At 42.6% G+C, this 59,854-nt stretch overlaps 1 protein-coding gene across 1 annotated transcript; it reads right to left on the bottom strand.

Moving 5' to 3' along the window:
* Nucleotides 1-4,634: 4,634 nt before the first annotated feature.
* LOC126456812 (farnesol dehydrogenase-like) lies at nt 4,635-59,079 on the bottom strand. Its single transcript, XM_050092606.1, has 6 exons — nt 58,892-59,079; nt 42,994-43,156; nt 29,063-29,192; nt 24,925-25,054; nt 13,450-13,608; nt 4,635-4,813 (listed from the first exon to the last, which is right to left on the bottom strand). The coding sequence occupies exons 1-6, from the start codon at nt 59,027-59,029 to the stop codon at nt 4,772-4,774; spliced, it is 762 nt and encodes a 253-aa protein (XP_049948563.1). The 5' UTR covers nt 59,030-59,079; the 3' UTR covers nt 4,635-4,771.
* Nucleotides 59,080-59,854: the final 775 nt, after the last annotated feature.

Genomic DNA, 59,854 nt, shown 5'->3' with positions numbered 1-59,854 from the left:
ACCATGATGCCGGGTGTTGGCCCTGTGTGCCTCGGTCGTATGCAGTCCTGATTGTGGCGCTCACCTGCACGGCGCCAGACACGCATACGACCATCATTGGCACCAAGGCAGAAGCGACTCTCATCGCTGAAGACGACACGTCTCCATTCGTCCCTCCATTCACGCCTGTCGCGACACCACTGGAGGCGGGCTGCACGATGTTGGGGCGTGAGTGGAAGACGGCCTAATGGTGTGCGGGACCGTAGCCCAGCTTCATGGAGACGGTTGCATATGGTCCTCGCCGATACCCCAGGAGCAACAGTGTCCCTAATTTGCTGGGAAGTGGCGGTGCGGTCCCCTACGGCACTGCGTAGGATCCTACGGTCTTGGCGTGCATCCGTGCGTCGCTGCGGTCCGGTCCCAGGTCGACGGGCACGTGCACCTTCCGCCGACCACTGGCGACAACATCGATGTACTGTGGAGACCTCACGCCCCACGTGTTGAGCAATTCGGCGGTACGTCCACCCGGCCTCCCGCATGCCCACTATACGCCCTCGCTCAAAGTCCGTCAACTGCACATATGGTTCACGTCCACGCTGTCGCGGCATGCTACCAGTGTTAAAGACTGCGATGGAGCTCCGTATGCCACGGCAAACTGGCTAACACTGACGGCGGCGGTGCACAAATGCTGCGCAGCTAGCGCCATTCGACGGCCGACACCGCGGTTCCTGGTGTGTCCGCTGTGCCGTGCGTGTGATCATTGCTTGTACAGCCCTCTCGCAGTGTCTGGAGCAAGTATGGTGGGTCTGACACACCGGTGTCAATGTGTTCTTTTTTCCATTTCCAGGAGTGTACATTCGTGTCGTTGTTACACAGGGCAGGATTCACAACGACATACAAATGTGTCAGCTTACATTACGATGACATGGCTTAAAGCTATAACATCACTTGATAATGGGCTAAGGCGAAAATTGCAGTAGTGTAGTAAAAACCTATAACAGTCACTGGCGTAAAGATGGTCTCCTTCAAAAAGTTTTGTATGAGTGCGAATGCCAGCTACAACAAGTGTATTTGTGATCTCTGTTAAAGTGTTCTTTATTTTCAATTAGTTATTACTTAAGTTTTCTGTTCTGGTCATTCTACCGTTCCTATGTTGGTAGAGCCAATTCAGTCAAGAAGACAACTAAAATTTTAGGTACTTGGTGAACTGTAAGACAGAACTGCATATATTTCACAAAGCTTTTTATTTCATAACAGCATGTCTTTTTGTTCAGATTTAGAATTCGAAAGAACAATAGTAGAGAATTATCTAAATTGACAGTTAATTTTTATTTAGCAGACATTCCGAGTCATCTAGTAACACACTCATTACAATTTTTGTTAGGGAAAGAGAAGTTTGCGTAATGCATTTGCACTCACATGAGCTATCATTGTACTCTTGTTGCTCGTATCTTTAATTGCAAAAGTATTCCCGCTAATACCTGATATTTTTGAGCACCTGTCGCATTATTTGAGAAGCGTTGGCGCACGAAAATTTTGTTCATTTATGGGTACTTTACGCCTGCCTTTATTTTTCCTTCAGTCTTGTCACCGGTTTGATGTGGTCGACCACGTACTTGTCTCCCGTACCAAACTCATAAACTGTTCATCTCAAAGTAGCACTTACACACAACGTCTTCAATCACTTCTTTGACGTATATTACAATCTCTTTCACCCATCTACATCAATTCCCTCTATAGATTCCTCGATTACTATATAATTTATTCCGTGATGTCCTATGATCTTTACCTTATTAATTCTTTCTGCACTTACAAGGCGAATACTAAAAAAGGAGATTACAACATAAAATAACACAGATTCAGCACTACAGAATACAACATTTTACACAATAAGACTTTTTTAAGCCAGTCGATGGCATTGTCCGGAATTTATGTCTGCTCTCAAGTTCATCATTAAAGCCATGAAGAGTGCACTCGATCAGGTGGTCCATTGATTGGTTGAGTTCACACTGACAGTGAGGGCAGTTCGAGAACCCCCATGTCGTCCTCATCTCCCTACCATCTTCGACGCCTGTCTTCACACGGTTTACGGTAGTCCATACTCTTCGCGATAGGTTAAAGCTCTCGACTAGTATCTACATCTACATCTATACTCCGCGAGCCACTTTACGGTGTGTGGCGGAGGGTACTTATTGTACCACTATCTGATCCCCCCTTCCCTGTTCCATTCACGAATTGTGCGTGGGAAGAACGACTGCTTGTAAGTCTCCGTATTTGCTCTAATTTCTCGGATCTTTTCGTTGTGATCATTACGCGAGATATATGTGGGCGGTAGTAATATGTTGCCCATCTCTTCCCGGAATGTGCTCTCTCGTAATTTCGATAATAAACCTCTCCGTATTGCGTAACGCCTTTCTTGAAGTGTCCGCCACTGGAGCTTGTTCAGCATCTCCGTAACGCTCTCGCGCTGACTTAATGTCCCCATGACGAATCGCGCTGCTTTTCGCTGGATCATGTCTATCTCTTCTATTAATCCAACCTGGTAAGGGTCCCATACTGATGAGCAATACTCAAGAATCGGACGAACAAGCGTTTTGTAAGCTACTTCTTTCGTCGATGAGTCACATTTTCTTAGAATTCTTCCTATGAATCTCAACCTGACGCCTGCTTTTCCCACTATTTGTTTTATGTGATCATTACAGATCGCTCCGGATAGTAACTCCTAAGTATTTTACGGTCGTTACCGCTTCCAATATGTTTGGATCATCACCCAGGCTTCTATTCTCGACCTTGCTTCTATTCCACTATCTTTTCCGTTAACTTCCTGGATCGCAGGGCAATATCCCTTCACATATTTGTCATAGGGTTAGGTCCTAGTGTTACAAAGAGTTAGGTTCGACAGTATTTCACTATATTGTCTGAATAGTATCTGATTTCTCCTGATTTCAAGTGCTCCTATATTAGCTAGTACAGGTAGCCATTAAACAGGTGTAGGTCCGTGTAACCGTTCCAGATATTATTCTGATTGATTTTCTTAGCTAAGCATCGATTTTGTATACGTGTGCCATTCTCACCCATACAGACGCAGTGAAATACCGGATGAACTGGAGATGGAGCAGAGTGATTGTGAAATAGGGTTATTTGTGGGGGGGATTTCCAGTTCTGATTTCCAGTTCTGTCAGTTGCCAGAGAACCAACATCCTGAAAACAATGGTAACAAACCGGAAGAGTGGAGCTATTTTTAAGAGAGAGAGGAGCGAAACATTTTCTGCAACTTGTATAGAAACCGGACAGCGGTTATAAGACTCGATGGACATGACAGGAAGGCAGAACTTGGCCAAAGGTGCGAGACAGGGTGTTGTAGCGTTCGCCTTGTGTTATTTTATCTGTACTATGAGCGAGCAGTTCAGGATGGCAACGAGAAATTTCGAACAGGGATTGAAGTTTAGGAAAAAGAAATAAGGATTTCTAGGTTAGCCAATGGCATTGTAATTCTGTCAGAGACAGCAAAGGATTTGGAGCAACTGCTGATGCTTGAAGAGGGGTTGCAAAATGAATATCAACAAACCTGAACGAAGATTAATGGAAAGTAGTCGAATTAAATCAGATTATGCTGATAGAATTAACTACGATATTGAGACACTAAAAGTAGTAGATGATGTTCGCTATTTGGGCGGCAAATAACTGACGATGCCAGCGAATATAAAATGTGGTCTGGCAAAAGCAAGAAAGACATTTCTAAGAAGAAGAAATTTGTTAACACTGAATGCAGCAAGTGACGGGAAGTCTTTCCTGAAAGTGTTTGCGTGGAGGAACTGAAAAGTGAACGATTAATGGATCTGATAAGAAGTGAATACCAAATGTTGCATCGATGATTCCGATAACTAATGAAGAAGTACTGAGACAATTGGGGTAAAAAGAAATTCATGGAAAAACTTGTGTAAAAAAAGGGTTCGAGTGATAAGACATCTTGAGACATAAAGGAATTGTCAGTTTGGTGCTGGAGGGGTGAGTGGGTTACAAAAAAGGAAGACCGAGGCTTAAATACTTATTCGAGGTTGCAGTAGTGACACAGAGATGAACAGGTTTGTTAATTTAGTCTAACGTGAAAAGCTACGTCAGAGCAATCTGCAGACCAGACGGACAACAACAGTAACATAAGGTACACAAAAATATAGAGTTCCGAGTTCGTGTCTATGTGTGTACGTGTGAAAAGTGAAAAATCGACGGCTTGTTCAGTTAGTGCCTTGTATCTACTTGTGCAGAAATTACAGCTAAATTAGTAGCCACATTTTGGCACGTTGTACTAAATGACACTTGCGAAGTATTACCCTGCGGTTATTGTTGTGAACCTAAAATATCGCTAAAAATGGAACCAACTGTTTTAGAAATCTCGCTTGTCGTCTTACAGACATTTTTTGGGGTCTACTGGTAAAGCACCATAGAGAGAATAAACGTCAAATATGTCATAATATATGCAAGAAATTATCGAGTACCTACGTCCTCTTGCCTTGAAACGGCTTTGAATGACGTAAGTTATCAAAACAATATACACGCTAGCGTTCTGTAGAAGAACGTTTTAAAATGTAGTATAATTGGACAGATTTATGGAAAATGTAGCTGGGTATAAAAAAATAACACACACAGAGACACTATTTAACAAGGAACTATTTATTGTATAAAATATTTCCAACTATACAATAGCAATATAGCATTATTCTTCTCATATCAGCACTGAGAAATATTAACGTTATGCGATCGTTAACAGATGGATATAGCATCTATCTTTATCTTAGATCGGTTGGCCAGTTGGCATCACAATTACATCGTGCACCTGCAACAAGACGTGAGAATGGTGTTAAGGTCTTGAAAGTGATTTAGTTTTATGCCTATACAAGCTTACACATGTAAAAAAGAAACAGGACTGTAATTTTATAAAACTCTTTGCCATCTCTATTACATGGAAATGAATCGGAAGTGCATCATCGGTATTGAACAAAAGGCAAGGAAATCAGATACAAGGAATAAAAATGAGATTTATTAGAGAGGTGAAGGAATGAAAAAGAACAGATCAAATGCGAAATGAAGATATTCGTAAGGAGTTGGAAACGTGGAGTGCAAAAGAATAGGAACTTTAAAACAGAAGGCAAAACAGATCCAGGTAGACCAAGAGGAAGATGGAACACGTAACAGATCACAAATAGCCTAATAATAAAAGTGCAGAGGAAGTAGTAGAAGAGCTTTATTTTTATTATTTTTATAAATAATAGCTTGATTTCCTGAGAAGAGGCGTTGTCTGACTCTCAGTGTCATTAAGTATGAACTTAATTCAGAGGTAATTAGGAAACATTATTTGTAAGACAGCCCCAGTTTTTTAAAATAACTTCCATTATACTTAGTTCATGTGTTATCAATGGAGTCCACTCAATAAAGCATTTTTCTCTCCAGACGCTTTCTGGCAAGTACGCATATTAACAATCGCACGACCATAGTAGCCCTTTGTCCATAGAAAATTACTCACCTTCCAGATGAGTCACTATATAAACAATGCATACAAGCAACAACGTCTGAGGATATAGGATGTGTGACCTAGAATTTTTGGAGCCTGTTACAACTAAATATAAAAGCCAAATATTTGATTGGTTGTGCCAAGCATTATCGTGACTAAGGAATCAGTTGTCAGGTCTTTACGTTCACTAGATGGTTGTCAGTACTTGCTGTGAGTGTTGACAATCTTTTTTTAGCACTCCGAAATTTTCGAACTAATGCACCTTCCTCTTTGTTACTAGAACTGTGACAGCCTACAAACACCACTGCAACGAATAGCGTTCCGTCCTCTAAGCATCAGGAGGGGGAAAACTGTGAACGTACTGCATGTAAATGGCAAAGGAGTCGCACTGCATATGACTGCATTTCACATTTCTCAACCGCAAAACAAATTTTCGGTATTATTTAATTATTTTTGACACCCAAGCATACGTAGTATAATTTTTATCTGATACAAACTCTCAGCATGTGGACAGACACAGACGATTTCACGAATTTTCGCACTCATGTTGCAACGTAGTTCTCATTCATTTAGTTTCATAGTCGAGAAAAGACTTTTCACATGCATATGGTGAGCGAAGTATGGTGTCAGTTTTACAACTTAATTTGGAGATGTGGAAACTTTACTTCAGGAAAACAATGTAGGTATCCTGGACAATTTTAACGTAAAAGGGTTTGTCTATGAAAAGAGAACTACACTGCAGGTCAGTCAGTTACATCTACAAATACACAGCAGCGCTTTCAACTGTAAAGGTAAACAGTCTGGAAAACAGCTTGAAAACAGATTTGAGATTGGCAGTGCTCTAAAAAAATTGAGAAGTTTATCCTTGTGATTCTTTCAGTGCCACAATGGATTATCCGCACCTAGCGTTTTATTTAATGTGAATGAGATTAGTGAACTGGTGTGTGTTTGTCAGAATTCGTCCCTTCTACAATGTGAGGTTTGCAATCCATTCCGCATATTCTCATTGTCGTGGGCTTTTTTTTGTGTCATCAGTCTTCTGTCTGGTTTTATGCGGCCTGCTACGAATTCCTCTCCTGTGCCGACCTCTTCACCTATTCTTCTCAAGGTAGTAGTTGCAAAATACGTCCTCAATTACTTGCTGGATATATTCCAATCTCTGACTTGCTCTACAGTTTTTATCTTCTACGACTCCTTCTAGTACTACGGAAGTTATTCCCTGATGTCTTAAGCGACGTCCTGTCAGCCTGTCCCTTCTTCCTCTCAATGTTATCCACATGTTCCTTTCCTCTCCAATTCTGCCAAGAACCTCCTTACCTTAACAGCCCACCCAATTTTTTAACATTCTTCTGTAACACCACATCTCAAATGCTACAGTGCTCTTCTCTCCTGGTTATCCCGCAGTTCATGTTTCACTATCATACAGTACTGTGTTCAACTACATTTTCAGAAATTTCTTCCTCAAATTAAGTCCAATCTTTGATACTGGTAGACTTCTCTTGGCCAGGAATGTCCTTTTCGCCAGTGCTGTTTTGCTTTTTATATCCTTCTTTGTCCATAATGGGTTACTTTGCTGCCTAGAGATCGAAATTCATCTTCAGGTTGAAGCTCTTTCGTCTGTGTTTGCTTTAATAATAGATATGTTATTGGGTAGTGTCCACCTTTAGCAAAACACAATTTTGTTGTTTGTCCCAGACATGTTTCACTGCAGTTGCAGCATCATCAGTGGGTGTTTTATTTTGTGGTTGTTAAACATAAGCAAACTTCTTTACTGTTTATATACATTTAAACGTCAGTTTTTAAATCTTAATTACACATTCCTGAAGAGCACATAAAATTACGTATTCATACCTTCTTACCAGATGGTGCGTTTTCCTGCTATATTACATTCTTACAGTGCCTGTTTTTCTTTACAGTTTGTCATCTGCAACCATATACAACTTAATGTAAACAAACTATTTACGCAAAACTACTGCCAATGACATCTTCAACTGTTCCACTGTCCACCATCTTGTTTTAACATCATCAACTGTTCGACTGTCCGCCATCTTGTTTTTACAATTGGTAAACAGTGCCAGTGACAACTCAATACACAGAACTTGATAGTGAAGAATATGAGGAAAAAAGAAAACGAAAGTGAAACATCATGTAAATACATGCACACTCATACACACACACACACACAACCTTTCACATAAAATTACTTAATTTCAGGCATAGCTATAACAGTTTGGAAATCATAATTTTTATGTAAATATTTTGTTTACATCAAGTTCCTTGCTGTGCTGGTACTGCGAATGGCTGAAAGCAAGGGGAAACTACAGCTGTAATTTTTCCCGAGGGCATGCAGCTTTACTACATGGTTAAATGATGATGGTGTCCTCTTGGGTAAAATATTCCGGAGGTAAAATAGTCCCCCATTCGGATCTCTGGGCGGGGACTACTCAAGAGGACGTTATCAGGAGAAAGAAAACTGGCGTTCTATGGATCGGAGGGCGGAATGTCAGATCCCTTAATCGGGCAGGTAGGTTAGAAAATTTAAAAAGGGAAATGGATAGGTTAAAGTTAGATATAGTGGGAATTAGTGAAGTTCGATGGCATGAGGAACAAGGCTTTTGGTCAGGTGAATACAGGGTTATAAATACAAAATCAAATAGGGGTAATGCAGGAGTAGGTTTAATAATGAATAAAAAATAGGAGTGCGGGTAAACTACTACAAACAGCATAGTGAACGCGTTATTATGGCCAAGATAGACACGAAGCCCACGCCTACTACAGTAGTACAAGTTTATACGCCAACTAGCTCTGCAGATGACGAAGAAATTGAAGAAATGTATGATGAGATAAAAGAAATTATTCAGGTAGTGAAGGGAGACGAAAATTTAATAGTCATGGGTGACTGGAATTCCTTAGTAGGAAAAGGGAGAGAAGGAAACGTAGTAGGTGAATGTGGATTGGGGCTAAGAAATGAAAGAGGAAGCCGCCTGGTAGAATTTTCCACAGAGCACAACTTAATCATAGCTAACACTTGGTTCAAGAATCATAGAAGAAGGTTGTATACATGGAAGAAAGCTGGAGATACTGACAGGTTTCAGATAGATTATATAATGGTAAGACAGAGATTCAGGAACCAGGTTTTAAATTGTAAAACATTTCCAGGGGCAGATGTGGACTCTGACCACAATTTATTGGTTATGAACTGTAGATTAAAACTGAAGAAACTACAAAAAGGTGGGAATTTCAGGAGATGGGACCTGGATAAACTGACTAAACCAGAGGTTGTACAGAGTTTCAGGGAGAGCATAAGGGAACAATTGACAGGAATGGGGGAAAGAAATAGAGTAGAAGAAGAATGGGTAGGTTTGAGAGATGAAGTAGTGAAGGCAGCAGAGGATAAAGTAGTTAAAATGACGAGGGCTAGTAGAAATCCTTGGGTAACAGAAGAAATATTGAATTTAATTGATGAAAGGAGAAAATATAAAACTGGCAGTAAATGAAGCTAGCAAAAAGGAATACAAAAGTCTCAAAAATGAGATTGACAGGAAGTGCAAAATGGCTAAGCAGGGATGGCTAGAGGACAAATGTAAGGATGTAGAGGCATATCTCACTAGGGGTAAGATAGATACTGCCTACAGGAAAATTAGAGAGACCTTTGGAGAAAAGAGAACCACTTGTATGAATAGCAAGAGCTCAGATGGAAATCCAGTTCTAAGCAAAGAAGAGAAAGCAGAAAGGTGGAAGGAGTATATAGAGGGTCTATACAAGGGCGATGTACTTGAGGACAATATTATGGAAATGGAAGAGGATGTAGATGAAGATGAAATGGGAGATACGATACTGCGTGAAGAGTTTGACAGAGCACTGAAAGACCTGAGTCGCAACAAAGCTCCGGGACTAGACAACATTCCATCAGCCTTGGGAGAGCCAGTCCTGACAAAACTCTACCATCTGATGAGCAAGATGTATGAAACAGGCGAAATTCCCTCAGACTTCAAGAAGAATATAATAATTCCGGTCCCAAAGAAAGCAGGTGCTGACAGATGTGAAAATTACTGAACAATCAGTTTAATAAGTCACGGATACAAAATACTAACGCGAATTCTTTACAGACGAATTGAAAAACTGGTAGAAGACGACCTCGGGTAAGATCAGTTTGGATTCCGTAGAAATATTGGAACGCGTGAGGCAATACTGACCCTACGACATATCTTAGAAAATACATTAAGGAAAGGCAAACCTACGTTTCTAGCATTTGTAGATTAGAGAAAACCTTTGACAATGTTGACTGGAATACTCTTTTTCAAATTCTGAAGTTGGCAGGGGTAAAATACAGGGATCGAAAGGCTATTTACAATTTGTACAGAAACCAAATGGCAATTATAAGAGTCGAGGGACATGAAAGGGAAGCAGTGGTTGGGAAGGGAGTGAGACAGGGTTGTAGCCTCTCCCCAATGTTATTCAATCTGTATAATGAGCAAGCAGTGAAGGAAACAAAAGAAAAATTCGAAGTAGGTATTTAAATCGATGGAGAAGAAATAAAAACTTTGAGGTTCTCCGATGACATTGTAATTCTGTCAGAGACAGCTAAGGACTTGGAAGAGCAGTTCAACGGAATGGATAGTGTCTTGAAAGGAGGATATAAGATGAACATCAACCAAAGCAAAACGAGGATAACGGAATGTAGTCGAATTAAGTAGGGTGATGCTGAAGGAATTAGATTAGGAAATGAGACACTTAATGTAGTAAAGGAGTTTTGCTATTTGGGGAGCAAAATAACTGATGATGGTCGAAGTAGAGAAGATATATAATGTAGACTGGCAATGGCAAGGAAAGCGTTTCTGAAGAAGAGAAATTTGTTAACATCGAGCATAGATTTAAGTGTCAGGAAGTCGTTTCTGAAAGTATTTGTATGGAGTGTAGCCATGTATGGAAGTGAAACGTGGACGATAAATAGTTAAAACAAGAAAAGAATAGAAGCTTTCGAAATGTGGCGCTACAGAAGAATGCTGAAGATTAGATGGGTAGATCATATAACTAATGAGGAGGTATTGAATAGGATTGGGGAGAAGAGAAGTTTGTGGCACAACTTGACCAGAAGAAGGGATCGGTTGGTAGGACATGTTCTGAGGCATCAAGGGATCACCAATTTATTATTGGAGGGCAGCGTGGAGGGTAAAAATTGTAGAGGGAGACCAAGAGATGAATACACTAAACAGATACAGAAGGATGTAGGTTGCAGTAGGTACTGGGAGATGAAGAAGCTTGCACAGGATAGAGTAGGATGGAGAGCTGCATCAAACCAGTCTCAGGACTGAAGACGACAACAACAACAACAACAACAACAACAAGTTGTATATGGTTGAAGTTGATAAACTGTATAGAAAAACAGGCACTGTAAAAACATAGCACAACAGGAAAACAGCAACATGTGTTTTTATGTTTCCTCCTTTCATAAATTAAACTGAATATCTCATCTTTTACCCATGGATTTCTACTAGCCCTTGTCTTTTTGCCTATTTGATCCTCTGCTGCCTTCACTAGTTCTGCTCTCAAAGCTATCCATTCTTCTTCTACTCTCTCTCTTTTTCCCCTGTTCTTGTAAATCGTACCCTAATGCTCGCTTTCTAACTCTGTGCAGCCTCTGGTTCTTTCAGTTTATCCAGGTCCCATCACTTTAAATTCCTATCTTTTTCAGTTTCTTCAGTTTTAGTCTAGTGTTTATAACCAATAAATTGTGGTCAGAGTCCACATATGCCCCTGGAAATGCCTTACGATTTAAAACTTGGTTCCTAAATCTCTGTCTTACCATTATATAACCTATCTGAAACCTTCCAGTATCTCCAGGCTTCTTCCATGTATACAGCTTTCTTTCATGATTATTGAACCAAGTGTTAGCTCTAGATTAAGCTATGCTCTGTGCAAAACTCTACCAGGCGGCTTCCTCTTTCACTCCTTACTCCCATTCCATATTCACCTGCTACTTTTCCTTCTCTTCTTTTCCCTCTATCGAATTTCAGTCCCCCATAACTACTACATTTTCGACTTCCTTACCTATCTGAATAATTTCTTTTATCGCACCATACATTTCTTCAGTCTGTTCATCATCTGCAGAGCTAGTTGGCATATAAAAGTGAACTACTGTGGCAGTCGTGGGTTCAAAAATGGTTCAAATGGCTCTGAGCACTATGGGACTCAACTGCTGAGGTCATTAGTCCCCTAGAACTTAGAACTAGTTAAACCTAACTAACCTAAGGACATCACAAACATCCATGCCCGAGGCAGGATTCGAACCTGCGATCGTAGCGGTCTTGCGGTTCCAGACTGCAGCACCTTTAACCGCACGGCCACTTCGGCCGGCGGCAGTCGTGGGCTTCCTGTCTATTTTCTAATGCGTTCACTATGGTGTTCGTAGTAGCTTATTCGTGTTCCTACTTTTATTCATTATTAAACCCACTCCTGCAATACCCTTATTTGATTTTGTATTTATAACCACTTACTCACCTGACCAGAACTCTTGTTCCTTTTTCCACAGAACATCACTTTCCCCCTATATCTAGCTTTAACCTATCCGTTTCCATTCTTCAATTTTCTAACCTACCTGCCGATTAAGGGATCTGACATTCCACGCTCCGATCCGTATAACGCCAGCTTTTGTTTCTTTTGATTAGTCCTCCTGAGTAGTCCCAGCTCGGAGATCCGAATGGGGGATTATTTTACCTCCGGAATATTTGACCCAAGAATATGCCATCTCATTTAACTACACAGTAAAGCTGCATGTCTTCTGTAAAAATTATGGCTGTAGTTTCTCCTTGCTTTCAGCCGTTCGCCATACCAGCACAGCAAGGCCGTTTAGGTTGATGTTACGAGGCCAGATCAGTCAATCATCCAGACTGTTAGCCCTGAAAGTACTGAAACGCCTGGTGCCTCTCTTCAGGAACCATGGTTTGTCTGGCTTCTCAACAGATACCCCTCCATTATGGTTGCACCTACAGTACGGCTATCTGTATTGCTGAGGCACACAAGCCTCCCCACCAACGGCAAGGTCCATGGTTTACGGGACGCTCCGGGTCTACACCATGAAAAGAAGAGTCAGAAGAGTCTGAAGACATGTGAGGCAAGCAGATCTTCTAAAGATGAGAATGAAACGTCTTCTTTTCAAAGAGACCTAATAGTTAACAAGAAAATCAGATGATTGGGTAAAGTGTTTATAAAGTGTAGGCGTGGGACCATGAGGCTTCTACAGGTTGGGTCGAAGGTGACTTGCGTAAGTATCGGTGTATCCTATACCCCAGACAAGAAATATAAAAAAAATGCCCGTTTGTGCTCCACAGAGTACCTCTTTTGCCCCAAGGTATGTTGTATAAGTGTATAGGGCGCAGCGCTGAGTTATATTAAATATAATTTAGACCATAAAAATATATCCACATAGTTCATATATGTCGTTCATGCCTTGTTTATCTTTCACTGAAATAAATTTGAAGTCCCAACAATGAAAGCTGTCAACGTTATCTACTTTTCTGCTTAGCTACCCGATTATACCCAACTTCCCCTACAACGCTTCCCATACACGCATCATAAATACACTGTAATCTTTATGTAAAATCATAGAAATACCTGGATTTGTCATTTTGGATTCCTTAATACTAGATATTTACCATACAAACATCTTACTATCCGAGACTACTAGGAAAAGATATACGAAATCTCGTATTCTTTTAGAGTAAAGTTATATTGACGACAATGTGTTCTTGATCCAATTTTGTGATTCGACACTGCACTCATTTATTAATTGATCTGAAGATAGCTGATTGTTCGGCCGAAACTAGTCATCAATAATTGTTAAAATATTGCCATCTGGACTGTTAAAGTATTTTATATAAGGAAACCTTAATATTACGCAAAGATATCAAGCCATAAACAGTATAAATACAAATTCGCATTCTATAGTGCATGTAACACACCTGAACACGAGGATGCTGGGACAACATGTAAACAACGGCTTCCGCTATGTCTTCCGATTCCAGGGCTGGCATATCCTTCAATATGGCGGATAAGTCCTTTGGCATAGTAGCCATTCCGTTTGATACTCCTTCAGTTTGAACTAATCCTGGAGAAACTTCCTGTAACAGGAGGTGTTGAACATGAAGTAAGTGTAGGTTCAGAATCAACATTTTGAAAATTCGAATTTCCTCTTTCCTTCTTTCATACAGACACACACACACACACACAGATATATATATATATATATATATATATATATATATATATATATATATAGTGCATCAAGAAATTGTACTGGTTAATAGTTCAGACCAAAAATTTGTTGATTTATAAGTAATATAGTATTTAATCGTGTGGTTTGTACGTTATTGTACGTTAAAGGTGGCTGTTCAAAGACGTTCTTGTGTTATATTCACATTTTCTCTCCTCTTTTTTTATATATATATTGTAGCCATCACCTACCCGACAGAGAGGTGCTGTCTGCAACGACTTTCCCAACTCCCCCCTCCGCTCTTTCTGAAATTCGGTCAGTCAGAGAGACTAACACGGATAGCACACATGGGGCACGTTGTTTGAGCACAAATACGGATTTGACCGCTTTTATCCCGGGGCTTGTAAGCAGAACTATGAGAGTCTAACATTACTACGGCGACGCCACCGTAACTGCAGACTCGGCTGTGTTGTCACGGACTGTGCTGATGAATACGTGAAAGCAGTTGCTCGACTGCTTTGGGGCCAAAGAGATATGCGGGCCCTGCAACCAACACGAGACATCACACTAGCAGGCTTGTCCGCCACACTTCTGGAACGTTCGGCTCCCTGCTGGTCTCATGGGAAATCAATATCTCATTGAAAAATTACCCACTAAAGATCTCGATTTTGTCGCGTGGTATCGAGTACTTGCATGCATTTGAACGCGAATTATTAAACTGATCTGAAATAGTTCCTCGCTCCCCGCCGTAGATGGCTGGTGGCACTAGTAAGACCTGGAGTGTCACGTGCTATAATTTACGTGCCGAGGCCTCTCTTTCTTAAGGGCCTTGCAACTGCTTCTAGTGACGTCACAGTCTGAGTTGCGTTCAGAGGCGAGAGCGGTTCGGCACTTACCGTTCACGGAGCGGTTTCCAGTACGAAATTGTGGTGCAAGAGTTTAAACCGTCATTTACGGTGCATTTCACGCATATTACATTACACCGCAGAAGAAACGAAAAGGCGAAATAAATTCAGCAATATTACTTTAAAGGCAGATAACCTTCAAAGACATTTCTGGTTTAATTCACGCCTTTTGCAACCTTAGATGTTAATGTAATATAAATGTAATACAGGTTTTGTATCTCGTTGCGCATAAAAACAAAGATTCAGGAGGGAAAACTAGTAAGGAAGAGACTAATCACTAAACTACAGACCTATATCATTGACGTCGGTTTGCAGTAGGGTTTTGGAACATATACTGTATTCAAACATTATGAATCACCTCGAAGGGAACGATCTATTGATACGTAATCAGCATGGTTTCAGAAAACATCGTTCTTGTGCAACGCAGGTAGCTCTTTATTCGCTCGAAGTAATGGCCGCTATCGACAGGGGATCTCAAGTTGATTCCGTATTTCTAGATTTCCGGAAAGCTTTTGACACCATTCCTCACAAGCGACTTCTATTCAAACTGCGGGCCTATGGGGTATCGTCTCAGTTGTGCAACTGGATTCGTGATTTCCTGTCAGGAAGGTCGCAGTTCGTAGTAATAGACGGCAAATCATCGGTTAAAACTGAAGTGATATCAGGTGTTCCCCAGGGATGCGTCCTGGGACCTCTGCTGTTCCTGATCTATATAAATGACCTAGGTGACCATCTGAGCAGTTCTCTTAGGTTGTTAGCAGATGATGCTGTAATTTACCGTCTAGTAAGGTCATCCGAAGACCAGTATCAGTTGCAAAGCGATTTAGAAAAGATTGCTGTATGGTGTGGCAGGTGGCAGTTGACGCTAAATAACGAAAAGTGTGAGGTGATCCACATGAGTTCCAAAAGAAATCCATTGGAATTCGATTACTCGATAAACAGTACAATTCTCAAGGCTGTCAATTCAACTAAGTACCTGGGTGTTAAAATTACGAACAACTTCAGTTGGAAAGACCACATAGATAATATTGTGGGGAAGGCGAGCCAAAGGTTGCGTTTCATTGGCAGGACACTTAGGAGATGCAACAAGTCCACTAAAGAGACAGCTTACACTACACTCGTTCGTCCTCTGTTAGAATATTGCTGTGCGGTGTGAGATTCTTACCAGGTGGGATTGACGGGGGACATCGAAAGGGTGCAAAAAAGGGCAGCTCGTTTTGTATTATCACGTAATAGGGGAGAGAGTGTGGCAGATATGATACGCGAGTTGGGATGGAAGTCATTAAAGCAAAGATGTTTTTCGTCGCGGCGAGATCTATTTACGAAATTTCAGTCACCAACTTTCTCTTCCGATTACGAAAATATTTTGTTGAGCCCAACCTACATAGGAATGATCATCAAAATAAAATAAGAGAAATCAGAGCTCGAACAGAAAGTTTTAGGTGTTCGTTTCTCCCGCGCGCTGTTCGGGAGTGGAATGGTAGGGAGATAGTATGACTGTGGTTAGATGAACCCTCTGCCAAGCACTAAAATGTGAACTGCAGAGTAATCATGTAGATGTAGATGTAGATGTAGATGTAAACAGGAATATGCTTTTATTTTGAAAATTTTAATAATTTCCATTCGCTGTTGTGTACATGACTGTTGCCCCTTATTCGTGTTACTGATATTTACGCAGCTCTCCATGCTGCCGTACTCTGGGCAAACATCTTCATCCCTGAGTAATTACTGCAACCCAAATCCTTCTGAATCTGCTTACTGTATTCATCTCTTGGTCTCCCTCTACGATTTTTACCCTCCAGTATGAAACTGGTGATCGACTGATGTCTCAGAATGTGTGCTACCAACCGATCCCTTCTTCTAGTCACGTTGTACCACAAATTTCTTTTCTACTCAGTTCCGTTCAGTACCTCCTCGTTAGTTACGTAATCTACCCACCAAATCTTCAGTATTCTTCTGTAGCACCAGATTTCAAAAGCTTCTATTCTCCTCTTGTTCAAACTGTGTATCGCCCACGTTTCACATTCGTTAAAGGCTATACTTCATAGAAATACAATGACGGAAATATACGACAACAATAAAATGTAATTGATGCAGAGTAATGGAATTTCAGAATACATTTGTCTAGATAACATATTTAAATGATTAATGTGGTGCGCGTACTGTAAGACCTTCGGTACACACACCAACAGATTGACTTGTCGCACTAACAAAGTTGCGAGTATCAGCAATATGTCTCGGGGTCTTATCGTGGCGTGTTTATCTTCTGCCGTTAGGTCAGACGATAGAAATGCCACTTGCATGCTTAAAGTAGCAGATTGACGGTGACCAACTTTAAACAGAACTTGATTAATTTTCACACACATTTATTAAAATAATGAAAAGCATAGACATTACGTAACTTGATTCTGGATGCAATTTGCAATTGACAATCTGAAGTTCCTTTGGTCTTGGTACGTGAATCTTATTCTCACATATCTCTGATACTTGACAAAGTGTCTACATTTATCTTCATGGCTATGTACTGGAATATGATAATCTTCTTAGATGCAGACTGAAACTTGACTATAGACTGGTACAGACTAATGCAGACTGGTACAGACTGGTGCAGACAAATGCAGACTGACCAATCGGAGGTCTGTACACTCATTATAATACCTCGAACATTCAGGTATCACTGCACGAGTGTGATCCGCGAGGAGAAAAGGTTCTACGTTAGCAGCAATCTCATTGGCTACGTTACATATTAATACGCCGATTGGCGGAAGCAGAATTTGGTCCGTCTCTAAGGCAGTGCCATCTCGTAGTGCGGAGATGGACGAGCGCTGCGCCTGCGCTGTTGTGCTTAGTGGGGCGCGCTCTAGTGGGAAAGCTGTGTACACGCTGACTACGCGGAACTATGTACACAACAATTAACATTCCAAGATCGCAGGTTAGTGTAAGCGCGAGAAAAGCCGTTGCAAATATGAAGTGTCGTAACATCAATAGCATATGTAACCACCAGAAAGTTGAACACAACCATGGAAACGTCCACGCAGTGTATTGTACAGGTGTCACATGTCAGTTTGTGGGATGGAGTCCCATGCCTGTTGCCACTGGTTGGTCAATACAGGGACGGTTAATGCCGTTTGTGGTTGATGAGAGATTTATCGTCCGATGATCTCTCCTATATGTTCGAATGGAGACAGATCTGGTGATTGCACAGGCCAAGGTAACATGTCGACACTCAGCAGAGTATGTTGAGTTACAACTGCGGTATCTTGTTGGAAACCATCCCCGGAAATGCAGTTCATGAATGGCAGCCACCAGGCAGAATCACCAGACTGACGCACAATTTTGCAGTCAGGGTGCGTGGGATGAACACGAGAGTGTTCCTGTCATACAGAATCACACCCCAGGTGATAATTTCAGTAGTAGATCCAGTGTGTCTAGCAGAAACACAAGATGGTTGCAGGCTCTCAACTGGCCTCCCACAGGGTTCAGTCTTGGGTTCCTTATTGTTCTTACTATATATTAACGACTTGTCACTCTATATTCATGAAGATGCAAAGTTAGTTCTTTATGTGATGATACAGGTATAGTAATGACACCCAAGAAGCAAGAATCAGCCGAGGAAATTGCAAATAATGCCTTTCAGAAAATTATTAAGTGGTTCTCTGCAAATGGACTCTCACTAGATTTTGAGAAAACACAGTTTATACAATTCTGTACAGTAAGTGTCATAACACCATTGATAAATACAGACTATGAACGGAAGTCTGTTGCTAAGGCAGAATACTCAAAATTTCTGGGTGTGTGCACTGATGAGAAATTGAATTGGAAGAAACACATTGACGATCTGCTGAACTGGTTAGGTTCAGCTACTTATGCTATTAGGGTTATTGCAAATTTTGGTAATAAACGTATCAGTAAATTATCCTACTATGCCTATTTTCATTCACTGCTTTCATATGGCATCATATTTTGGGGCAATTCGACATTAAGAGAGAAGGTATTCATTGCACAAAAGCGTGTAATCAGAATAATGGCTGGAGCCCACCCAAGATCACCTTTCGGACATTTATTTAAGGAACTCGGGATATTCACAGTACCTTCGCAATACATTTATTCACTTATGAAATTTGTCATTAATAACTCATCCCAATTCAAAAATAACAGCGAAGTGCATAGCTACAACACTAGAAGAAAGGATGATATGCACCATTCTGTATTAAATCTCACTTTGGCTCAGAAAGGGGTGAATTATGCTGCCACAAAAATCTTTGATCATTTGCCAAATAGTATTAAAAGTTTGACAGATAGCCAACCAACATTTAAAATCAAATTCAAAAATTTTCTGAATGACAACTCCTTCTACTCAATAGATGAATTCTTAGATATGAAGTAGTAACTGTAAAAAAATTAATTAATTAATTAATTATTTTGTGTCCTTGAAGAAACCGATTCGTATCAGGTGACTGTCCGGAGTCCATTCTTCTTACGTGTACATTCTCGTGGCCACCGCTGCCAGCAGTCATTTACAATGGCCAAGTCTTTCTGCCATATTGCAGAAGGAACATTCGGCTTCTCGTAGCCCTGTTACACGATCTTGTTCAAACTTAGTCTTAAATGCATTCTTGAATAAAATAAACTCGCCACGTTCAGTCTCAGACTTAACTAAAGTTCTCTACCATTACAGCGTGTATTTAAAGAAAACGTGATTGGCGTGCTCCTAGTGGCGCGGAATGTGAACAGACATCATTTTTCAGACGCCAACCAACTTTCGTGTATGTCGCACCTCCTTCTTGGCGTTGCGATTTTTTTTGTCAGTGTACCTCGGAAAGGACTTACTAACACTTTAGTTTACATTATGTCATCAAATTCCTCTTCTTCAGCAATGCGTTTCTTGTTTTTGCCAACCTGCATGTTATATAGGGTAGAGGGAGGGATGTTTGTCAGGGAGGGAAGTTCGCCGTATTTGCCTTTCTATTGCAACAGATCTGATAGCACTCACTTCCATCTGTTGGCTATCATGAGAAAACCTGATTCAAAGTATGCCCATTCTATGTTGCCATCTAGTGGTAGCACAGAAAATTACTTATTGTCCTCACAATCAGTAGTGGAACACATTTCGTGACAAGACTGACACTGAGACAGGGGACATTTTTCCATCTCCACCATTTGAGGTCCGTTTTCGCTACTGTAAGTATAAATAAATTATTATTTTGACTGCTGAAGTGTATAAATATGTGCTGCGAGTGAAACGACAAAGAATTAATTTTAAATTACTTAAAAATGCTGTGATATCTTATTGTATAATAAAGCGTACTTCTGGAGGGAATTTCGCCATTAGTGTGGCGAATTTCCCTCCCGTTCTCGTCTGACACCATACATCGACATTTATTAGACTAGACTCGTGAACAATAAAAGAGATTATTGTAGAAGAGCTACCTTACGTAATATTTTGAGAATACTCCCTATTTCGACCGTCATCAGTTATTTTGACCCCCAAATAGCAAAACTGATCTTCTGCTTTTATTGTCTCTTTTCCTAATCTAATCCCTTTTTTTTTTTTTTTTTTTTTTTTTTGGTCATCAGTCTACTGACTGGTTTGATGCGGCCCGCCACGAATTGAATTCCTTTCCTGTGCTAACCTCTTCATCTCAGAGTAGCACTTGCAACCTACGTCCTCAATTATTTGCTTGACGAATTTCAATCTCTGTCTTCCTCTACAGTTTTTGCCTTCTACAGCTCCCTATAGTACCATGGAAGTCATTCCCTCATGTCTTAGCAGATGTCCTATCATCCTGTCCCTTCTCCTTATCAGTGTTTTCCACATATTCCTTTCCTCTCCGATTCTGCGTAGAACCTCCTCATTCCTTACCTTATCAGTCCACCTAATTTTCAACATTCGTCTATAGCACCACATCTCAAATGCTTCGATTCTCTTCTGTTCCGGTTTTCCCACAGCCCATGTTTCACTACCATACAATGCTGTACTCCAGACGTACATCCTCAGAAATTTCTTGCTCAAATTAAGGCCGGTATTTGATATTAGTAGACTTCTCTTGGCCAGAAATGCCTTTTTTGCCATAGCGAGTCTGCTTTTGATGTCCTCCTTGCTCCGTCCGTCATTGGTTATTTTGCTGCCTAGGTAGCAGAATTCCCTAACTTCATTGACTTCATGACTATCAATCCTGATGTTAAGTTTCTCGCTGTTCTCATTTCTACTACTTCTCATTACCTTCGTCTTTCTCCGATTTACTCTCAAACCATACTGTGTACTCATTAGACTGTTCATTCCGTTCAGCAGAGCATTTAATTCTTCTTCACTTTCACTCAGGATAGCAATGTCATCAGCGAATCGTATCATTGATATCCTTTCACCTTGTATTTTAATTCCACTCCTGAACCTTTATTTCCACCATTGCTTCCTCGATGTACAGATTGAAGAGTAGGGGCAAAAGGCTACAGCCTTGTCTTACATCCTTCTTAATACGAGCACTTCGTTCTTGATCGTCCACTCTTATTATTCCCTGTTGGTTGTTGTACATATTGTATACGACCCGTCTCTCCCTGCAGCTTACCCCTACGTTTTTCAGAATCTCGAACAGCTTGCACCATTTTATATTGTCGAACGCTTTTTCCAGGTCGACAAATCCTATGAAAGTGTCTTGATTTTTCTTTAGCCTTGCTTCCATTATTAGCCGTAACGTCAGAATTGCCTCTCTCGTCCCTTTACTTTTCCTAAAGCCAAACTGATCGTTACCTAGCGCATTCTCAATTTTCTTTTCCATTCTTCTGTATATTATTCTTGTAAGCAGCTTCGATGCATGAGCTGTTATTGTGCGATAATTCTCGCACTTGTCAGCTCTTGCCGTCTTCGGAATTGTGTGGATGATGCTTTTCCGAAAGTCAGATGGTACATCGCCAGACTCATATATTTTACACACGAACGTGAATAGTCGTTTTGTTGCCACTTCCCCCAATGATTTTAGAAATTCTGATGGAATGTTATCTATCCCTTCTGCCTTATTTGACCGTAAGTCCTCCAAAGCTCTTTTAAATTCCGATTCTAATACTGGATCCCCTATCTCTTCTAAATCGACTCCTGTTTCTTCTTCTATCACATCAGACAAATCTTCACCCTCATAGAGGCTTTCAATGTATTCCTTCCACCTATCTGCTCTCTCCTCTGCATTTAACAGTGGAATTCCCGTCGCACTCTTAATGTTACCACCGTTGCTTTTAATGTCACCAAACGTTGTTTTGACTTTCCTGAATGCTGAGTCTGTCCTTCCGACAATCCTATCTTTTTCGATGACTTCACATTTTTCCTGCAGCCGTTTCGTCTTAGCTTCCCTGCACTTCCTATTTATTTCATTCCTCGGCGACTTGTATTTCTGTATTCCCGATTTTCCCGGAACGTGTTTGTACTTCTTCCTTTCATCAATCAGCTGAAGTATTTCTTCTGTTACCCATGGTTTCTTCGCAGCTACCTTCTTTGTACCTATGTTTTCCTTCCCAACTTCTGTGATGGCCCTTTTTAGAGATGTCCATTCCTCTTCAACTGTACTGCCTACTGCGCTATTCCTTATTGCTGTATCTATAGCGTTAGAGAACTTCAAACGTATCTCGTCATTCCTTAGCACTTCCGTATCCCACTTCTTTGCGTATTCATTCTTCCTGACTAATGTCTTGAACTTCAGCCAACTCTTCATCACTACTAAATTGTGATCTGAGTCTATATCTGCTCCTGGGTACGCCTTACAATCCAGTATCTGATTTTGGAATCTCTGTCTGACCATGATGTAATCTAATTGAAATCTTCCCGTATCTCCCGGCCTTTTCCAAGTATACCTCCTCCTCTTGTGATTCTTGAACAGGGTATTCGCTATTACTAGCTGAAACTTGTTACAGAACTCAGTTAGTCTTTCTCCTCTTTCATTCCTTGTCCCAAGCCCATATTCTCCTGTAACCTTTTCTTCTACTCCTTCGCCTACAACTGCATTCCAGTCACCCATGACTATTAGATTTTCGTTCCCCTTTACATACTGCATTACCCTTTCAATATCCTCATACACTTTCTCTATCTGTTCATCTTCAGCTTGCGACGTCGGCATGTATACCTGAACTATCGTTGTCGTTGTTGGTCTGCTGTCAATTCTGATTAGAACAACCCGGTCACTGAACTGTTCACAGTAACACACCCTCTGCCCTACCTTCGTATTCATAGCGAATCCTACCCCTATTATACCATTTTCTGCTGCTGTTGATATTACCCGATACTCATCTGACCAGAAATCCTTGTCTTCCTTCCACTTCACTTCACTGACCCCTACTATATCTAGATTGAGCCTTTGCATTTCCCTTTTCAGATTTTCTAGTTCCCCTACCACGTTCAAGCTTCTGACATTCCACGCCCCGACTCGTAGAACGTCGTCCTTTCGTTGCTTATTCAATCTTTTTCTCATGGTAACCTCCCCCTTGGCAGTCCCCTCCCGGAGATCCGAATGGGGGACTATTCCGGAATCTTTTGCCAATGGAGAGATCATCATGACACTTCTTCAATTACAGGCCACATGTCCTGTGGATACACGTTACGTGTCTTTAATGCAGTGGTTTTCATTGCCTTCTGCATCCTCATGTCGTTGATCATTGCTGATTCTTCCGCCTTTAGGGGCAATTTCCCACCCCTAGGACAAGAGAGTGCCCTGAGCCTCTATCCGCTCCTCCGACCTCTTTGACAAGGCCGTTGGCAGAATGAGGCTGACTTCTTATGCCGGAAGTCTTCGGCCGCCAGTGCTGATTATTTATCAAAATTTAGGCAGTGGCGGGGATCGAACCTAGGATCGAAGACGTTTTCATTATGAATCAGAGACGCTACCCCTAGACCAGTTTTTAAACTTACATTTCATTTGCTTTCTTTTACTTTTGTTAATGTGCTTCCTACAACTCTCTTCTCAAGACACTGTTCATTCTGCTACAGTACTGCTTCTTTCAAAACTAAAATGTTCTGATTTATTTTTCTCTAGTTGCAATTCCCGTCCTGAATTTCTCCTTGGTTTCCTTTACTGCATGCTGAATGTGCAGACCGAAAAAAACACTAGGAATGGGCTACAAACTTTCCTCACTCGCTCCGCAAGTACTGCTTTCCTTTCTGTTTTTCGACACTTATAATAAACATTTTACTTTCTGGAAGAATCTAGTTACAAATGCACCACAAAATACGGGAACCCTGATTTTATGACTTGATCCCATATATTATGTTTGGAATGCTCACTATAGCCGTGCTGTAGCTAGCAGCATTTTAACTCAGACTCAGAGTGTGGTGTCACCGCCAGAGACCACACTTGCTAGGTGGTAGCCTTTAAATCGGCCGCGGTCCGTTAGTATACGTCGGAACCGCGTGTCGCCACTATCAGTGATTGCAGACCGAGCGCCGCCACACGGCAGGTCTAGTCTAGAGAGACTCCCTAGCACTCGCACCAGTTGTACAGCAGACTTTGCTTCACTGTCTACAGACGCTCTGAATTGCAGAGACGACAGTTTAGCATAGCCTTCAGCTACGTCATTTGCTACGACCTAGCAAGGCGCCATATTCAGTTACTATAAGTACAGATATATTGTGAATCATGTACCGTCAAGAGCGACGTTCATCATCAATGGATTAAAGTTAAGTATCAAACTAATTATGTCCGCTTTCTGAATTCTCATTCCTTGTCATGTTCCAGACCTCACGTCAGTATAGTTCTTCCCTCCTCACGCCAGCCTGCGTGAGCTAAAACGCGTGCACTTCGGCCTCCACTCGTAACACGGTGTTGGCTCTTCTGCTGGCACAAAACAGAGTCATTCAAAGACCAGCTATGTAAGACAAATGGCATTCCCATCACATGGAGCACAAAGTAATCATAACGAACGCCGTGTACTGGTGGTTATGTAAACCTGCTTTGATGTTAATTGACCTACACTAGTTTGGACGTGGACAATATAGTCTGTGTTCAAACACTGATTATTCATCCGGTATTCTTTTCTTGTTTTATGAATCATATGTGATGCGTCTTACACTTTAGTTACGCGCACTCAATTCGTCTTATAGCATTTTTATTTGTTATATCTGCCTTTTTCTTCTTGATTTATGAGAACTAGTGGATGCTACTAGATGCATTACAAAGGACTGCTGGAATACATGTTCCCAGATAATTTGCAAAAAGAGTTCTGTCGGGAACACTGGGACAGATAAACAGACTCATAACAGTAGTGATATGCAACTATCAGTTATGTAAAAGCATACGCGTTCTTGTCCGTTAGACATGTGCGGCATCTAAAAGATAACTTACCCCAACTCGTATCTTGCTGCCCTTGGCGACCAGGTCTTTCCTCAGACCTTCGAGTAGTATTTTTACGGCGTGCTTGCTGGCGTAGTACATCGCCATACCTTCTAATGTCGGTAGTGTGTGTCCCGCAACACTGAAAATTAGGAAACAGGTTGCCACATCAGAAACAATCTGCGACATCTGAGATGCGTGGGAAATCAGTACCTGAGGCTCAATCTTGGATGATTAATTAAAGTAATGATACAGCAGCGAAATGCACGACGCTACTTTTCTGCCTGTTTCGTAAGTTGCTACTTTCTTATCTTCCAAACCTTTTTCCCTATTGATTGTTATTCCTCTCTCACTACAATTTCTTACTTTTCGTGATCTAGAGCCAGCACGTCAACCACCGTTTATGATTTACTGAATTGTATTTAGCCCGTTGTATGCAATACTAATAAGACCCATGGTCATATTAATTCATAAAACTGATAGAAACAAATTACGTGAACTTAACATTCGATTTTTGCCACTCTTTTCGATGGATATTTTTACACTCCACATGGCAACATAATTTGGATATTCATATACTAATAACATTTCAGCCTCGCTTATTGTTGGTTTACGTTTCCAAGGTAATAATAACGACACAGTGTTATTATGGGAACAGAGTTTCTTTTGATGACATCATATTTAAGATGTTTTCGACTTTCTTGATCCATCAAGAGCTTTCGTTCATTACAGCCATCACATCCATCAGGGGTAATTGGTTGTTAATGTGCCAAGAAGGCTGTGAATACTTCATACATAGCGTTGTTATAATTACCGTTCAAGTTAAGCCCTCATTGGTTTGGCCCAATGATCGGAGAAACTGTGAGAGGTCTCTTTGCTAACCTGCTACATCTTCTGATATCGTTCTGAGCAAAGAATCACACAAAAGAGACCATGACATTTTTACACACTAGCACGTTATCACTTACAACTGAGGCACCACCCGTCTCTCTGGCAGTTATACAATGTCAATGAACTCGATTGAAAGACGAAGTAGGTAGGGTGAAAACAATTTTCACTCAAACAGGCGCTGTAGTTCGGAATTAAATAGTTTACCTGACTGTGACGACACTGGACGCTATCATTCTGAGTACAATAGTAAAGATCTACCTCAGATTGCACGATGAAAACACTGAGTTACAATATCTGAACAAAATACATCATGTCGGTTGGTGTCGGGCAGCTTCGGCTTATTTAACATAGCGTACAAGTGGTCGGTTGCCTTATACGCTCAGATGAGAACTGGCGGAGCTGTCATTCATTTGTGCTTAGGTGATTCATACGAAAACATTTCCAAAGTGATTATAGCCGCAAGACGGCAATTAACAGACTTTGAACGCTGAATGGTCGTTAGAGCTTGATACATGGGACATTCCATTTTCGAAAGGTTAGGTAATTCAATATTTCTAAATCCACAGTGTCAAAAAAATGGTTCAAATGGGTCTGAGCACTATGGGACTTAACTTCTGAGGTCATCAGTCCCCTAGAACTTAGAACTACTTAAGCCTATCTAACCTAAGGACACCACACACATCCATACCCGAGGCAGGATTCGAACCTGCGACCGTAGCAGTCGCGAAATTCCAGACTGTAGCGCCTAGAACCGCTCGGCCACTCCAGCCGACTCCACAGTGTCAAGTGAGTGCCGGGAACACCAAATTTCAGGCATTACCTCTCTCTGCAGATAACGCAGTGGCCAATAGCCTTCAATTAACGACTGTGAGAAGCGACATTCGCGTGGAGTTGTCAGTGCTGACAGACAAGCAACTCCGCGTTAAATAAACGCAGAAATCAACGTGGGAGGTAACGTATCCGTTAGGACTGTGAGGCGAAATTTGAAATTAATGGGCTATGGCAGCAGACGACCGACAGGAATGTCTTTGGTAACAGCACACTGCAGTGCCTCTCCTGGGCTCGTAACCAAAATGGTTGGACCCCAGACGACTGGAAAACCGTTGCCTGGTCAGATGAGCCCCGATTTCATTTGGTAAGAGCTGATAGTAGGGTTCAAGTGGGGTGCAGGCCCCACAGAGTCATGGACTCAGGTCGTCCATAAGCCACTGCACAAGATGGTGGTGTGGGGTTGGCTCTATAATGGTGTGGGCTGTGTTTACATGGGGTGGACCAGGTCACTGACAGGAAATGATATGTTTGGCTACTTTGAGACTATTTGCAGCCACTTACGGACCTTATGACTTCATGTTCACAGACAGCGACTGAATTTTTATGGATGAGAATGTGCCATGTCATCGGGCCACAGTTGTTCGCGATTGGTTTGAAGCTCCTTCTGGGCAATTCGAAGGAATGATTTGGCCACCCAGACCACCCTACATTAATCTCACCGAACATTTAGGGGGCAGAATTGAGAGGTCGGTTCGTGCACAAAATACAGCACCGGCACCACTTTCGCACTTATAGATTGGTATAGAGGCAATGTTGATCAATATCTCTGCAAGGGGCTTCCAACGACCTGTCGAGACCATACCACGTCGAGTTGCTACACTACGCCAGGAAAATGACGTCAGGAGGTATCCCATGCTACTGGTCACCTCAGTGTATTTTAAACCTTATTAATGACTGTCGCCTCAAAAAACTAAATACACTCTTGCTCATAAATTAAGGATAATGCCGATACATGGTGAAACAACGCTCTGGTGGTCGGTTTGCGGGTTTAAATCACCTCTGGTTATGACCATGCGGCGCATTTGACCTGCAGTCGTCGCACGGTGGCGCTGGCAACAGTCCACATACGAACAGCTGTGTTGGAGCATGTCAGAGTATGGTGCAGCGAGTAAGTGTGCAGTCGTTTTAAGACGTCTTAATGAGGACTATGTGTTGGAAATGGCTCAAAGAACACATACTGATGACGTTATGACGGGTAGAATACTAAGGCGACTGGAGGCTCGTCAAACACAGCAGGTCGTTGATCGGGCCCTCCGTGTGCCACAAAGTGTGATCTCAAGATTATGGCAACGATTCCAGCAGACAGGAAAAGTGTCCAGGCGCTATAGTACGGGACGTCCACCACCAGTGCCCGCAGTCGGCCACGGAGTACTGCAGGTAGCTTTGCTCAAGACCTTGCCGCTACCACTAGAACAGCTGTCTCCAGACACACAGTCTACAGACGACTGAACAGTCATGGTTTATTCGCCCGGAGACCTTCAAGGTGCATTCCACTGAGCCCTGGTCACAGGAGAGCCCGTAAAGCCTGGCGTCAAGAAAAAGTACATGGTCAATGGAACAGTGGCCCCACGTTATGTTCACGGGGGTGTCCAGGTATAGTCTGAACAGAGATTCTCGCCAGGTTTTCATCTGGCGTGAACCAGGAACCAGATACCAATCCTTTAATGTCCTTGAAAGGGACCTGTATGGACGTCGTGGTTTGATGGTGTGGGTGCACGTACACCCCTGCATGTCTTTGACAGAGGAACTGTAAGAGATCAGGCGTATTGGGACGTCATTTTGCACCAGTATCTCCGCCTTTTCAGGGGTGCAGTGGGTCCCACCTTCCGCCTGATGGATGATAACGCACGGCCCCACCGAGCTGCCATCGTGGAGCAGATATGAGGCGAATGGAGTGGCTTGCCTGTTCTCCAGACCCAAACCCAATCGAGCACGTCTGGGATCCTTTCGGTCGACGTATCGCTGCACGTCTTCAAACCTCTACGACATTTCAGAAGCTCCGACTGGCACTGGTGCAAGAATGGGAGGCTATACTCCAGAAGCTGCTCGACCACCTGATCCAAAGTATGCCAACCCGTTTTGCGGCCTGTGTACGTGTGCATGGTGATCATTTCCCATATTGATGTCGGGGTACCTGCGCAGGAAACTGGCGTTTTGTAGCATAGGTGTTTCGGGACGGTTTTCTCAACTAGTTTTTTTTTTTTTTTTTTTTTTTTTTTTTTTTTTTTTTTTTTTTTTAAGCATCGACCATGATTGCTTCTGCTTTTCCTTCCAGTAGGGGTGAGAAACTCCTTCAAACGTTTTCTTCACGATCGGAAATCTGTGCCAGAACTATGTATTTTAGACTGAAAACTTCAGAAATAACATATATACGTAACATAATAGAAATAAGAGTACATTTGTGTCGCAAGACGTATCACAAGCCCACCTGTTGATGTGGATGATGAAGCCGTCGTCGACGCCCCTGCTCAGCATGTCCTGCACGGCCTCCCTGGTGCAGATGCTCAGACCCAGCACGTTCACGTCCAGGATGCGCTTCCAGGTTTCCGTCTTGGCCTCTGGTCAGCACAAAGAAAAGAAATTGTACTGTACTAGCTTAAAAGTTTTGCCATATCAACTAGCTCATGCAACGGCTGTGGCGGACGTTAAAAGACAAGCTTGCTATTAACATCCGGAGAGTGTAGGTGCAAAGAAGGGTACTTCCTGCCACATAAATCTTGTCAACTGCCTATGAGGAGAAATTTCAACGATACAGAGGCTCACAGACTTTGTTCTTCCTGTGCGCCATCTGCGAAAGGAACATCAAGTCGGGCAAATGGTAGAGATACCCAAAGTGTTCTCAACCACACTTCGACACACTTCGTAAGGTGGTTTGCAGGATGCAGCACAATCAAGAAGCCAGGATCGATATGTTGATCGACCAGTGTGTTTCACACGTATAGACGGACTACGGTCTCCGTCAGTACGATGTAAGGTGGTTCAGATGGATCTGAGCACTATGGGACATAACATCTATGGTCATCAGTCCCCTAGAACTTAGAACTACTTAAACCTAACTAACCTAAGGAGATCACACAACACCCAGTCATCACGAGGCATTGAAAATCCCTGACCCCACCGGGAATCGAACCCAGGAACCCGGCGATGTAAGGTGGCATCGTAGTAATTTTGTAGGGAGCACATTGTGCTCATGTGGGAGCAACCTAGATGCTTGTAAAACAATAAACTGGTAGCCAAGACCGCAGTAATTCTTTGTATTCCATGATTACCGGTTTCGACGAAACGAAAGCCGCCATCATCGGATCTTAGGACACATTCAGGTTACAACATCAAAGCAAACAATGGTGATACTAATAGTTGCCAATAACACGCAGGCCTTGCGACAATTTTGTAAGTCCTGGGTGTTATAGGCAACTGTTAATATCACCATTGTTTGCCTTGATATTGTAACCAGTATGTGTCCAAAGGTATGTGACTAAATTTGTATGTACACATGTTATATAAGTATAATCCAAGCCCACTTTTATAGTGTTTTCTGTCCTCCCTGGATCCGATGATGGTGGTTTTAGTTTCGCCGAAAGCGGTAATCATGGAATAAAAAGAATTCCTGCGATCTTGGCTACCAGTTAATTCTTTTGCAGGCATCGTAGTAAGACAGGATAACAGGATGAACGTCGCAGTATGAGAGTGTTTCTTGTTTTGCACTATACCAGTGGTGGGATTGCCATTCCACTCGCCATTACTACCGAAAAAAATGCTGTGGAGTGGCTGTAACAGCCAGACAATTCATGTGGACATTGCAGGTCAACATGTACACTCCACGCACACCTCACAAATGTTCTTTCCACACACCTTGCGTCATCTATAGTTGTGTCCCTTGATCACAGTCATTGGTCCAATGATTCCACTTTACTGAAGATCGTCTCAAGTTTCATGGGCTGCGAAGCTATTGGAAATTCGTGTTTAAATAATTCTTGAGGGATCTGAAGATGATTATTATTTATCAGAAGAACAGCTTTTGAAAACAATGACACACCGAGTTTTTGAAAATAATGACACAGTACAAGACACTCTCACATTATGTAGGTCTTTTTCCACGCACGTTCAATCTCAGATTGCTGCCATTCCTAGTTCTCACTTCGATCTGGAAGTCTCTGTTCTCAGAAAGTGGCCCATGAGAGGAAAGAAAGACAACACTACGTTTTAAGTGCCTAGTGTGGACAGTCGATGGAAGACAAGAAACCGTATTTCTGTCGTTTCCCTTCTTTACGCATTTATTTTTCTCGTTTGTCCAGAAAGATTTGCACCTGAAGTTCAGACAATCTCCAGCCACTTTGTAGAAAAAGGCACAAGATCGTCACTGTTCTCGGCAGTGATAACTCCTGCTGCTGCTCTCCAGCTGACACTGAAAGCTGTGATATACTTCGTTAGTGATTTCCGTTGTTATCACCTCTTCCACCATCAGAGATAATTTCATATCATTCTTATCACCACTAACGATTATCCTTCCTCACAAACACTTAGATAAATGTTGCTCCAACAAGGATCGAACTTTTAGGCGCACCCAAAATTAGTTAAAACAATTACAGCGGTAAGACAAAGTATTATGACCACTGCCTGTCACGCCGTTGGACGCCGCCTGGTGGCAATGCTCGCCCGTGACGCTGTAACAAAAGAATGTAAGGGGAGCAGACAATGACGGGAGATCACGCTAGCGAAAATATGGACAGATTATTATTACGCAGAGCCTGTGAACAAGTATCTCGAAAACGGCGAATCTGATCGAATGTCCACGTGCTACTGCTGTGTGAGCATCTACGGAAAGATGTAGAAGGACAGTGAAGCTATCACTAGGCGCTAAATGATTAGACGTCCACGACTCTTGATAGAACGTGGGGTTCGGGGACTTGTTTACTCTGGAAAATAGGCTAGATGGAGATCTGAGGCATTTCTGCCGAACGAACACAATGCTGGTGCACGCACAGGTGTTTTGGAGCACACTGTTCATCGTAGATTATTGAACATGGCGCTCCGCAGCAGACCTCTCGTAAGTGTTCACACGTTGACCCAAAACGACATCGTCGATTGTGATTGCAGTGGGAACGGGACCATCGGTATTCCACCGTCGATCAGTGGAAGCATGTCTTCTCTTCGGGCGAGTAACTTTTTTGCTATATTAGGTCGCTGGTCGTCTCCACAAACGTCGTCATCGAGGTGCAGTGCGCCACAGACGCAGGCTGGTGGGAGCGGTATTATGCTTTGGGAGACATTCTCCTGGTCTTGCATGGGACCTGCGATGGTAATGGAACACATGCTGACAGCTGCAAAACCGTTATATCCCTTCATTGTTGATGTCTTCCCCCGTCGGCGATGTCATCTTTCAGCAGTGTCCGTGTCTCGGGGCAGGAATCGTGCTACAGTGGTTTGAGGAATATTATAGTGAACTCACGTTGATGTCTCGTCGACCAAATTCGCCTGATGCAAATACTATGGAAACTATCTGGGTCGCTATCGGGTATCACCACCACGTGCGCAAATCAGGGGCCCGTTATTTGCGAGAATTACATGACCTGTACGTAGACATCTAATGTCACACACCTCCACAAAGCCACCAACAAACTGTCGGATCCGCGATACGCACACTCAGTGACGTATTTCGTTCTAAAGACGGACAAAGAAGCTATTAAGCATGTGGTCGCAATGTTTTGGCTCATCAGTGTTTAATGAACTCTCAGAGCTGGACAGTGTGGCCGAGCGGTTCTAGGCGCTTCAGTACGGAACCGCGCTGCTGATGAGGTCGCAGGTTCGAATCCTGCCTCGGGCATGGATGTGTGTGATGTCCTTAGGTTACTTAGGTTTAAGTAGTTCTAAGTCTAGGAGACTGATGACCGCAGATGTTAAGTCCCATAATGCTCAGAGCCATTTGAACCATTTTGAACTATCAGATTTGACTTCAGTTCCTACATGGTAACTAAACAAGTAACTTCATTGGAGATTAGGGACAGTGTTGTATGCAGTGTGTCATTTGCGACCATTAGCAGTTTTTTGCCTAAAACTGGACTTAGAAAACCACATAATCGCTCGCTGCCGGTGTCGTTTCGTGACTGGTGTCGTGGTTCCCTGGTCGTTCAATACAAAAGTAAAATCCTTTATGTGGGTGATTTATGAAGTTACCAAAACTCGTTGGTCTTCATTTAATATGTGTCTGGTCACTATCTGTTAAATATATGATTAACAAGTGAAAAATTACTTTTGAGGTGAAAAGACACCTCACCCTGTATGTCACGTAGGCTATATAAAGTAATGTTCACGGTTGATATCAGCATCAGAGACAATTTTCGGCTTACATGGAGTCCTCTGGAACAAGTAGATGCTGCAGAAGGCTGAGTCCATAGTGGCAGTTGCTGGATTCGGTAATTTCTTGACGCCATTCAAATAGTCTGATTCCTTGTGTCTTCGACTCCAGGATGTACATGAGAGTGGAGGTGCTGGCTGCCTTCATATGACCTGCTTAGCATTTACGTAAATCTGGAGTTCCATGTCTGTCCCTTGTCTATGAAGGATGGAAAGTGATACGCCACCTGTCCAGGCTATATTTTTCTACTGTCTCAGCGTTGATTGTCTGTGTGGCTGCGGTGTGACTACTGTTTATGCTTCTTGTCGACAAACTGGTGTTACCTGCGGTGCAATGGCTTTATCCTATTCTAAAAGAGCACAAGGCAAAAACATACAGGACCAAATTAAAACTGTGTGCCGGACCGAGACTCGAACTCGGGACCTTTGCCCTCCGCGGGCAAGTGCTCAGCGAACACTCCGCTGTGGAGTGAAAATTTCATTCTCGAAACACCCCCCAGGCTGTGGCAAGCCATGTCTCCGCAATATCCTTTCTTCCAGGGATGCTAGTTCTGCATGGTTCGCAGGAGAGCTTCTGTAAAGTTTGGAAGGTAGGAGACGAGGTACTGGCGGAATTAAAGCTGTGAGGACGGTGCGTGAATCGTGCTTGGGTAGCTCAGTTGGTAGAGCACTTGGCCGCGAAAGGCAAAGGTCTCGAGTTCGAGTCTCGGTCCGGCACACAGTTTTAATCTGACAGGAAGTTTCATATCAGCGCACACTCCGCTGTAGAGTGAAAATTTCATTATACAGGGCCAAGTCTGGGAATCATGAGCGGGAAATCCGTAACGTCCAATAACCCAGTGCTTGTTCAGGGAAAGCTTAACAGCTCAGGGCACATTGAAAGGATCATTCAAGTCATGCTGTTGCTATTCCTATAACGTCAGGTAGTTGTGTTCCCAGTAAGACACTGTGCCCACGCACACAGTTCTCTCTTAAGTCAATTCGGTCATCAGCGTGTGTGCTCTTTTCCTGCGCCAGCACGATCTCCATAACAGCTGAGGATGGGAGGGGACGTAACTGATACGGAGAGGTGAGAAAAGTCATTGGATAGCTATGTGCATACATACAGTTGGCAGTAGTATCACGTATACAAAGGACAGGCAGTGTATTGGCGGAACTGTCATTTGTACACAGGTGATTCAAGACAAAAGGTTTCCGGCGTGATTACGCGGAATGGTAGGGACATTCCAATTCGGAAATCGTTGGCGAGTTCAATATTTCGAGAGCCACAGCGTCGGGAACGTGCCGAGATACCAAATTTCAGGCATTACCTCTCACTATGGACAAATCAGTGGCCGGCGGCCTTTACTTAATGGCTGAGCGCAGCAGTGTTTGCATAGGGTTGTCAGTGCTAACAGAAAAGCAGCACTGCGTAAAACAACCGCAGAAATCAATGTGGGACGCACGACGAACGGGTACGCTAAGCCCTTTCCATACAGGGACAGCAGTGGCGGCCAGCAGTACCAGCCAATACTGTGTACTAGTAATTGCGGCGTTGAGATCAGAAACTGTAATACTGTAATACTGTAATACTGTAGTTGGTATTTCCACACGATTCGGCATCTGTTGAGCGATTTTTCCCTGTCAGAATCAGTGCTGAAATTACGTTTTGTGCAGAAAGAGGACTTGTCACAGATACAAGTCCCTATATTCCACGAAAGAACGTGAGGCGTAAGAGCAGCACTGCAGCGGTTTGCAGTAATCAGCTGTGAGATTTCCGAATGACTTCGGTGACGGAACCGTCAGACCAGCCCGAAGACGATTTACATGAATTTAGAAGGAAAAAAAGACGCCACGAACTGTGGAAGAGGAATGTGATTAAATAAAAGAAGGTGAAGGATTTGGAGCATACCAACCGGAAAGGAAACATTGTTCCTAGGAGGGAAACAGGTGCAGATTGCAGGTAAATAGTCATACAATGTTCATTGTTTGAATTATCTCTACATAATGTAATATGGAACAGTTGAACGGAATTGCCAGTGTCTTGAAACGAGGATATAAGAGGAACGTCAACAAAACAAAACGAAGGTAATGGAATGTAGTCGAATTAAGTCGGGTGATGCTGAGGGAATTAGATTAGGAAATGAGACACTTAAAGTAGTAAAGGAGTTTTGCTATTTGGGAGCAAAATAACTGATGATGGTCGAAGTAGAGAGGATATAAGATGCAGACTGGCAATGGCAAGGAAAGCGTTTCTGAAGAAGAGAAATTTGTTAACATCGAGTATAGATTTAAGTGTCAGGAAGTCGTTTATGAAACTCTTTGTATGGAGTGTAGCCATGTATGGAAGTGATACATGGACGATAAATAGTTTGGAAAAGAAGAGAATAGAAGCTTTCGAAATGTGGTGCTACAGAAGAATGGTGAAGAGTAGATGGGTAGCTCACATAACTAATGAGGAGGTATTGAGTAGAATGGGGGAGGAATTTGTGGCACAACTTGACAAGAAGAAGGGACTGGTTGGTAGGACATGTTCTGAGGCATCAAGGGATCACCAATTTAGTATTGGAGGGCAGCGTGGAGGGTAAAAATCGTAGAGGGAGACCAAGAGATGAATACACTAAGCAGATTCAGAAGGATGTAGGTTGCAGTAAGTACTGGGAGATGAAGAAGCTTGCACAGGATGGAGTAGCATGGAGAGCTGCATCAAACCATTCTCGGGACTGAAGACCACAACAAAACAACAATACAATGTAATATGCTGTAGCAGAAGCAAGTTGTGTATAAACATTGTACTAAAGTGTGAATATAAATTCCTTTCATGAAAACAAAGTCGAAATTTATGTTTGTGTTGTAATATATGAAATCGGTGAAAATATGTTATTCGCCGAGTATATAGGTTAATAATACGCTAATACCTGTTTACACATGCCGGCGTATATGTTTTGAGAAGTTCTCATTTGCTCAGAAGGAACTATTGTTGACATAATACAACAATATGCCCAACAAAGATGGACAGTATGGGTAATTGAGTGCTTACATTCTTCCCATCTTTCCAAAAGCAAGGAGACCACGCGCAAATTCCATTACCAATCGTGGAAGGACAGCAAATTATTATTATAAGGTAACTGGCGCGACCACTGTAATATTACTTTATTAACCATTTCGTTCCCGAATAATGTACATCTTTGATCCACGTTTTGTAAAATCTTTAAGGCATTATTTAAAGCATATATTTAATAGAGTTACAGTATTACGATTATGTAGATTTTTGTTTTATGATACTAATTCACTTGTATCTGCAGGTTAAAGTTGGCTTCAAGGAAACTATGCTATGCAAGAAAGCTTAATTATTGCCCTCCATGGCATATCAAAACGCCGAGTGGAGACACTGTGCCGCTTAAGTCAATATTTCAGTACAACGACTGTTGTTTAAATCAAAAACTGGATATGTCAGTCATTTTTTAATTCCATTTTCTATTAGTTGCCTTCATCCTATGACTACAGATTGTTGGTATAGCATTGCATTCTTCCTCACGAGTCTTTGGGACTAACTATAAGGTTTGGTAAAAAGGCTATTCAGAATTATACGGTTTTTCCAACATATCTCAGAACATCAATTGAGTGACATATCCCCTTTTTGATAACAACGCCTCAATTATCCCTCCATTGTCCGCGTGTGGAGTGGTACTTCGCCTTCGCCGTCCAGTAGGCTATTGACAGCCAGCAAATTCAAGTAGTTTTGAGATTAGCAGACGTCAGAGGGGCAGTAGTAACACGGACACATGGTCTAGTGGCAGCCATTACAGGAAGTGTCGTATACTTTCATTGCAAAATGTCTTCAGTACCTGAAGAAGAGCAGCCAAAAGCGACTGCTTGCGTAAAATAGAGTTGGGACAATATACATATATTTTTAGAAACATACTTGAACTATGAACTGTTATGGAGCATACGTCGTCGTCACTATGCCAACAAGGAGAAGAGAGAGAGTTATGCTAGCTGTTCGAAGTCACGTCTTGGTTAGAACAAGGCGTGCTAAACATGTAATATCCCTTTGGTTATTTGAGCATCCATGTCGCGTAGCCCATTATTTCCCCACTCATTAAATAATGTTTCAGGTATTTGCAAGGATATGAGGTTATTTTTCTGTCTTGTATAAAAATACAATTAATTTTGCGGAGAGAGAAAGGTATGGTGGTAGTATAGTTCTCAGCAGCGCCTATCAGTTGGTAAAGTTTTTTCTTTTACACAAACATCATGCAGGATATGACGATAGGCACTGCTTTCAACCCTTCTGCAACTTGAATTTGAAATGATGAGTCTTGAACTATTTCCATTAATGATAACTACCTCTTCTCTCTCATAGGACGACAATGCCGATGACGATGCAGCTGTCGTCTTCTTGAGGATTATTCCCATGCATCCGAAGGCTTGCTGCAGTCGTTCATGATGCGCATAGACGGGAGCAAGTATACATGAATCTCGTAGAGGTATCCACTTTATAATTGTTAGACACACGGAGAACAAAAAAACGCCCATACACCTCGGCGTACAACAGAAGACCTATGTTCTAGCACTAAAACAAGAAAAATGTTGTGAAAAAATGAAAGTACACCTTCTTTAATTTTTTCCCCGCCCTTCACATTAAATTAATGCAGCGTAATACAAAGTAATATATCTTTGACCCATTCAGTTGGCGTCTACATGAATTAATACATCTCGTTTGTCTATGCAGATAAACCTTATGGACACCTACACAGTCTATCGTAAGTAATATTTCTGGAAAGAAACATGGTCCGCTGAACGATATTTGTATGTATTCTACATGTGACCTTCCATCCATCCTCGTAACAAACAAAAATTTATGTTTAATTTTCGTGTAATTTAGTTTTGTTACGTTATTGTTCCGTTTTATTATTCAAAAAGTCTCAGATGTACTCACTTAAAGCTGGTTCGTAAAACAACCACATTCGAGTGCATGATATTCAAATATGCGAGAACGTGAATTGTCCTCAGCAGATAAAGTGTTTCATATTTTATACGAAAATATCAGAAACAAGGTAAGTGTGGGTCGCAGTGGATTTTCAAGACACGTGTTTTTGTATCGACGTAGACCTCTACATCTTGCAGTTAAATGAGTCATTTTGAATTAGGAATAGGAAACGCTTTATGTGCTTTCTATCTTTACTTCGTATATGCTGAAGGAAATTGATAAGCACTTGTAACATCATTCGCGATATCTCCCCCTACCCCCTCCCCCCCCCCCCCCCTGAGGAAAGTGGCTTTATTTATGACTGCTCCACGGCTTTTGTTCAACTTTCCCAACGGGTACCACTGAGAAATTTTTCGGTCATATATGCTTCTTAAAAATTCCCGTAGATGCAGAAAAGAAATTGGAAACTTCTAGAACTGTACTAAAAATGTTGACAGGAATAGCTATTGCAGCTCCGCATCTTTCACGATAAGATTAAACGAATTAGACCCACATGGAATAAAATATGTTCGACTATTAAGGTGTTCTATTCTTTTTTATACTCTTATGTTTCCATTTCATATTCGAACCGTTATCATACTCTTCAGGCTTTTCAAAGGAATCTCACGTATTACCAACTACTTCAAGAGAACGCCGGTTAAACACTCGACAGTTGTAACTGTAGATGGAATAAGACCAATGAAATATTCTTCGGTAATTATTTCTGTCTGAACAAAACGAACGCCCATTTATATTACTTCTGCGTGGCACACGCCAGGATTACATTCTGAAATAACTAAATAGTATGTTGCTTTTTAAGGCTCATTTAAAACGTAATCTTGAATACTTATTCATAACATGATGACGAATTCAATTTGTTTTACATTAGGTAGTGAATACTGGCTTCATGAGAACTAACTCTTCGCACACCTGCGTGACAAGAAACTGTGTTTCGCGAAGCAAACTTTTTAAAACACCATAGCAATGTTCAGTATTGGCCGGAATGAGTTTCTGATTTTCTTCAAAAAGCATTTTGCTAATATGTAAATTCAGTTGTAATTTCGCTATGAATAGTATGCACTCACACGCGGTTCTTTTTGCGTCAGCGTTGATATCCCGACTTATTTTAGTGGTTTGAAGACCCTGACGTGCTTGCAAGTGACATACGAGCAGTTTCAGCACTGAAAAGCTCGTAACAAAACAAAAAGTAACATTTTTTTAAACAAGTTAAATGAGCTATTCTTTGAGGGTGTCTTTTGCATATCTTGCCCAGCAGGAAAGTTAAACTCTGCTACTTAACTAAGCCCTCGTTCTATAAGAGTTTGTCGTGCGTCATCAGTAAAATTATCATGCCGCTGACGGCATCAGCCGACGAGTTAAAACGTGTGCAGTCATTTAAATACATTATAAAGTACAATTTTTAAAATGTTAAACTGATAAGCAGTTTATACACCTATCAAGAAGCCGAATAAAGTATGCTCTGCGCACAACGGAGACCAAGAAAAAACTTTCAGATTTACAGTTGCATAGTCTAAGGTATGCCAAGAAACAGGAATCGATTTTTGAATAACTGTGTCTATTTTCATAATTAAAAAGTGAAATAATTCGAACAAGTCATTAAAAGTTTTTTTGTCCATTCACCGAGTGTCAATACGCCGGTAACCAGAAGGCCCTGTGCGTAGTATACTACGTGATCAAAAGTATCCTGACACCCCGAAAAACATACTTTTTCATATTATGTGCATTGTGCTGCCACCTACTGCCAGGTATTCTATGTCAGCGACCTCAGTAGTCATTAGACATCGTGAGAGAGCAGAATAGGGCGCTCCGTGGATCTCACGGACTTCGAACATGGTCAGGTGATTGGGTGTCACTTTTGTCATACGCCTGTACGCGAGATTTCCACACTCCTAAAAATCCATAGGTCCGCTGTTTCCGATATGATAGTGAAATGGAACCCGAAGGGACACGTACAGCACAAAAGCGTACTGGCCGACCTCGTCTGTTGACTGACAAAGACCGACGACAGTTGAAGAGGGTCGTAATGTGTAATAACCAGACATCTACCCAGACCATCACACAGGAATTCCAAACCGCATCATGATCCACTGCAAGTACTATGACAGTTGGCGGGAGGTGATAAAACTTGGATTTCATGGTCGAGCTGCTGCTTATAAGCCACAAATCACGCTGGTAAATGCCAAACGACACCTCGCTTGGTGTAAGGTGCGTAAACATTGGACGATTGGGCATTGAAAAACGCTGTGTGGAGTGACGAATCACCGTACACAACGTGGCGATGCTATGGCAGGGCGTGTGTCGTAGCGGCCCCTTATTGTTAGAGGGCCCGCCGAACCGACACGCAAGATGGATTGCTGATCTGCTTTCAGCAGTGCGGAGAGAAACGTCGCCAGCGGACAGAAACAGTAACATGCTTCCCAAATAAACACGGAACTACTTCGCCAGACAACATGTGACAGTGTTCCACCAATCAGAACTCATATGACTGCTGTTGCACTCCGCCGACCTGGCTTTATAAGCTCGCCAAGAGCGTCAGATAGGCAGCGTTTACCAACCGCTAGGAACAGCTCCGGCCAGTATTTACGCCGGCCCTAGCATTGTATTCTCTCTCCGTAGCCTTCTAGCAGCACATTGTATTTTGTAGAGTAGTTTGATCAGTATTTTCTTCCATTGTCTTGTTTCCTTATCTGCTTTGCTACCACAGAGTTGTGGTTTTTTTGTTTGGTCTGCATTGAAAACTTTGTGTATGCCAAGAAGGAGTTTTTTTTTTTTTTTTTAAATTGTAATAAGTGTGCTCAAATTGATTTTTAGTTCTTCCCTGCTGACCGTAGTACACTACAGTATGGATATGGCGAATGCCCTGTGAACGTCATCTGTGTAAAATTCAGAGGCGGTAGTGTTATGGTGTGGTCGTGTTTTTCATGGAGGTGGCCTGCACCCCTTGTTGTTTTGCGTGACACTATCACAACACAGGCCTGCATTGATGTTTTAAGCATCTTTTTGCTTCCGACTGTTGAAGATCAATTTGGAAATGGCGACTGCATCTTTCAACATGATCAAGTACATGTTCATAATGCACGCCCGGGGCGGATTGGTTACATGACAATAACAGCCCTATAATGGACTAGCCTGCACGGAGCCATGACCTGAATCCTATGAACACCTTTGTGATGTTTTGGAACGCCGAGTTCCTGCCAGGCCTCACCGACCGACACCGATACCTCTCCTCAGTGCAGCACTCCGCGAAGAATGGGCTGCGATTCCCCAAGAAACCTTCCAGCACCTGACTGAACGTAGTGCCTGCGAGAGTGGAAGCTGTCATAAAGGCTAAGGGTGGGCCAACACCATATTGAATTCCAGCATTACCGATGGAGGGCGCCATGAACTTGTAAGTCATTTTCAGCCTGGTGTCCGGATACTTTGGATCACACAGTGTATTTCCTTCACCAGATTTTCACAGGTATAAGAATTACTCAACTTTAAGCAATGACTGTGCCTGGACCAACGTATTCTTATATTAGATATGCTACAATCAATGTAAGTAATGTACTGTACGTATTAATAGATATTTTAAACAACAAAATATGCCAGGAATAAAAAAGAGAACTGTTGACCAAGTGAAGTCATTGTAAATTTGGGTGTTGTTTGTCAAACCTCTCAACAGGCAACGGCGATACTGACAGACACGATTAATGGTTTCAAAATGGTTCAAATGGCTCTGAGCACTATGGGACTTAACATCTGACGTCATCAGTCCCCTAGAACTACTTAAACCTAACTAACCTAAGGACATCACACGCATCCATGCCCGAGGCAGCGGTCTCGTGGTTCCGGACTGAGCGCCTATAACCGCTTGGCCACCGCGGCCGGCGAATAATGGTTTACAGGGAACTTATTGCAGGATACTCCAACTAGTTCCCCATAGGGCATGGGCGCTGATCTGTACATAGGGTTCGTGTCCGGTGAAAGGGTGACTTGAGGCGATTCGTCACACTCCGCGACCGAGACAGAGGAACGGAGAAACGCGCCCTACCAATGTCGCTGAATAAGGGCGACATTACTGACGATTCGCTGAAGCTCGTTTCCCTTTTCGTTGGAGATGTAGCTTCTTCTGACAAGCAGAGACCTCTGTAGAACATTGTACGTCGCAAAATTCTCCACAGAATTAGCTCATAGGCTAAAGATCAACATACGAGAGACTTCAAGTTTTGAAGTCTACTTTGTGGGTGAAATTTCAGCCGTGTTGCAAGAGTACATAAACGAAAAGTCTAAATTTCAAATACATTTATACTAACTGGGACAACATTTGATTCTGAAGTCAGCGGCACCTCGAAACCACACATTCACATTATCCCGTAAATGGCTCATTTGCGGACCCGTGTTTACTGGAAAGTTTCTGCTTTTGTTGTAGAATACTTTCACTGTGTCAGTTCTCGCTACTGTGATACCATTTGTACACAGATCTGGCACACCTATCAACTTGGCGGCCCAAGCAGAGTTTATGTCAACTGAGGCACAAACTGGCACCGCACTACCAGGAACGTTGACACAACTAACATTTGCGGCAGACTGCAGACCGATCCTGTGGCCACCAATATATATCTCGCGAAATGACGTCGGAGACAAGATAAAAGAAATCGTGGCTTGTAGGGAAACGTATAGACAGTCGTTTCTCTCTTGTTCCACTTCTGAATGGAACAGGAAAGCGAATAATTACCAGTGGTTCAAGGTACCCTCCATAACGCACCGTATGGTGGACTGCAAAGTGTGTAGATGTAGATCTAGATGCTGAGTACATCATTATATTTCAATTGGTTGATTTTGCAAGTGCTCTTAAGTAAACGACATACGATACTCCAAAAATGCTGCTCATACCTGTAAGACTATTGTTCGGGAATACACTAGTGTACGGTGGACTGCGAAGTGTGTAGATGTAGATCTAGATGCTGAGTACATCATTATTTTTCAGTTGGTTGATTTTGCAAGTGCTCTTAAATAAACGACATCCTATACTCCAAAAATGCTGCTCATACCTGTAAGACTACTGTTCGGGAATACACCAGCGTTGTTGACGAGGATGTCGACGCCGCCCAGGTTGTCCTTGACCCACTTGAAGGCAGCCAGGATGCTGGCTTCGTCGCTCACATCCCCGGCAATGGCGTGCAGCTTTCCTGGGGCATCCTTGAGTGCCAGCTCCTGTTATGGGGCACAAATACATCACTGTATACAAGAAAAGAAAATAATGAAAGGAGTAAGTCATTAAAGCTTTGCTCTTTATGCGACTGCGAACGTTCTCACGATTACGCAAGATTTTGACTATTTACGTGATCCTTTTGGGCCGTGGAGATAAAGCAACAAGTTCTGTATACCCTCAAACAGACCACGTATTGTCCAGCTGTGCGTTTACAATAACTGTTTCGCGATACAGGATATTTCGAGAGACGCCTGTCTCGTTCCTCCATTGACACGGAGCGAAACCTTTCGCGGAACAAACAGGGGAAGGATAAACCAACAGTTAGGGCTTAACAACTAATTCGACGTACTGTGTCGTACCTCCGGATATTACGTCCACGATTGCAGTCATGATGATGCTGTACACATATTTCATGAAGAAAATGGAAGCAAAATTAGGACACCACTGGTGGAGCAAGGAATTACTCCATCGCCGATGCCAGCGTGGAAACCAATTTATATGGCAAACTTCAGTGTAAACCATCATCATTACCATAAGTAAATTCATCTACATCACAGCAAAAGATTTTGAATGGTTCGTTTCAAGGATCGATAGGAATATGGAAAAAACTGAGAGAAGCAGTAACTGTTCGAGAAAGACTGGCTGTGCGATTCATTGGGAAGTCGGCTCACATTGTTCTTGTGGTCTTTAGTCCGAACATTAGTTTAAGGCACCTCTCCATCCACCCTATCGTGTGCAAGTCTCTTCATCTCTGAAGAACTACTCCAGCCGACAGTCATCTGAACCTGCGGCTGCAGGCCACCTCGTCTCTTGGTCTCGATCTGCAACTTTTATCCCCCCAGTACAGAACCGACGATTTCTTGACGTCTCAGATTGCGTCCTCTCAACCGATCCTTTCCTCTGGTTTAGTTGTGCCAAACATTTCTTTTCTACCCAATTCTATCCACGACCTCTTCGTGGGTTACGCGATCTGCCCATCTAATCTTCAGCACTCTTCTGTAACACCACATTTCAAAATCTTCTGGTCTGACCTCCTTATCGTCCACATTTCTCTTTCTTACAAATGCCTTCACAAAATACTTCACAACACGTAAGTTTCTATTCAATATTAAGAAATTTCTTTCCTCCAGAAACTCTTTTCTTGCCATTTGCCAGTCTAGTTTTATATCCCCGTTACTTCGGCCAGAGTCACTTACTTTTGCTGGCCAGATAGCCAAGATCACCTACTATCTTCAGTGTCTCGTTATCTTACCTGATTCTCTCAACATCGCATAATGTAAATCGGCTACGTTCAATTACTCTTGTTTATATCCTCCTTTGAAGAGACTGCCATTCCACTCAACTGCATTTCCATGTCCTCTGCTGTCTCTGACAGAATTACGATGTCATAGGCAAGCCTCAGACTCTTTATCTCTTCTCCCTGTACCTTAATTCCTTCTCAAAATTTTTCCTTGCCTTCCATTACTGTTAACTCAGTGTGACACCAGGGATAGACTACAACCCTGTCTCACTCCTCCTTAACCACTGCTTCCCTTTCAAGCCTTTCGACTATTATGATTGCAATTTGTTTTCTTTAAAAGTCGTATATAACCTTTCTGACCCGCGCGGAGCTTTGATATGGAATCGAAAGCTCGATATCAGCTCTTTGCCTAAGTAGCTAAGCAACCAACTCCTTTGCGTCCCACCAGGGGTCAAGCACGCTCTTTGTCGCGCCGACTTCACTGCTATGCGTTTGAGCTGAGTCTCAGACATTTTTCGGCAAGTACCTGCGGGATGGGACACTAAAAAAAAGAGATATCAGTCGTGTCGGACGTGAATACTATAAGCAGTTATCGAAGTTGTACATCCTCCGGAAATACGTCGCTAGGATTTGGTGGAAGAGAGCTTAGGAACTTTGTCTGGTGTTTGGTGTATACAGAATTTGCGGAAAGTGGGATTACTGGCCCGAAATCATTGTCGCCTGTTGGACTAGTTTTGTGAGCACTTTAATGAACAGACTATACGAACAGTTATTTGGAGTTATCCACTTTGCCGTAGGGCTCTTCATACTGTGTGTTTTAGGTGTGAGTTGACCCTGACTTCATTTAAAGAGCCTGTCGGTTCAAACTTGGGTATGATTTTATTAATAATGGATATGAGGTCGTGGTTGTCAAAATCAATGTTAAAATTTCGTCTCAACAACCTATTTACACAGTAAAAACATTAGAATTTACGCATTTCGAAGGTCAAGCCTTTATGTTCATAATTACCGTAAAAAAACCTCTAAGAGCGACCAACGTAAATCAAAACAAGAGCAATAAAAATAACAAAAAGGAACGTTGCTACTTCCCTTGCAGCCGTGTCTTCCTAAGAGGCATATCCACATCACTGTCAACTGATAAAATAGATTAACATGCCATGACATATTTTAAAGCATATGTTAATGTGACGTTGCCATTACCTGTGGACGACATATGCCATTCCATGTTCATCTGTTTTATCAGCTGACAGTGATGTGGTTGTACATCTTAAGAAGAAACGGCTGCAAGGGAAGTACCCAAGTTATGTTATCCTTTTTATTGCTCGTGTTTATGTTTTATATTGGTCACTCTTAGAGGCATCTTGTACAGTAAATCTGAAGACGAAGTGTCGATCTTCGCAACGCGTAAATTGTGTTGTTTTTTACGCTGTGAAAATGTAGTTGTGCCGATATTTAGCATCCAAAAAGGCTTAATTGCATTGCTTAAAGTTTTCTGGCTGTTTCTCCGACAGTTATATCTGTCTGTTGGGTCTAAAAATTATTTGTGCTGGTTTTGTGTAAGTTATTTGGTACTCGGGATTAATGTAAGATCAGTTTATTGCTTGCTGGTATAGTTGAAGTTATGTGGGCGTTGTTGTTTAATTTTTATGTGCAGAGTCTTTTATAGAAATAGCCTGAGTTATTTGATTTCAAAAGTTCAAATAATATTCCTTTGATTCACATAAGGCTTATATCTTTTAAATTGCTTCATAGCTGCTCGTTGGTCATTCTAATCTGCTATACTTCAGAGATGTGTTAACTAAATGTTTAGTAACGCTTAAAGTATTTTTAGAAACATTTGTTACCTGAAATCTTTCATGTCTGTACTAGTAGTGCCTGAATTCATACTGTGCTTTATCGGATTTATTCTGCGGCAGAAACTCTACGCCACGTCACAATATCAAACCTCAATCAAAAAGTGGTCAAAGTTCAGATATTAATGTTTAAGGAAGTTTTTCTTGCATTAATACGAGGCTGTCGAGTTTTACGTGTTAAAAGCAAATTCATAATAAGAGATTAGAGAGCTTTAAACAATTTATCTTTTCTGAATGAAGCGTTATGGTTTTGGTAGTCTCACACCTTATCACTCCAGCCCCTCGCTTCTTAATGAATTTCATACTCGCTCACTGTATTTTACCCCTGATACCTTCAGAATTTCAGTGAGTGTATTCCCATCAAAATTGTCAGACGGTTTCTCTCTAAGTCAACAATATCTATCTTCTAAGCTCTGTCGTAGGGTCGGTATTGCCTCGCATGTTCCAACATTTCTCCAGAACCCAAAGTCATCTTCCTCGAGGTCAGCTTCTACCAGTTTATTCATTCTTCTGTAAATAATTCGTGTCACTATTTTGCAAACATGACTTATTAAACTAATAGTTCGGTAATTTTCACCACTTTCTTTCTTTGGAATCGGAATTACTACCTTCTTCTTGAAGTCTTAGGGTGCTAGCTGTGCCTCACATATAGTGGATGCCAGGTGGAATATCTTATGATGGCTGGCTCTCCCAAGGGTATCAGTAGTTATGATGGAATGTCATCTACTCCTGGAGCTTTGCTTCGACTAAGATCTTTCAGTGCTCAGTCAAATTCTTCTCGCTGCGAATGTACCTTCTCGTCTTCATCTACTTCCTCTTCACTTTCTATAACATTGCCTCCGAATTCATTTCCCTTGTACAGCTCCTCTGTACGTTACTTTCATCTTTCAGCTTTCCTTCTTTCCGTAGCACTGAGGTCTTGATTTTCATACAGCTTCTTCTTTGTTATCTGAGGGCTATTTAGTTTTTCTTTAGGCGGTATATATCTTCCCCTTAGTTGTACATGCTTCTATAGACGTACATTTATCCTTTAGCCAACCCTGTTTAGCCATTTTGCACTTTCTCTCAATCTCAACTTTTAAATGTTTGTATTCTCTTTTACCTGTTTCATTTGCTACATTTTTGTGTTTCCTCCTTCATCATATTAAATTCAATATCTGCTGTGATATCCTATTTTTTCTACTACTCCTTGTCGCTTTACCTATCTGAACCTTTGCTTCCTTCACTGTTTCATCTGTCAAAGCTACCCCTTCATCTTCCACTGCATTTCTCTCTCCTGTTTCAGGCTGTCGTTTTTAATACTATGTTTGAAACTCTCAACAACGTCTAGTTCTGATTCTTTCAACTCATATAGGTCCCACCTCCTTACCTTACAAACTATTTTTTTCAGATTCTCCAGTTTTAATCTACAGTTCATTACACGAAAATTACGATCAGAGTCCACATCTGCTCCTGGAAATGGCTCAGAGTTTGAAAATCTGGTTCCAAAATCTTTGTCTTACTACTATATAATCAAATTGCCACACAATATCTGTTTAAAATGTCAAAGAGAACGATATCGGTAACTATCGCAACAGTTCAAAAGAGTAGGGTCGAAGCAGACGTTGTGATGTTGTCTCTGCCTATACCATTATGTGAGGCGGTTTTCCTCCTAACTCGACTGTGTGATGAAGACTTTCTTTAGCCCAAGTGACAATTTTTCTAGTACGTGAGCTGCGATAAGTCGCACATTCATCTGGAAACGTAGCGTTGGCACTGTTCACTGCATTTGTAAACTGAATTAACAAAGCACGGCACGCCGAAACGCGCTCATTTCGATCTGTATCCGATAATACGTTTACGAACGTCGGTCGAAAAGGTCTGACCTTAACGTCTTTATGCACGTGTACTCGAATTGTTGTCCTCTGTATACGGAGTCCCGAAGCCCGTCTACTTTACAGGAGATTGTTCAATCGAATCGGAGACTGGGGCACATGTTTCTTCACGTTTCTCTTTCCTTCGACTCCACAGTCTCTCTTTAACACTGACAAAAGCAAAAGCACGTCTTCCCCTATCCAGTAGTGTTGTCTTTCGTTGTGGATCCATATTAAATCTTTTCAGGAATGCCCCTATAATCTGTTTCATTGCCTGCCGTGTGTGTTATCGCTCGTTCACGCACTCGCTTGTCACTAAACGCTCCTCAATACTGTAACTATGACTGCTCCCATCTGCCGTGGCTACAAATTAAAACACAACTCCAACTGCGGAAACATATAAACAGTTATTCTAGCAGCTGATTCCAACAAATGATAAAAAGTAACATAGCTACCAACCAACCTAATAACATCTCTTACTAACAAGGGGCTACAGAGGTACGGAGACTTCTCGTGCACCCTGTAGTTTGATGTAGCTCCACACGCCAGTCTGTCCTGTGCTCTATGTCTCTCTCTACGATCTCTCCTCCCCCCCCCCCCAACTCTCCTTCATTACCAAATCGACGATTGTCAACCGTCCTATTCTACAGTTAAGTACCATAATTTTATTTTCTCTCCGATTCAGTACCTACTCCTTAATTATCCTATCTACCCCTCTAATATTCAGCAGTATGCTGTAGCACCACTTTTTCAAAAGCTTCTACTCTCTTCCGACCTGAAGTGATTATTGTCCACTCTTCACTTCCGCACAAAGCTACTCCTGTCATCCACCTTCAGCAAACATTTTGTCTTCTTCTTTTTCATTTGCCTTTGTCACGCATCGGCGCAGGGTCGGCATGGTTATTAACGGGTTTAACATGGTTGGATTAAGGGGCGGCCGGATGCCCTTCCTGTCACCATTCAGTTACACCCTGGGACGAAATATGCGTATCCTGCCGAGCGAGGCGCCGCAGTGGTTAATCATTGGACTCACATTCGAGTGGACGACGGTTCAAACCCGCGTCTGGCTATCCTGACTTCCGTTTTCTGTGATTTCCCTAAATCGCTTGAGGCAAATGTAGGGATGGTTCCTTTGAAAGGACACGGTCGACTTACTTCCCTAATCCGACGGAATCAATGACCTCACTGTTTGGTTCTCTCCTCAAAGTCATCCAACCAACCAATGCGTACCCCAACTGTATGTGTGTAGTGTTATTTATGTGAAAGAGAAGAAAGTTTTCTAAATGTTGACGAATCGTCTCAAGCGGGACTCGGATACCAGAGCGATATTCACCTGGCGGGGTGTGGGAAACCGCCTAAAAACCACATCCCGGCTGGCCGGCACGCCGACCCTCGTCATTAATTCGCGGAGTTGAGTCGATCCGGGGCCAACGCTTCTTCCCATCCCGGAAGCGGCGCTGTAACACGCACGGCTATCAGGGCGGATTTCAGTAGAGACTTTCTAACATATATATACTGATGAGCCACAACATTAGGACCACTTGCTTAGAAGCTGTTTGTCTCTGAAACGAAATGCCTCACTGATTCTGCGTATCAAGGATCGCACAATCTGTTGGAAGGTTTGTTTTGTGGCGGCGTTCATAGCGACAAGCAATTCGCTGTAGAACGGCTTACGAAGTCACCGCCACACTTTTAATAGCGGGCCGACCGGTCCGCTGGAACAGTGAGCAGAAAGATGAAAACCCAAACACTCTGATTAAATAAAAGTCGGTACTTATCTTTATTAACGAAGATACAGTAACACAGTAGTGAACTCCGTGTCTACAGAAATCTGTCTAGTTCGAGTCGGAGCGGCTAGGTCAGCGTCGGCTGACGACAAACAACAACTCTGCTGCGATGAACACACAACTGACTAGCAAGTACACAATTCGGTGGCGAGTATACAACTGGGCGGCGGATACAGAACTGTCCTAGCGCTCGCGACTCCAGCGCTTAAGAAACCAGAAGCCAGCGGTGGCGCGCGCAGACTTGCGGCGATTTCCTGTCTCACTGGCGCTGCTTATGCGGACGGCGTCCGGACTTTGATGCTGCCAACCTTTTGGCAGCGGGCTCGGGTGGCATTACTGGCTAGGATGTAACAGTTTGTGGAGCTATGTATCAGTAACGCGCATAAATAACGGGTGGCTCATTTGTGTGCACTGTTATGGCACCCGATAGCGACCCACATGGTGTCCATAAGAATTACATTGGGTGAATTTGGTCGCCGAGACATCAACGTGAGTTCACTATTATGTTTCTCAAACACTTATAGCACGGTTCTGATACAGTAACAATTGTAGTGCTGAGAGATGACATAGATGACGGAGAAGACATCATGAATGAAGGGATACAGGTAGTTCGTAGCTGTCATCGTGTCTTAGTTTGCCACCACAAGTCCAACGCAAACGCTGGCGAATTTCTCCCATAGCATAACAGCGCTCCCCACCAGCCTGCGTCCGTGACGCGCTGCATGTTTCGTGCCGGCGTTCACTTCAGTGACGCCGTGTGCGGAGACGAACATAGACATAGAGTAGCACAATTGTGATTCACCCGAAGAGCCGACATGTTTACACTGATCGACGGCCGAATCCCGATGACCCCGTGCCCACTGCAACGGTGACAATGCCACTGGGTCAACGTGTGAACACGCAGGGGTGGTCTGCAACGAAGCTCAGTGTTCAGCAATGTATGATGAACGATGCGCTCCGAAACGTGCATTCACCAGCACTGTGCTTTTTCGGCAGAGACGCCTCTGATCGCCATCTATCCTACCTTACAGAGCAAACAAGCCTACAAACTCCACGTTCTGTGAAGAGTCGTGGACGTCCAACCATTTAGCCCCTAGTGGTAGTTTCACCGTCCTTCTACCTCTATCCGTAGATCGTCACGACAGTAGCACGTGAACATTCGACCACCCTCGCCACTTTCGCCGTTTTCAAGGTACTCGTTCACAGCCTCTGCGTAATAATAATCTGCCCTTTGACAAAGTCGCTTATCTCAAAGAAGCCCATATCTTCGCTAGAGTGATCCCTCGTTCATGGCTGTTGCGCTTACGCTCTTTTGTTACAGAGTTAAGTGCCCGCAACGTCACTACACACTGCCGCAGCCTGTACGAGGTGCATTCAAGTTCTAAGGCCTCCGATTAATTTTTTCTCCAGACTGGAAAGAGATAGAAACATGCGCATTGTTTTAAAATGAGGCCGCGTTCATTGTCAATACGTCCCAGAGATAGCAGCACTGTACGGCAGATGGAATTTTACCGCCAGCGGCGAGAATGAGAACTGTTTTAAATACTTAAAATGGCGACGTTTTCCTTACTTGAACAGCGTGCAATCATTCGTTTTCTGAATTTGCGTGGTGTGAAACCAATTGAAATTCATCGACAGTTGAAGGAGACATGTGGTGATGGAGTTATGGATGTGTCGAAAGTGCGTTCCTGGGTGCGACAGTTTAATGAAGGCAGAACATTGTGTGACAACAAACCGAAACAACCTCAGGCTTGCACAAGCTGGTCTGACGACATGATCGAGAAAGTGGAGAGAACTGTTTTCGGGGATCACCGAATGACTGTTGAACAGATCGCCTCCAGAGTTGGCATTTCTGTGGGTTCTGTGCACACAATCCAGCATGACAACCTGAAAATGCGAAAAGTGTCATCCAGGTGGGTGCCACGAATGCTGACAGACGACCACATGGCTGCCCGTGTGGCACGTTGCCAAGCAATGTTGATGCGCAACGACAGCATGAATGGGACTTTCTTTTCGTCGGTTGTGACAATGGATGAGACGTGGATGCCATTTTTCAGTCCAGAAACAAAGCGCCAGTCAGCTCAATGGAAGCACACAGATTCATCGCCACCAAAAAAATTTCAGGTAACCGCCAGTGCTGAAAAAATGGTGTCCATGTTCTGGGACAGCGAGGGCGCAATCCTTACCCATTGCGTTCCAAAGGGCACTACGGTAACAGCTGCATCCTACGAAAATGTTTTGAAGAACAAATTCCTTCCTGCACTGCAACAAAAACGTCCGGGAAGGGCTGCGCGTGTGCTGTTTCACCAAGACAACGAACCCGCACGTAGAGCTAACGTTACGCAACAACTTTGAAGTGATTCCTCATGCTCCCTACTCGCCTGACCTGGCTCCTAGTGACTTTTGGCTTTTTCCAACAATGAAAGACACTCTCAGTGGCCGCACATTCACCAGCCGTGCTACTATTGCCTCAGCGATTTTCCAGTGGTCAAACAGACTCCTAAAGAAGCCTTCGCCGCTGCCATGGAATCATGGCGTCAGCGTTGTGAAAAATGCGTACGTCTGCAGTGCGATTACGTCGAGAAGTAACGCCAGTTTCATCGATTTCGGGTGAGTAGTTAATTAGAAAAAAAAATCGGAGGCCTTAGAACTTGAATGCACCTCGTATATATGGTAGGGTGGCTCCGATGCGAGTGCATAAGTACCGATATGTAGGCATGGGGTTAGTTTGGCATTCGTGCACTTCCAAAGTGTGAGCGGTAAATCGGTAAACGTGAACTATGACGACGTTATTACCAAATGCGTCCAAACAAGACCCACGTGCTGTTATTCTTTTCTTGAACGCCCAAGGGAAACACAGACAGACATTCATCAGGGAATGAAGGATGTGTATGAGGCAGCACGTCTCTCGGGAATCACCGTTCTGGAACTGTGCGGGACAAAAGGTGCTGCTGTTTCATAATAACGCACGTCTTCACGTCTTGTGTTATGCCAACTCAAGTCGGAGGCACACGGATAGACCACCACACAGTCTATCGGTCTGATCTCTCCCCATGCGATTACCACGCCTTCGGTCTCTTAAAAGAGGCCTCGAAGGGTCTACGATTCTTGTTGAAGCAGCGCGACAACATGTTTCAGCAAATGGGTATCTTCAACCTGATGTGTCGGTGACATGATCGCCTCAGTACTCACGGCTATTTTCCCTGCTTGGCATACCAGTTACGGACCGTACGTCCTTCGAACGGAAACTTCTTTTATCTCTCCTCATATTTGTATTTAACGATGAACTTATTGGTATTACCGACCTGCATTTCGTATTCTCTCTCCTTAAAACCATCTGACAACAAATGAATGTTTTTCAAATATCCGAAATAATACTAATCCAGAAATAATGAGAACAAGTAATTAGTTATTTGTTTTAGAAAATAAGAGATGGATACAACTACTTTTTTAGGCTTTGTACTGCACTTTAGCTTATTTCTGAGTCTCTTCTTTAACAAATTATGCTGCGGCGGCATTTGAAACAGATTTCTAAAACGTCAAAGTGGGAGTGTTCGAAAAAGTTCGATTTGGAGCTATGACAGCCACGAAATTAGCAGTGTCTCAACCTTATGTGCTTAAGGACAAAATGGCCCAGATTTAATTTCTGATATAATTTTTATCAAGGGCGATGTACTTGAGGACAAAATGTGGTGTCACCGCCAGACACCACACTTGCTAGGTAGTAACCTTTAAATCGGCCGCGGTCCATTAGTATACGTCGGACCCGCGTGTCGCCACTGTCAGTGATCGCAGACCGAGCGCCGCCACACGGCAGGTCTAGAGAGACTTCCTAGCACTCGCCCCAGTTGTACAGTCGACTTTGCTAGCGAAGCTACACTGACCAATACGCTCTCATTTGCCGAGACGATAGTTAGCTTAGCCTTCAGCTACGTCATTTGCTACGACCTAGCAAGGCGCCATTACCAGTTTATATTCATTGTAATAATGTCTAAACAAGAGCGATCTTCTCCAATTGTGGATTAAAGTTAAGTATTCCAAGAACTACGTTCTTTTCTTTATAGGATAATTACTTTACCTTGTTCCACACCTCACGCCAATCTGCGTGAGCTTAAAAGCGTGCATTTCGGCTACCTCCGAGTGGCTTGGCTGTCTTGCTACGCCACTACACAATATTATGGAAATGGGAGAGGATGTAGATGAAGATGAAATAGGAGATATGATACTGTGTGAAAAGTTTGACAGAGCACTGAAAGACCTGAGTCAAAACAAGGCCCCCGAAGTAGTCAACATTCCATAAGAACTACTGCCGGCCTTGGGAGAGCCAGTCCTGACAGAACTCTACCATCTGGTGAGCAAGATGTATGAGACAGGCGAAATTCCCTCAGACTTCAGGAAGAATATAGTAATCCCAATCCCAAAGAACGCAGGTGTTGACGGATGTTAAAATTACCGAACTATCAGTTTAATAAGTTACAGCTGCAAAATACTAACACGAATTCTTTACAGACGAATGGAAAAACTGGTAGAAGCTGACCTCGGGGAAGATCAGTTTGGATTCCGTAGAAATATTCGAACACGTGAGGCAATACTGACATTACGACTTATCTTAGAAGAAAGATTAAGGACAGGCAAACCTACGTTTTTAGCATTTGCAGACTTAGAGAAAGCTTTTGACAATGTTGACTGGAATACTCTCTTCCAAATTCTAAAGATGGTAGGGGTAAAATACAGGGATTGAAAGGCTATTTACAATTTGTACAGAAGCCAAATGGCAGTTATAAGAGTCGAGGGACATGAAAGGGAAGCAGTGGTTGGGAAGGGAGTGAGACAGGGTTGTAGCCTCTCCCCGATGTTATTCAATCTGTATATTGAATAAGCAGTGAAGGAAACAAAAGAAAAATTCGAAGTAGGTATTAAAATCGATGGAGAAGAAATAAAAACTTTGAGGTTCTCCGATGACATTGTAATTCTGTCAGAGACAGCTAAGGACTTGGAAGAGCAGTTCAACGGAATGGATAGTGTCTTGAAAGGAGGATATAAGATGAACATCAACCAAAGCAAAACGAGGATAATGGAATGTAGTAGAATTAAGTCGGGTGATGCTGAAGGAATTAGATTAGGAAATGAGACAAAAAAAAATGACTCTGAGCACTATGGGACTCAACTGCTGAGGTCATTAGTCCCCTAGAACGTAGAACTAGTTAAACCTAACTAACCTAAGGACATCACAAACAGCCATGCCCGAGGCGGGATTCGAACCTGCGACCGCAGCGGTCTTGCGGTTCCAGACTGCAGCGCCTTTAACCGCACGGCCACTTCGGCCGGCAGGAAATGAGACACTTAAAGTAGTAAAGGAGTTTTGCTATTTGGGGAGCTAAATAACTGATGATGGTCGAAGTAGAGAGGATATAAAATGTAGACTGGCAATGGCAAGGAAAGCGTTTCTGAAGAAGAGAAATTTGTTAAAATCGAGTACAGGTTTAAGTGTCAGGAAGTCGTTTCTGAAAGTATTTGTATGGAGTGTAACCATGTATGGAAGTGAAACATGGAGATAAATAGTTTGAACAAGAAGAGAATAGAAGCTTTCGAAATGTGCTGCTACAGAAGAATGCTGAAGATTATATGGGTAGATCAAGTAACTAATGAGGAGGTATTGAATAGAATTGGGGAGAAGAGGAGTTTGTGGCACAACTTAACAAGAAGAAGGGACCGGTTGGTAGGACATGTTCTGAGGCATCAAGGGATCACCAACTTAGTATTGGAGAGCAGCGTGGAGGGTAAAAATCGTAGAGGGAGACCAAGAGATGAATACGCTAAGCAGATTCAGAAGGATGTAGGTTGCAGTAAGTACTGGGAGATGAAGGAGCTCGCACAGGATAGAGTAGCATGGAGAGCTGCATCAAACCAGTCTCAGGACTGAAGACCACAACAACATCATTTTTATAATCTTTGTCCATCCTTACCGAATCTTAAATCTTAATCTCATATCACCATTCTCCCCATCAAAAGCAGTAAGTGTACGATTTCATGTTGTAACTGCTGGAAAATACGTAAAACGGCGTCGAGATGCGCGTAATCCAAAGGATATGACTCAGACTGTTATAAACGAATCTTATCTGAAGTAGTGCCACTTACGAGTAAGATAACCGTGATTTGACATTTGTGCTACTTACCTGTTACAATAAAATCTTATCTGCAGATGAACATTGACTGAAGCTGTCACATTTACAAGTAAGATAACCATAATTTGACCTTTGTGATACTTATCTATGAAAAGCAATTTTCCTCATTAGATGTATTTCGATTTGCACCAGTAGAAGCAACAATTACCTTCGCTGTTACCACTAAATACGTAACTGTGTAAAAGCAGAAAAGTACGTGTAACATTAAAGCGTTATGCCTTAGCGCAAAATGTGAAGAAACGGCGTTATATGAAACTCACGTAGCAATCCCAGTTCGATGTTGGCGACGTGCGCCCTACACTAAACTCACACCATTCATATTACTACCCTGCGTTCCCCTCACACAACAATGCCTGAAGACAAAAGTGACATGTTGTGCCCAATACTCCCTCTAAAACGTCGATAGTTTGCACTCTGCACCAAATGTTATGAAAAGTATTAGCCTTATTGGTCATATGCTTGCACTTCATACACTCGCTACATGCTTATATTACACGTCAGCCGACAATCACAGCTCCGTTTGTCCCATTTATGCTATGAAATTACTAGATCTTGCAGCTAATATTCCTACTAACGCACCAAAATACCATGTTACTAGAGCGTGTCCGGAAAGTAAAATATGGCTCTGAGCACTATGGGACTTAAATTCTGAGGTCATCAGTCCCCTAACTAACCTAAGGACATCACACATACGCACGAGGCACGATTCGAACCTGCGACCGTAGCGGTCGCGCGGTTCCAGACTGTAGCGCCTAGAACCGCTCGGCCGCTCCAGCCGGCTCCGGAAAGTAGGGACGGGTATTAAAATGCTATAGTACATAGAAAATTTATTGAAAATCTAATGTTTTTTTACAATCACATTAAGTATCTTCTCCCATTTATGAATGAAAATAATATCCTCCATTTGCCACCCAAGGCACCGCGGCCACGAGCAATGCGTTCATTGAAGTTCTCGAGGGGATGTCGTTAATAGCCTTTTTATATTCCATCCATCAATTGGTGTATTGTTTGTAGTTTGTTCACGTACGCTTTTGATTTCACGAATCCCCACAAGAAAGTTTCAAAACGGAAGATCGCGTGATCTGGCTGGCCATTTCTGGTTGCCACGTAAACAGATAATTTTTTGAGGGGACTTTTCATTCAGCAGAGTAATCGTTTCACGGGATGTGTGAGGTCGCACTATTTTGTTGAAACCAAAAATCGTCTTCTTCAAGATTGAAAAACCAATCAGAAAGCACGATTCGGTATCCGTCGCCGTTCACAGTGACGTAAGCTCCCTCATCATTTTCAAAAAAAGTACGGGCCGATCACTCCTGCCCAGAACCCACACCATACAGTCCTGCGTTGTGGATGCATCTACATCTACACCTACATACATACTCCGCAATCCACCATACGGTGTGTGGCGGAGGGTACCTCGTACCACAACTAGCATCTTCGCTCCCTGTTCCACTCCCAAACAGAACGAGGGAAAAATGACTGCCTATATGCCTCTGTACGAGCCCTAATCTCTCTTATCTTATCTTTGTGGTCTTTCCGCAAAATATAAGTTGGCAGCAGTAAAATTGTACTGCAGTCATCCTCAAATGCTGGTTCTCTAAATTTCCTCAGTAGCGATTCACGAAATGAACGCCTCCTTTCCTCCCGAGACTCCCACCCGAGTTCCTGAAGCATTTCCGTAACACTCGCGTGATGATCAAACCTACCAGTAACAAATCTAGCAGCCCGCCTCTGAATGTCCTCCCTCAATCCGACCTGATAGGGATCCCAAGCGCTCGAGCAGTACTCAAGAATAGGTCGTATTAGTGTTTTATAAGCGGTCTCCTTTACAGATGAACCACATCTTCCCAAAATTCTACCAATGAACCGATGACGACTATCCGCCTTCCCCACAACTGCCATTACATGCTTGTCCCACTTCATATCGCTCTGCAATGTTACGCCCAAATATTTAATCCACGTGATTGTGTCGAGCGCTACACTAGTAATGGAGTATTAAAACATTACGGGATTCTTTTTCCTATTCATCTACATTAATTTACACTTATCTATATTTAGAGTTAGCTGCCATTCTTTACACCAATCACAAATCCTGTCCAAGTCATCTTGTATCCTCCTATAGTTACTAAAAGACGACACCTTCCCGTACACCACAGCATCATCAGCAAACAGCCGCACATTGCTGTCCGCCCTATCCAAAAGACCATTTATGTAGCTGGAAAACAAAATCGGACCCACCACACTTCCCTGGGGCACTCCAGATGATACCTCACCTACGATGAACACTCACCATCGAGGACAACTTACTGGGTTCTATAACTTAAGAAGCATCTTATCTTCCACAGTCACTCACGGATTTTCGTTACCCCAAATTCTACAGTTCTGCTTATTAATGTACCCACCGAGGTGGAAGTGCGCCTCATCTGAAAAAATTATTCTTTTTGTGAAGTTCCCGTTCTCCGCTTGTCGAACGGTTGCCGTGGGAATTTCACTGTTTTTGTAATAACTTTTTATCACTTGGATACGTTGCTCAGTTGTCACCTGCTCCATGACGAAAATAAACAATGCTCACCACACAAATCCTATCTACCTACTAATGGAAAGGATGGCGGATAACAAGCATGAAAAAACCACGGCTGCTAACCGTCGTATGAGAAAATGTTGCAAAGTTCAAATACGTCCTTACTTCCCGGACACCCGTTACATGTTTCGAATTAGCAGTGGCCTCAGAATTGCGTCTTGAACTATATTGCGATCTAAGAGCTTTCTTGATAGCACAAGTGTTAACCCGAATACTTTGCAATGCTGGAGATCCTTACCTTAACTTTTTCGGCCCTCCTGGCCATTCCCACGACGGTGAGTCCATGCTTCAGCAGCGCCTGCACTATGGCAGCACCGATGCCTGCGCTGGCGCCAGTAACCAGGGCTACGCGTCCCTTGTATTTCTCGATGCCCATTGCTATGTGGACTGACTTATTGGCGCTGCTGTGTGACTGGGTACACAGGTCTGCAGAGACTGCGAACATTGGCGCCGGCGCCGGCCATTTATCCATGTAACGATAAGCGAATTATGTCATGCGTCAAGGCCACTGATCCGTTTATCTCTGGAAACCTGTGTAGCCGGCAGCATGGCCATGCAGTTAGTAAACGCTCAAAAAGATTTTGCGCTGCAAGTCTTTCCTTGTCAAACGAAGTTATTTTTCTACGGCGTTCCACAACAAATTTAATCAGGACCTAACAGCTGATTTATGTGATGTATCATCGGCTTACTTGTTTTGTAACATGTTGTATAAACGTTTTTGATACGTAACACAGTATATTAAAGGTGCTTAAGGGTTTTGATCTCTGTACACTCCACTTTATTTTCAGTTAGTCTGTAAACCGATATTGTACTGCCAAAATCTTTTGACAAAGTTTCTTTGTCAAATAAAATTTGATAGGGTAATATGTAACTTAATCGAAGTTAGATAATCGTCAAATTTTCTTTGATGAAATCTAGCGCCTCGCCTTAAATCTGCCGAAAGAAAGTGTTCATCTTCTGTTAACTGAATGAAGAAATGTAGCCGTTTGGAGCCCTAGCGTCGCTGCAGTTGTTTGCCGTTTGACGTAGTGTTTATAAATATAGCCATGGCCACAAATTCTGTGAACACAAGTGATGCTGGCGCATGTGCAGTGTAGAAACTATGGCGAAATATTTGAGGGGAGTGTAAAACCCCGTTTTGCGCCACGTCAAAGATATTTGTCAAAGAAATATGGAGAATATTTGATCAAATTTCTTTGTA

This window comes from Schistocerca serialis, chromosome 2, assembly GCF_023864345.2.
Source record: "Schistocerca serialis cubense isolate TAMUIC-IGC-003099 chromosome 2, iqSchSeri2.2, whole genome shotgun sequence".
In the NCBI taxonomy this organism is placed as follows: domain Eukaryota; kingdom Metazoa; phylum Arthropoda; class Insecta; order Orthoptera; family Acrididae; genus Schistocerca; species Schistocerca serialis.
This window is presented reverse-complemented; position numbering and strand designations above follow the sequence as displayed.

Coding starts and splice junctions, on each gene's coding strand:
- LOC126456812 (XM_050092606.1), bottom strand. CDS start 59,029: ATGGGCATCGAGAAATACAAGGGACGCGTAGCCCTGGTTACTGGCGCC. Junction 25,055..29,062: donor TTCATCATCCACATCAACAG/GTGGGCTTGTGA, acceptor CCTAATTTTCAG/TGTTGCGGGACACACACTAC. Junction 4,814..13,449: donor CCCAGCATCCTCGTGTTCAG/GTGTGTTACATG, acceptor GTCTTGTTGCAG/GTGCACGATGTAATTGTGAT.